The 72089-nt window shown below is 36.3% G+C and overlaps 5 protein-coding genes across 5 annotated transcripts; all 5 read left to right on the top strand.

Moving 5' to 3' along the window:
* Positions 1-13621: 13621 nt before the first annotated feature.
* On the top strand, positions 13622-14566 carry OR51V1 (olfactory receptor family 51 subfamily V member 1). Its single transcript, XM_008525214.2, has one exon. It carries the CDS (start codon positions 13622-13624, stop codon positions 14564-14566), a length of 945 nt encoding a protein of 314 aa, XP_008523436.2.
* A 13123-nt stretch (positions 14567-27689) lies between these two features.
* LOC103554235 (olfactory receptor 52Z1P-like) lies at positions 27690-28631 on the top strand. Its single transcript, XM_008525201.2, has one exon. The coding sequence runs from the start codon at positions 27741-27743 to the stop codon at positions 28629-28631; it is 891 nt and encodes a 296-aa protein (XP_008523423.2). The 5' UTR covers positions 27690-27740.
* A 10264-nt stretch (positions 28632-38895) lies between these two features.
* On the top strand, positions 38896-39846 carry LOC103554228 (olfactory receptor 52A1). Its single transcript, XM_070626713.1, has one exon. It carries the CDS (start codon positions 38896-38898, stop codon positions 39844-39846), a length of 951 nt encoding a protein of 316 aa, XP_070482814.1.
* A 13492-nt stretch (positions 39847-53338) lies between these two features.
* On the top strand, positions 53339-54178 carry LOC103554221 (olfactory receptor 52A5). Its single transcript, XM_008525183.2, has one exon. The coding sequence runs from the start codon at positions 53339-53341 to the stop codon at positions 54176-54178; it is 840 nt and encodes a 279-aa protein (XP_008523405.2).
* Positions 54179-67674: 13496 nt separating this feature from the next.
* Positions 67675-68613, top strand: LOC103554213 (olfactory receptor 52A1-like). The gene has a single exon (XM_070626711.1). It carries the CDS (start codon positions 67675-67677, stop codon positions 68611-68613), a length of 939 nt encoding a protein of 312 aa, XP_070482812.1.
* Positions 68614-72089: the final 3476 nt, after the last annotated feature.

Genomic DNA, 72089 nt, shown 5'->3' with positions numbered 1-72089 from the left:
ACAAACCCTAATGCTACAGGTGGGCTCATTACTATTACTCACCCTTCCTGGGTTGAATTGTCATTAATAATAGGCACCAACTTGTTAAGAGGTAGGAGACATCACCCAAAAGATGTACCCATAGATTTCAGTGTAGATAACCACTACAAAGTTGTTACTTTCCGTTCCCTCTGGAAATTGCTTCCTCTTGATCCTTGGGCTCATTTAGTTGGAAACATGTAACCCTCACCAAATTGAAACCTGAGGTTGCATTCAGCACATTGCGATTAAAAGTTCCACATAACTTGCAGACTGTAGAGAATGCAACCAAGTAAATATCATACCAAGAAGCAAACATTATATAAAGTAAATATATCATATCCTACTGTTGAGAATACAACCAAGTAAATATATCTTATCAGAAATAAATGATGAGAATATTATAGAGATTGTTACTGTACTACAGATCATGATTCTGGGAGCAAGTTCCAGCGAAAAGACATGCAAATGCCTTAGGGCCAGAAATTTAAGTCTTCCTGAATAATATAGATTTTTTTTTAAAGTATACAGTAATTCTACACCAAATGGCTGACTTTCTCTGTCAGCAGTGCCAGACTTCAAGCTAATGATATGAGAACAATAGCTATTGCTGCTCTATTCTGGTGAATAGTCAGAAGAATTTGCTTATTCACAAAGCTAGAGTACCAAGGAAAAAAAAAATAAGTAAATTAATTAATATGCAAATAATCTTCATCTAAATACAGAATGGAGATGGATACAAGATGTCCTTCCGTATACATAAATGGGAATCCTTCAAACCTCCATGATCAGAAGGAAGTTAAAAGTGTGCCTTGGTGAAACTTCATTCATCCTCTGAATGAGCTCTTGCCTTTGATATTGATCTGAGTGTTAAGGAGTTTTCACATAGAGAGCATGGAAGAGCAGAGGTCCTATAGGTCTAGATGAAATGAGGACTGGTATTAGCTGATAGATGAAGACATAGAGTAAAGTGGAAAGAAGAGTCATGCAAACAGTCTGAAAGAAAGTGGACTGCATGTGCCTGCATGAGCATCAATACAAAATTGTGGAGTGGGGCAGGCAGAATGTGGATAATCCAGGAGGTCCAAAGAAGGGCCTGAGAATGGAGGTGAAAGACTAACAGTATTAGGTGGTCCAGGTTCTATAACTTGATGATGATTCATTTAGCTGAGTATTCTTTGTAGGCAGGATTGTGCAAAATTATTTAAACTAAAGATGGTTTTATTACAGGAACAAACTATGTGCATAGAAACTTTTCTCTTGTATCACTAGATTTTGCCTCCTACCATCCAAATTCTCAAAGATTCTCTTCTGGTTTTTGCTTCTTTTAATCATTAGCAGCATAACAAATGTAATGTCAAGATTGGGAAACGTTCAGAAAACATTGTTAATGACTGAATCAATAAGCATCACTTACTACTTATTTGGCTGGAGGTATAGTGTCTCCAAGTGATAAATGCCCAGCTTTGGCAAAATGGCGTATTATTTGGCTGTTGTTCTACTCCTGCAGTAGCATTAGCTGGAGGTAGAGAAGGAGGAAACAGAGAGATAGAGTATAGCATGTGTCTATCATATGTAGCAATCATTATTCTTGTTGGAAAATCAAGTAGCGATTATGTTTCTCATGGAAAGGAGTCTTTTACTTTAATAGACATGAAAAAGTGCAGAACATTCGCAATTATTCACATTCATAAAGTGGATCAGAGCCAGAGTTGTTCCAAAATTACTTTTGCTTCTGAAACTTGTTTTATAAAGTTACTGATTTTTCTTCTAGGACTATTTTTAATTTTCTGATTGTTTGGTTCTGGTTGATATTAAAAGGAATGCATTTACAATGTTCTTACAACTAAATGAAAAGGAGACTCTCTGACACTAGAACTGAACAAGATCTGAAATTTCGTCACAAGTAATCCAGTTCAAAGGGAGTTGACTGACTGAGAAAACATTAGATTTCTGTCAATTTCAGAGAGAACATCTTGATAATGTCTCTGTGGATCTTGTGGGTCTTGATGTTATAAATGACTGGTTTCATCAGCTATGGAAAGAGGATATATACATTGCCCGTGATGATATGAAAGAGCAGGGAGGAATGCCTTGCAAACCTGTGAACAATGGAAAGGCCTAGCACGGACATAAAATGCCACGACAGCCAGAATGTGAGACATACAAGTGTTGAGAGCTTTGAGTTGCTCCCCGAACAAGGCAATGGTCATTACAGATCTGTGAATCAAAATATACGAAAGCAATATGAAAAGGAAGTCTGAGCCCATAGCGAGCAACATGACCAACAAGGCATAGAGGCTGTTGAGCCATGTATCACAGCAGGAGAGTAGAATCATATTCTGGTATAGAGAGTAGGAGCGAGAAAAGATATTATCATGACAGTAGGAGAAACCAAGGAGGTACAGGCCAGGAAGGATGGTGAAGGATACACTTGAACCCTCAAAACACTCCAATCTTCACTATACAGGAGGTGGTGAGCACTGAGGGATATATCAGAGGGTTGATGATGGCCACAAAGCAATCAAAAAACATGGCTAAAAGCATGGCTGACTGCATGAAAGAAGAGGTATGGACAAAATGGAGCTGGAAGACACAGGCATATAAATGGATACTTACGAAATTAAGTAATAGCAGTCCAGTACTGCAGGCATGGTTGACACATAGAGATCCAAGTCAGCTCCTGCCAGCATGGCCAGAAAGTAGTACTTGGACTGTTTCAGGGGTGAGTCCATGCGGACAATGTGAATAATGGTGTCGAGGACAGGTGCCAGATACACCAAGAAAATAGGGATGGAGATCCAGCAGCAGCCCCATTCAAATCCAGGAAAACCTGGAACTTGGAAAAGCTGACATTGAAACATGATAGACAACACATGATGCCAGGGACCACTAGATATAACAGAATTTAAAAAAAATGACTTTCTCATTTTGAGTTTTAACAAAACTTTATGCCAGGTGAGAATTGAAAGAGTGAGTTGACTCATTTAGCATCTTTTCCTAAATCCCAAAGATCTCAGCCTGGGATGATAATATTAGGCAATACGGAAGTTGGAGGCTTATTTTTAATGGATGTGAACAACATCAAGGCAGCATTGCTAGCAGGATTCAGGTCTAGAAGAAATTTGCATTTCTATATGCATCCGGAATCAACAAGGTAGGAAAAAGTCTCTCATTTTTAAGTCAAGGATTTTAGGAGGTCAAATCAGAGGTGAAATATGATTGGTGATAGAAAGGGGTTTGAAAACAGGTCAGTTGAAGTAAAGCAAAGAGACAAAGACATTGATAACCCATATAAAAATGTGAGTCAGTTGGCTGATGCACAGATCAACCAGTGTTCTCTTTTATACTGTGTTGTCGCTGAGTACTTCCAAGGACAGAAAATAAAAGCATAGAGGCATTGCTGCTGGCGTACTCAGTCTAAAACTCCTGCAGTACCTAGAAGCAGGTTCTCCAGTGGGTTCTTGAGCCCTTCATAACATCTGAAGTTGTGAAATGACACTCACCCAAAGATCGTGTCTGTCTTCTTCAGATCTCGGGTTTTGGATTGACTTTCCCTTTTCTTGGGGCTGCCACAGAGTCATGGATCCAGACATGTGTCAACATGGAAGGAAGCAAAGAAGACATCAACTAAAGGGATTTGGAAGCCAAGGAGAATTCTGAAAAAATAAAAAGAAAGTGAGGTTGGGAGAAAGGCAGAGATTGACAGGATTCTACCCAAAGGGCTCTCAAATAAAGAATGATATTCTTTTCTATGCCAAAGATAACTGACAGAATTGCTAAAAGTTTCATCTGGCCTGCTGGTAAATTGGTACGACATTCTCTGCAGCCTCTCTGTCTTCTCTTTGTTCTATTTTTCTAATATCAGATCACCCATGACAAAATACACAATTGCACACCAAACTGTGAGTCTTTAACAGTTCTTGTGTGTTTATCATGAGAATAATTTGGTGACTTGCTATTCTTTACCTCTTTTTGGTTCAGTTTTATTCAATAAGCATTTATACTATTCCTATCTATTAAATATAAATAGTAAGTGTCTTAGGTGTTGAAAGTAAAAGATAATGATATTATTTTGCCCTCAGAAAATGTATAAGCAATTTAGTTCAAGAAGCTTCCTGTTCTTTAAAGATTTTCAATTACTTCTATCATTCTCTTTCTCAGATTCATGTGGCAATAAAATATTTCCACGTAAATTTATGATGCACCCTTTTGTCTCCTCTGCTAACCTGAATCATTAATATTCACTTCTAGTCCTTATAGTAACTCAAGCTCTACCTCTGAAATGAAATCAGAGGGCACAAAGAAGATTAGGAAATACCACAAATAAATTCCAGAAGGAATTATTACAAGGGGAAAATGGAGATGAAGGTGATTTTGCTTTGTTGGCAAGGGAGTGAAATGGCTAAGAGGGCTGACCTTCTCCGTCTCTCATGAGCCCTGAGCTGCGGAGGTGCCGGCGCAACATGTGGGACACAGGGGAAAGTGGGAGAACTCAGGTCTTGGGTGGTGCTGCTCCTCTCTCCTCTGTTCCCCAGCTGCCTTCTCATTCTGGATGGTAGAATAAGGTTTAAACTTCACCAAAATATCAGACTTTGCACCTAAACCAAGGTTAGACAGTCTTGACTCCATGAAGAAAAGGGAGGCAATAAAAAGTAAAAAAGATACTTGAAAAGAAAAAAGAAGTTAGGAAAGGAGAGAGCAGAACAATTCTGAAGGTGTTCTGGACATTGATTTATTATTTATCTACCAGACATAGACTAAAATAACAGAAGATTTAGAATAGGCAATTTTACCCTTCCTCTCATCTTACATATGAGATCCAACCATGAAAAAAGAAAGACCTGATCTTCTGCAAGGAAGAGATTTCCTACCTTGCTGTGATGATCTGCAGCCTCCTCCAAAGTTTAATCGTGTATTTCTGGAATGCAAGTCCCCTGAGATGCCCTGGGATTTCCCTCATTTTATTCCCACTGGGGCCAATTTACCTTTCACACTTATCCTCTTGATACAATTCCCAGTCCAATATGGTCAAAAATGTGTGCACTTGTTGTTGGTGTTCCAGGATGTAGCCATGAACAGTTGAAACTTGCTGGAACTCAGTTTCTTAAATGGGAAGATAATTTCCAGAAAGTCATGTATGTGTGTGTGTGGGTGTGTATGTGTGTGTGTGTATGTATGCAAAAATGTACAAGAATCTTCATAGCAGGACTATTCATTCCAGTCAAAAGCTAAAAAGGATCTAAATGCCCATCAACAGTAGCATCAATAAACTTATTTTGGTATATACATAAAATGGAATACTATCCAGCAATTAAAAAGAATCAAGTACAGTTATATCAACAACCTGAATGCAATTCACAAAGATTATGCTTCATAAATAAGTCAGACATAAAAAGCATGGTAACGTTCAATTCATACAAATTTTAAAAAGTGGAAAATGAATCAGCCATGATAGATAAAATGAGACAAATAAGGATAGTGGTTAACTTTGGGGAGGATGAGGCTAATGACTAAGAAGGAGCACATGGGGGTCTTTGAGGATACTTTTAATTTTATATTTCCTGGTCTGAGTTGTTGCTACAGGGCTATGTTATTTTTGCAATTGCTAATTGAGCTGTACACTTACGCTTTGTGTACATTTCTATATGAATATTTTACTCAAAGTATTTAGAAACAAAGTCAAAAACAATAAACAATGGAAAAAGCCAAATTATTTCTTTGGATTTCAAAGAATTCCGACAAACTGAGGTATTAACACATTCTTAAATGGCTTTAATCAAATACATTTGAAATCTCACCACCATATCAGCTTTTGCACCTAAATCTAGGCAGACAGGCTTAAAACTCCATGAAAAAGAGGAAGGAAGGGAATAAAAAAGTAACAAAAATGCATTCAAAGGAAAAGGCAGAGCCTAGAAGTACAACATAAAGAGAAGGTGGCTCCTTGATATATGCTGTGATTTGTAAGGAGTTGCTATGCCATAGTTTTCATACATGGTCTTGGGAAAGGTGAATAAGGTGGTTAGATCACACAGGTAAAAAGTGGCAGAATAGAGATTCTTCTAATTCCAAAAGCAGTGCTGTCCTCACTACACAATGCTATGTCCCCTAAGAACAACTCCATTGATGGGGAATTCTTTGCTGTGTGTCAGGGATAAATTAGCAGGCATTCCATGACATGGAAGAAATGCTAAAATAGCATACTTGTCATCTCCGCTTACATGTCCAATGGACATCTCAAGCTAGATATTTTGAAAACCATCATTTCCCACATATTTGATTTTCTTCCTGTATATTCACAAAATTGATGAATGGTTCACTCGGTTATTCAAGCTCAAACTCCATTTGTCAAGGTGACAATACTTTCTCCTCCATCCTCCATATCTATTTACTCACTAATTTTGTCATTGTAATGATTATCATAAAAACTGATAGATATTGATTAGCAGACAGTGAGCTGCTTTTCATGTATTATTTTCATCCAGCTTTACTAGGAAATAAGCTAATTGTTAAATAGGCTTAAGTGTTTTTTTCTTGAAGTTATATGCCTAATAAATGTCAAAGCCTATATTTAAACCCAGTTTTCACTGACTCCAAAGATCATTCACTTAGCTATAATTACCACACTCCTGCATGGCCGTTCTTCCTCTTAAATATTCCCAAACTCATATCTTGTCTCTATCCTTCTCTACTCCAAATTTCTAACTGTGATCATTTCTTTCCCGGAATATCACAACAGGTTCTAACCAATTCTCTTCACTTTCCTACTGTTGACTTGCAATTTGGGTTGACAAGTCCTGTCATGAGCCAGCTTGAGTTCTAATCTCAAGTCCATAATTTAACAACTCTGCTTTTGGGGCAAATTACTTAATCTCTCTCTGTTTCAACTTCCTCACCAATAAATTAAGTATAAAAGCATATATTTTATTAATTTCATCTGAGTTAATTAAGGTAAAGTGTTTAGAAAAAGGACTGAAGTAAAATAAGTTCCCAATAAATGTTAGCTCTTGATGATGATCATCACAGTGATATTAACAATAAAAAATACTGTAACAATCAATTTTCTCTTCCTGAGGCCACAGTGGACTTTCTAAAAGACAAGTCTGATTGCATCCCTCTTTTGTGTGGTGTAATAGCTGCAAATTCCTCCAGGTTCATCCTTCCTCTCTCTTTTCTTCTCCCTGAAATGTATACATGCACACCCACCCCCCCACACACACACACACATCATACGTGTTCCTTTACTCTTAGACATTTACACACACTGTCATCTCTTCCTGGATCACCACGGTCACTATTTTCACCCATATATCCTGCTTTTCTGGTGTTAGATGTTACTTCCTACAATACAGTTTTTCAGTCCCTTCTCTCCCTTTGAAACTCTTCAGCTGTGGCCTTCATTTGTGTTTCCATAGCACATAGATATGCATTAAAATTGGAACAACAAATATCACACCAGATTATATTACTCACTAATCTCCAAGCTCTGTGATTCTGGGCACTGTCTATTTATTTATTTATTTTTTTACTATAACCCTTACCATAGAGCCTGGACATTCATGCCCATACACGGTGTATTTTTAAAAACAAAACAAAAGAATTAAAAAAAAAGGAAGAAAAGCTGATAAAGTGACTATGTGGGATTGAATGAACAAACCATCTGTATGACACTGGTAGCTTTCCTGGATATTTTGTCCCATTCTCGAACAACGAATCCTTACAAATAGTTACCACTTCCAGTCTGAGAGACATGCCTGGCTCATACCTGACTTGTAAGGCCATGAAACCTGGGACTCTTATTTCCAAAAATGCCTGGCTCTAGTGTCTCAAGATAATAAGGCTTTCTCACCTCTGGGGATTCTAGAAATCTGAATATCTAGGAACTCTAGAAATCTAAAATGATAAAATTTGATATCTGCTACAATTTCACAATATGACTATGGTCAATAGACACTAAAATTTTGATTACATGAATAAGAAATGATCTATTCTCATACAATCCAAAAATCCATTGTCAAAGGCCACAATAAAGGCAGCCTCCCAGCCCTTACCTATCAGAATAGACCAATCTTGGACAGGAAAGGCAAAGGGGCCTTGTTAGTCACACATGGCCTCATGTAAGCTCTAGGGAAGTCTACCCATTTCTACTCCACCATCTTTTCTTCCCAGTAACAATACATCCTAGAAATAACATCCTGAAGAAGTGCTTTGAGTAACTCCCTTCCCTAGGATGGTGTGGCTACATTCCCAGTCCTCCCTTATCTGGTTTAGATTAGAGTTTCACGGGGTGGGTTGATTTTTGATCCTCAGCAAACTGACCATTCTAAGATCATGGTCAGCATTACTCTCTGCACAAGGAATTGTAGCCAAAATTCCCATCTCTGTGGCAGCAGTGGGCTAGCAGGCAAGTCACGTTCTCCAGAGATGGCCTGGAGGCCATTTCATCACTCCTTGTCCTTGGGGATTTCGGTTCCCACTGATTGTGGAGGAGACGTGGGCAGTCATTTGGGGATCTCCCACTGCTGATCATCCTGGATGCCAGCGTCCCCAATCTCTTTCACTCCTGTGCTCTGGGGATATAATTACCTCTGTAATTACCAGTCATTTGGGCTTAGACTCCACTCAGCAAAGCACTGCACTCTCACTTGAGAATGAAGCAGCCAAACTTGAGGGACTAATTTACTGCACCTCATCTCCTCCTGTTGTAGAGGAATATGGAACTGGAAATAAATGCCAGTATATGAATTCAATATTTCAGTATTACCATTTCTATCAACCATGTAAAGATGATCATAGTAATGTGAATTTCCATGAATAAATTTTGATTCTGGATTAAATATAATTCCACGTAATGTCTGTAAGTTTTCTAGGTCTCTTTCAGAAAACCTTACTGATTTGATGTGACAATACTGTTTATTGCTCTCAAAGCCATCCTTCTCTATTATGCAAGGACCAGAGAAAAGTGACAAAGATGGTGATTCTAGATGGCTTGAGTGAAGCCATAAAAATGCCTTGGATAACAGTTGGGCCTGAGTCTAGAGGTCTAGGGTTTGGCACTCAGTTTTGTAGAAAGTCACTATAAATTTCTTCATCATGAAAATGAGGGAAATCAATTAGATCGTCTTGGCCTATTCTGCAATTTTCAGGGAACGATTTTGAACATCTGTGACAATTTAAGGATTTATACTAAAAAAATTGCTCATTTTAACATGATTAAAGATAGATTTAATTTTCACTCCCTTTTCACTTTTCTGCTCTGTTTTCATCTTTCATTCAATATTTGTCATTTTATTATGTCTGGTTTTAATTTAGGTTGTGTCACATTTTCTTAAATATAGGGAAAATATTAAAACAAAACAAATAAATTCCCTTGAAAGACATCATTTATGTCATAGTCCAGTGAAATCATATAAATCCTGATGGAAATTTCTCAAATATCCTGATGGCCACAGTTAAACAGATGCACTGTGTAAAATGATTTTTATTATGCTTCTAAAGTATAGATAATATTTTTTCAGTATTTCAATCATGATGAGAGTATTATTTACAGACATCTTATACAATATATAAGTAAATTAAATAATAAAAGCTAGATGAAAAATAATATACAATAAAAAGAGTATTCACAAAATTAATAATATTAGCAACTCCTGTAAACTGGGATTTTAAGCCTACCCTGGGTTTGTGGTGAATAAATTGTCTCCACTGCTAGCATATTCAGAATCCTGAGCATTCAGTTCTTTGAACTAGCCTTGTAGAAGGGTCTTATCTCTTCAGCCATGCCAACACACTTAGGGGGTTGGTCTCATTTATATTTATCCAGTTTTGAAACAAACCTGCTTTATGCGTCCTTGAAGACAGTGAAAATTCAATGGACTGCTTCTGCCCCCTGCTGGTGTCCAGATGGGATTGTGAGAGAAATTATCAAAGAGTGAGCACTTAATTTATTGTTCAAAGCAGGCTGTGCATGGGTGTCATTAAATAATTATGCTGAAGAACAAGCAAAAACCTGGACTGTCCTGGAAAACAGAGGTGTTTCTTATTCAAAATAATTATAAAGTGACTGACTTTCAGACTCAACACTCTTCCTCTTTGCCTTTAGGGTACGCAAGGACTATTGTCATTACTCTACCTAATCTGAAAAAGGCAGCAAGAAATTACATAGGGAATCATTTTCAAAGGACAGAAAAAAAGACAGAGATGCCTGGACATGTAGGACAGTTTGGATTGGAGGGGATAAGAAAGTCTCCCCTGAAAGACTGATTCATTTAATTTGATCAGAGATATGCTTTCCAAATCAACATTGCAGACAAAGTACACAGAGGGAATGCCATAATCCTATCACTGCCCCACACTCAAGTTCACTGCAGCTTGTCCTCTCTTTTATTTTATGCCAGGCTTTGTTCTGGCTTCTAGCAATTCAGAAAGAAATATTATGCACAGATTTTGAGGTGGCACAACACAGCATGATGTTTTGGGAAATGATGGGTCTCTTTTTTTAAATATAGGTGGAGCGTATGCTGCATCTGACATATATGACCACCTTCCTCTTTAAATCTTCATCAATTGGTCTCATCAACGCTGTCCTCTCTTCATTCCCATCCTACCTCTCAAATTAGAACTTTAAAAAATCTCCAATACTTATTCCTCTTCTATTTTCAAAAAGCTGATATTCTCTGTGGTAGCACCACTAACCTTTGGGGCTAGTCTGAAGAAGCCTGGCTGAGAGTATGTGTTTTTCATGCATGCCTACATTCACAGAATGTTTGAACCTTTTGTAATCAATCCCAGGGCCTAGTCTCTACATCTGAGTTAGGATGGGAATGATAGGAATCATATTTGGATTCTGAGTGCTACGTCCAAGGTCAGCAAGAATTCCTAGGGCAGCATCAGTTTTATATATCACATAAATCTTATATATGATGACACAATATTGGCAGCATGTGGCAAGCAAGAATCAGATGTATATTTTAAGATATGAGTGTTTGGGCTTACAGTATTTTTTAAATGTATGTTCATTTTTCCTGTTTTTCTACCTCTCTAGTTGTATAGCTGTTAATTCTTAGGTTGATCAATTAATTCAACAATTATTTGATAAATGCCCACTGTATGATAAACCTCATTTTACATATCAATGAGTAAAAAAACAGACACAGCTCCTGATCTTCTAGAGCTTCCAGTATATCTAATGGATGATAAGCATTTAATAAGTGCTATAAATACAAAGCAGGGTATTGCAATGACAGTAACTTATTTGAGAGAAGGAGAGAAACGGTGGTAGGGCTACAAAAATCTCTCTGAGGAAGTAACATTGAACTGAAAACTGAATGATGAAAGGAGGTTTTGTGAAAATATTTGGAGTAGATAATTCTAAGCAGAGAGAAGATCAAGGACAAAGATCCTGAGATAGGATTTGTTTTGAGGAAGAAAAAGATGCCTAGAGACTAGAAAGTGAAAGCATCAGTGGTCTACATTGTAGAAGCAGAGGAAGATGGGCTTGGTCATATACAGAAGTAGATGGGCCATGGGGAGAAAGGACCATGATAAATAAATTATATTTTATTTTAAGAGCAGTGCTAATCCATCAGACTGTTTTCAGCAAGAGTTTACGGGATCTAGTAGATGTCTGCAGAAAAGCCGTCTAGTTTCTCTGGGGATAATATATTTTAGGGAGTAATTGCAAAAGCAATGAAACTAGCTAGTAAATTATTACACTAGCCAAGGAATACAGGATGAGGTTACTTACCAAGACAGTGGCAGTATATAGGAGTATATGTGAAATTAGGCAGATTCCAGGTATGTTTTAGGGTAGAAATTATAGAAATTGATGAAGGATTTGATGGGCAGGAGAGGGAAGGAAAGACAGGAATCAAGAATGACTCTTCAGAATTTTCTTAAGCAATTGTGTGATTGGTGGAGTCATTTTATAATATTAGGAGGAAATGGGGAGATAGTAGATTTCTGGGGAAAATGAAATATTTTATTGTCATAGTTCTAATTTTTAGATTAAATACCCAGGTGGAGATATCAAGTAGGCAGTTTTATCCAAGAAGCTGAGCTCACAGGAGAGATGAGAACTTAGAGGTGCAAGTTTCAGTTTACAATAGTGAATAAAAATTGGCACTGTTTCTACTGGCAAGGAAATTGCAATTCAGTGTGGGACAGAGACTTTAGTCCAATAAGAAGGCTAATGCTTATCAAATTATAAATTGAATAAGTTATATAAAGGTAAATGCATTCTACCAAAATAATAGATTTATGGGAAAAATTTTTCTTAGTTAAGGGGCTTCCTGAAAAGTGATGGTTGAGATGCAGAGGAAAAATACAAGATTGTTTCACAAAGGTTAGGAAGAGGTTGGGGAGAAGATAGGAAAGACCATCTTAGGCAGAGAGAACACAACAAAATAACAATGGATAGGCTCCTGGAAAAGGCCTGACAGGGAGAAAAGGTACATTCAGGAGAAGGACAGTCTGAGGAGCTGCCTAGTGAGGCTAGTATGACCGCGATGAGGAATAGGTCACAAAACGAAGCCAGAACCTGAACCTACTTTAACAGTTGGAGTAACTAAATCAAACCTGGAAGTCTGTATGGACTTTTAAATACCTGCCTACATTATAAGAGCCTTTAAATCATTTGTGATGGCTCCAAGGCCAAAACTCAAAGCAGGAAAACAATGTGAAGAAGCCAATCAATTCTGCTGCAATGAGGCTTTTTAAAATTCTAGACTTAGCTGTTCCATATTGACCTTCCAATATTTAGTACAGCAGGTTCTAAGTAAGAGAAAACAATTTCTCATCCTTTCAATAAATGAATACTTCACCAATTGATTAAGTAAATAAGTGGGAGGAGAACACTAAGCTGATATCAGAGGCTGAGTGTCTTCAATCTAAGTTTCTACGTCACAAGGACGCAAAAGAGTTGAACATCTCAAGGGGTAAATGCTCCTGTGGGAAATCATTCACCGAGGTCGCATGCATAAATATTCCCCTTTGCCTATCCCAAGGAAGAAGAAGTACTCGTTGGCTATGTCATTTGGAATAGGAGAAAACAGGAACATCTCCACTAGATACTACTTGGAGCAAAAATAGACTTGAAGACAGCACAAAATGGAAAATTATGGGTATAAAGTGACTAGTTAAATGGATTTTGGATACTTAAAAGCCAAATATTACTCTTCACTTTAAATGCTTAATGAATTGGAAGGAGGAAACCAATAATTAATTTGAGAACCTCATCTCTCAATTTTATAGGTACACTATCTCACCAGCATCCCCGGGAAAATGACCCAGGCAACATATCTTTTATGAAAATTAGCTTCCTACTTTAGTCTCATATGTTTACATGTAGCTTCTAAGGATATCTCTGCACCTGCCAGTGGATGAATAATGGCTCTTAAATGACATCAGGAGAACACCATTCTCTTCCAGACAGCAGATAATATACCTCTAAAGAACAGAGTTGCTTGGCTACATTTTGTAAGGTTAGTTAACTTTTAGCATAGTTTTGTTTACTTAGAAATTTCATTGACCCATCTGAAATTGGAACATTTGCTTTGAAAAATACTTTCTTGTCGTCTAGAAGAAATATCTCATTTCCAGAATGATTGTTTCAGTAAGTCCTCGCACGAATTCCTCCTCTTTCCTTCTCACTGGATTTTCTGGTCTGGAGCAACAATATCCCTGGATCTCCATTCCCTTCTCCAGCATCTATGCCATGGTGCTGTTGGGTAACTGCATGGTGCTCCACGTGATCTGGACTGAGCCCAGCCTTCACCAGCCCGTGTTCTACTTCCTGGCCATGCTGGCCCTCACAGACTTGTGCATGGGACTGTCCACAGTGCACACAGTGCTTGGGATTCTGTGGGGGTTCATTCGAGAGATCAGCTTGGATTCCTGCATCGTCCAGTTCTATTTCATCCACGGTCTTTCCTTCACGGAGTCCTCCGTCCTCCTTACTATGGCCTTTGACCGATATATTGCAATTTGCAATCCACTGCGTTATTCCTCCTTCCTGACTAATTCCAGGATTATCAAAATTGGGCTCACCATATTAGGTAGGAGTTTCTTCTTTATTACACCCCCCATCATCCGTCTGAGATTTTTCCATTATTGCCGTTCCCACAGCCTCTCTCACTCATTTTGCCTGCACCAGGACCTTCTCCGTCTAGCCTGCTCAGACATCCAATTCAATAGCTACTATGCCCTAATGCTGGTCATTTGCACACTATTGTTGGATGCTGTTCTTATCCTCTTCTCCTATGTCCTGATTCTTAAGTCAGTCCTGGCAATTGCTTCCCAAGAGGAGCGGCATAAGTCATTTCAGACCTGCATCTCCCACATTTGTGCTGTCCTTGTCTTCTACATTCCTATCATTAGCCTAACAATGGTCCACCGTTTTGGCAAGCATCTCTCCCCCATCGTCCATGTCCTTATGGGCAACATCTACATCCTTTTCCCACCTTTGATGAACCCCATTATCTACAGTGTGAAGACCCAACAGATTCGTAGCAGAATGCTCAAACTCTTTTCTCTGAAAATATATTGAGATATGCAGGTCTTTTAAAAAACAAAACAGCAACAACAATAATAAACAGAGAAAAACTAAAACAAAAATAAATTCCATTATAATTAGAGATTTAGCCGTGAGTCCACGATCCTTGATTTTAAAACATACTTTAAATGTAGTCAGAGAATCACTTACAAACAAGTCCCATCTTAACCTATGTCCTGGAAGTGAGTTTTTCTGGGGCTGGAGGTGGAAGATTCTGTCAGAAACATCCCCTAAATTCTCCACCAGCTGTTGACTTGTGTAAAACAAAGCATATGTAGGTCATGCCAAACCTTCAGAAAGTTTTAAAATCCATGACCTAATGGAGGCAGGTCAGCCAAAGGAAGGAAGATGAGTAAAGGAGCTGATGAGAATAAATTTCTTATGATTCCTGGTTTTACACAGAAAGGAACAGGTTTGGAAGGTCTGTACTTTTGATTGATGTTCTAGAAAGCTTCTATATTGTAACACTAACTTATAAAATAACCAAACCTATTCCGGAGAAGGAAAGGCAATTTCAGAGTCATCAACTCAGGTCCTGATATTTAGAATAGATAAACTTAACACTGGTGTTAAAAGCACCATCTGGCATTTCTCAGCCTTTTGAGAAACTAGCAGAAACTTTCCTCCATAGATTCCAGAAAGCAAACTCCTAAGGAATCAGAAAGCTGTTATACGTGAATTAGGCAGTCTCTGGGGCTGTGGTCAATGTGGCGGCCTGAAGAGCCGGTGAGAAATAGTAACCTGTAGAAGTTGACCTGACTTCGTTATAAGGCCTGCAAGGCTACTATCCAGCCTGGGTAGGAAACATTACAAAAACAGCCACAGTGAGTTTAGGGAAACACACAATCTCTTCTTTTTGCTTTTGTTATAGGTAAACTGTCATGTCATTGTACACTGCTGCCTTAAATGACCTCACAACTAATAAGGAGAAAGCTAAGGGGTGAGGTGACAGAACTAGAATGCAGAAAATCAGAAAGTCCAGGCTCAGTTGGTGTTCATTTTGGTCTCACGTCAAAAAGCTAAGGTCCAGAATGGGAGACATCAGGGATTCTTAGAAAGGAGGAAACATGTTTTAGTAAAAACAATCTGCTGATAATAAATTCACATGCAGATGCTCACTGTATAGTGTACCTCTTAATCTTCCTTGGTCTAACAAATTTTATTGTTAAATAGACTTAGAAGATTTTCTACCTGAGGTTGTGTCTCTGTACTCTAAGATATTTGGGACCACTACTTGAAAAAGGGAGACTTTGCTAGAATAATAAATGGACATCTCTAGAAAATGCATCCATTTTCTAGAATGACTCTCATAGAAATTTGTAAAATAATACCAACCTAACCAAGAATTCCATTACAGTGGGAATTGTTGTCCTAAAACTTTTCTACTAAAAGTGTGGTTTCTGATCCGGTAGCCTCAGCATCATCTGGGAGCTTGTAGGAAGTGCAGAACCTTGAGCTCCAGTCAAGCCCTAGTGAATCAGAATCTATGTTAGCTTTTGGGATGCTGGTAGTGTTCTCATTCTTGGTCAGAGTGTTGGTTATAAGATTTCATTAATTTTGCGGCAATTAATCAAGTTTTATCTTTATTTATGTATCTTTTTATACTTAATTTAATAATAAAATACAAATTTAAGGAATATCAAAGTGTCAATTTACAGGTAATCCTGGTATGTTAAATATATGTTTTTATTTCTGCTGCTTTCTATAATCCACTAAAGCTACAGATGTACACAGAGAGACATCATAAGAGGAAAGATTTCAGTGTATATGGAAAAAAATTTTATAAATAGAGAAACTTTAGATATTATTCTTAAAAGACAAAACAAGATAGATAAATATGAAATCTAGGTGCCTGCAGACAGGCATACCAATGAGAAGAAAAATGATCTGAACAGAACAATCCTGGAAAAACACAGGAATTTCTTATAAGGTACTGGAGAGAGGTGGGACTGAGAATGGCAGAAAAGGTGAACATCCTTGTAAGGTTTCCTTACTAAAGTACCCAGAAACCCACTCTTTTTAAATTCTGGCAAAATGATTGGTCTCTGTAGTAATTAAATCAAGTATGATCCAGACATAGGGGCATTAGATACAAAGGATACTAGGAATATGATAATAGATATCATATATAAAAGAGAGAGGTTACATAAAATAATACATATTGAATGCTGAAGTCCAAGAAGAACTTTTCCCCATTCATCTCTTAACATGCTAACCAGACTGATGTTCCACAGTTAAGTGATTGTAGTGCTATTCACTATAAAAACTGTCCCCAAAGAAAAGACTAACAGATACTGGCTTCTGAGTATTTACTCACTGAATTGGGTAGGCTCCTTCCTCATCAGCCTACAAAGTAACTGACCAGGTAACAAATCCCGCCATGCTCATAGAAATTCCTACTAGATCCTTGTCCCTCCTCATGAAATATGGAAGGACAGCCAAGGATTACCAGGGATGTTATTAAATCCGCCAATACAAAAATCATACATCCAAAATAAATATTAAAAAAGAAAATTAACTGGGTGGAACAAAGTTTCTTCAGAGCAGAGATTAAGACTTAAAAGGAAAATGAGTCCATAATTGATACTCTTAATGAAATAGTCATATTACAGTCTTGATAAAAGAACAAATTGCTCTTAATAGGAAACAGAGAACATAGAAGATTATTTGTAGATTAAACAACAATATGAGAGATGACAGGAAAACCAATAGAAGTTTTGGGAGACAAATTTAAGAAAGCAGAACTAAAGGATAAAGTGATAAATATGGAGACTGAGAGGAAAAAATATACAGTCAATCCAAGAACACCAACATCTCACTAATAGGAGTTACGGAAAGACAAAAAAGAAAAATATAAGAGGAATTTATTAGAATTAGGAATTTATCAGGAAATTATACAAGACTTTCTCCCAGGGCAAAATGTCACAAGTCCAAATTGAGAGTATCCACCAAGTACTCAGCAAAAAAACAAATATACACACATATCTGCATATATATATATATATAATTTCTTAGTAAGTTAAGAGAACAAAAAGACAAGCCACAGACTAGCATGAAATATTTGCAAAATCCATATCTGATAAATGATTCTAATACAAAATATACAAAGAGCTTTTAAAACTCAACAAGAAGAAAATAAACAACTCAGCTAAAAAGTGGACAAAAGATCAATAGACAAGTGACCAAAGAAGCTATATAAATAACAATAAACATAGGAAAAGATGTTGAATATCATTTGTCATTAAGGAATTACAAACTAAAACAACAATGAGATATCACCATAGAAAATGCAAACCATTGACAACACCGAATGCTGGTGAGGATGTGAAGAAATAGGAACTGTCATTCATTGCTGGTGTGAATGCAAAGTATTACATCATTCTGAAAGACGGTTTTGCAGTTTCTTATAAAACTAAACATAATCTTACCATGTGATCCAGCAACCACCCACCTACACATCTTACCCAAATGAGTTGAAAACTTCTGTTCACACAAAGGCAAACACAAGAATGTTTATAGAGCTTTATTTATAATTGCCAAAAATTGGAAGCAACTAAGATACACAGGTAAACAAACTGTAGTACATTCATGCAATGGAATCTTATTATTTGATTTAAAAAACCACAGAACTATCAAACTGTGAAAAGACATGGAAAAACCTTAAATGCATATTGCTAAGTGAAAGAAATCTTCCAGAGAAGGCTACATGTTTATAGGGCGTCAAATGTAGGAGGTTCTGGAAGAGGTTTAACTATAGAAATAGTATAAATATCAGTAGTTGCCATGGGTTTGGGGAGAGGGAGGGAGGGAGGAATAGGTGGAGCACAGGGGATTCTTAGGGAAGTGAAAGTATTCCATATGATACTGTAATGGTGGCTATATGACATTGCATATTTGCCGAAACCATAGACCTGTAAACAGAATGAGTGAACTGTAAGGTAAACTGCAGACTTTGGCTGGCAATAATGCATCAACATTGGTTCAGCAATCATTTTAAAAATGAAAAATTCATACTTAGACACATAATAATTAAATCTTAAATACAACATGGGAGTTAAGAGGACATACTAATAACTTCGAAAGGAAAAAGGAATATATAAGTAAACCAATGGCTTATATCTGAAGGATCAGAGAGCAGAATGGTACTTGTAATTTCAACAGCAACACAGAGATCTAGAAGATAGCATGAAATCCCTTCCAAATTTTGAAGGAAGCTACTGGGCTCCTGAAAGATAATTGTAGTTACTAATATCTGAATATGTCTATACATTCACCCCCACTTCTTTGAGCCATCATGATCAAAAGAAGGGCAAACATAAGCACTCCTATTTTTACATATAGGGAAATAAACAATCCCAAACCTTCAGAGCCTGTGTGTACCAGAATCCACACTAGAACACAGACTGTGCAGGGAAAGAAGAAGATTGGGGAGCAGCAGATGACTGTTAGCGAAACACTGATAATACCACCCCCTCGCCTACAAACACACTAAAAAGAGAGAGTTATTACCCCAATGGTGTAAAACAGTGAGAAAAGATCTGAGACATTTTGTATCAGACATCTCCAACTGGGGAATTAAAAGGAATGGTTAAAGGTGCATGGAAACAGGCTTAAAGGCAGTCTTGAGAAAGTGTTGATTTTGTGTCGGGGGAACAATATTGGGAAAGTGAAGGAGTCATTTGGAGGCTTGGTTGTGGAGAAGAAGGAAGCAAGAAGCTGAAATTAAAGAACCAGCAGGAACACGACTGAGTGACAAGAAGAAAAGACACAGCAGCCGTGTCCAAACCAAAATTAGCAGCATAGAATGAAGGCGCTGCCATTCACTCCACCGACAGAAATGGGTGTCAGTTAAAACAAAGAACTAGGAAGCCACCTTACTCTTCTACATACAACTGATATTGCTATTCCAGGAAAACACAAGACGTTTCAAATGGAGAGTTTCTATGAAAAGTAGAAAATTAAAATTAAAATGTTTCTATTGATGAATGTTTTATTTTCCCCACCTGAAACTACACACACACACACGCACTCACACACACACACTCACACATCATAGAAAAAACTACAATATATTCCTTCACCATAAAGTAATTATCTTCATGAATAATTTGTAGATATGGGAATAAAATAAGAAAATAAAAAACTCAGAAATAGACAAAAATTGGATGATATGATTTAAGAATTGCTCGAAATCGGGATAAAAATTGAAGGGAAAAATCATATTAGAAATAATTGCTACATTACAGTTGTCATCTGTTGTGTAACACATCACCCTAAAACTTAGTATCTCCAAACAACAATGATTTACTGTTTCTGAAAATTCTGTAGGTCACTAATTCAGGTAGCGCTTGACAGTATGGTTCTGCTTCACAAGAAACTGGCTGTGGTCATTTGGTAGGCAGCATTCAGCTAGCAACTGGGCTCAGACGGAAGGCCCACAAAGACTTTTTTCATGTGTCTGACGCCTGGGTGCTCCTCCGCTAGCCACACTCTCTCCATATGGATAACTTAACGTCATCTGATGGTTATCTTAGTGGAGTCATGTTTCTAACATTGGCGGCTGGCTTTGGATTAGAAACTAAGCAGAAATCACCAATCTTCTTATTACTCTGGCTGAATAACTCAAGAACAACCCTCATTCCTCCCACATTATTTGGTTAAAATAACTATCTTGAATTCCAGATTCAAGGGGAGATTCAAGGGGAGGCTTCATCACCGATGACAGCAATGGCACACACACACAGATGAGGGAAAAAGTGATTACACTCCTCTTCTCAGATTACCTTCCATGGTGTCCACAAGAGAATAGTGAAAATATAGTACTAGAAATTGAAAAAAGATAATAATCAAGAGGAAAAAAAATAGTGTAAGGGTTAGTAATAGATACAGAAAAGGCAAAAAGGTTTTATACACATATAAACAGATTCTCTGGAAAATAAAAAAAAATCAACACCAAACCATAAAACAAAACTAAAATTAAAATTATAACTTAAGAAGTAGTTCTGGAAACAAAATTAAAACTTTAATCTTTACATTGAAAGGGCTTATTTTATAACTTGAGCAAACAACCTAGAAAATTTTAATGCATTTAGAGAAAAGTTACTAGACCTGAGGAAGCATTAAAAAAAAAAGCTCAGATTGAGAAAATAAACATCCACCTTTCCATTCATCAGGCTAGAATAAAAATGACAGATGCAGTCATCTGCAAAGTTAACAGCAAACTGTATTTTTTCCAAGGGCACGCTGCAGCTGTAATGCGTAACAATTCCCTTCTTTGGGTAACTACTGATTTCTTACTCACTGAGAAACTTTGTTCTCTAAAATCATAAACTATCAGAACTGTTGCTGTTTAAAATTATATCAGTAAGAATGAAACTTCCCACCTTGCCTAGAAGATATATGTCAATTCAAAACAGAGAAGCAGCCTTAGTACATATTTCAGGTGCAGAGCGTCTAAAACAGGATACCTGGACACAACCTTCCACACTGCACTTTATAGTTCAGACCTGACGTTGACCTCTTTATACATCCCTGCTTTGCTTTGAGTCTATTAAAAAATGGCTTTATTTGATGAGTTTGGACATGCTCATACCCCCAGGATACCAACACCACAATCAAGGTGATAAACATGTCCATCACCTCCAAAAGTCTTCTTTTCTTCCTTTGTGCTTGTTTTTTTGTTGTGGTAAGAACACATAACATGAGATCTACCCTCTTAAGCACAAAACACCATATTGTAAAATTCTATACATTAAATATGTGCAGCTTTTTGTATATCAAATATACTTCAATAAAGCTGTAAAAAAAACTTTGGATTTATTTGAAATTTAGTTAAATCTAATCCTTCCCCAGAATCCAATAGTAGCTCTATCATTTTCTTTGATTAGGGAAACGCCCTCTGGTTCTGTGGTGTGCTGTCTTCCTCATTATAGTGAGTCCATAAACCTCACTTTGTGAGGCTGCACTTTGTTCTTAGTATCTTTATACATCTTCATATGTCTATCAAGTCATATTTTCTTCAATCTTCAAGTTTGGGGTGCTTATTTCTACTAAGTAACATACCACATATTCCTACAACATACAAGAACACTACTATAAATGTTAAAAACAACTAATCAAATTCCTTCCACACACTATGTTACCTAATGCATTTCCTTTAATTGTACTCATCATTCTCCACCTGTTACTCTGTTCAACATACCTTAATTATTTTTGAAAAAATCCACCCATATGTTCTATTGTATCCTTCTCCCTTGATAAGTATTCCTCAATCAAATCTGAATGGTCAGGAAAAGACAAATAATGAATAAATCATGGTACATCCATCTACTTATTATTGCCCAACTGTTACAAACAATGAAATAGATTAATATTTATTGAATTGGGGATTGTCTATTATTTATTAAGCAAAAAATAATTAAGTTGCTAAATAAAACAGGTATTATCTTCCTATTGTGATAACACACACTTACATAAGGTTTTCACGTCTCTGATCATAAAGAAAGAAGTGAAATAATTCATCCTACCCTGATCACTTTGAATGTCATAGAAAAGAAGGAAAGATTATTAAAGTTTGCCTTATGTGTGCCATGTTGTTTGATTCGTTGTAATGGGCATGCATTACTCTTGTAATTAAACAAAATCTAATAAAATACAGTAAATTGAAAAAAATAAGACAAAAGAAAGGATTAAATCTGTTGGCCTGTATGCAAATCTGTCTATGTACAGGACAGATATTTTGATATATTAGAAAAAGCACAAATCTCCTTAAGGAAGGTCCTGGTATATTCCTCCTCAAAAAGATTGTTATTAGCTAATCTAAGAGATGCTACATTTGTAATTATTTCTAGACAAATGTCTTTACCTAAGTGTTTTAATAACTCCAAATGGACAGAATAGGGGCTGTTGCTGAAGCTACTCCTCAATGTGGCAGAACAGATTATTTTGAGAAAAGTTCAAGGCTTCAGAAATGCTGCTCCCAGCCACTGAGAAACTCTACATCCTACCAATGAAAAAGAAATAAGTAAATAGTTTTGCCCTCTTTCCTAATACCAGCTTCCAGCTGCATTAGCTCATAAATGAGAAAAAAGCAGGGATCCAGTTATGTCTAAATTAGCTGTCCACAAGAAGGAGTATCTGAGATTCCTTTACAATCTTTCCATATTCGGGCCCTATGGCTTTCATTAGAATCTCTCCCTCTCGTGTTTTGGCTGAGGTACCCACATTCAGAACTCTATCTTGTCCATAAAAAAGCCATGTAGGCTTAGTGTGGATAATCTCAAATGTTAAAGCAGATTTAGAGTTAAAATTTCAACCAGTTCAACATCCTTAATTTACAGAAAAGAAAGCCATGGCCCATGGAATTTCTAGCACTATTTCGTTTCAGGGCCACAATCCCTTATCCATTCTCTTGAAATCCATAGAACTTTGAAACCTGAAGGTTTTGGCTGCACAACCTGACCTAAAGTGATTGCAAAACCTGACGCAAACTGATGTGGTGATGTTTATCATCTTTATTTATCCTACATAATTAAATATTCCTATGTTCTTTGAAATAATATCAATCTATTTGATTATGAGGTACTCACTTAGACCCCTATGATTTTGTTAACTAATATCAATTTTTCTAAAACATGGAAAATTATTTTCCTAAAAGATGTGGCCTAAGGATTTCAGATAATGGATTATAGACAGAAACTAAATGTATTGAAAGGCATGGATAGTAATTAATCCATCTTTGTAGGATATTACTGGAAGTGGGTTTTAAACTAGTAACAGTTTATGCCTTCTTGCTTATCATGTGTATGTGAGATCATTATCTGCCAAAACACTTTGATCAAAAAGTAATGCATAACTCTTCAAGTGGATGGGACAGCTAGAGCTGTAGAGTCCCCAGACTTAGAAATATCAGAATAAGTCTTCAGTAGAGCCTACAGCTTCCACCTGTAGGTCCTATTCTTTGTTCTTCTGGTCACCACTAGACAATCAAGGGCAGAGGCCAATTTATATTGTCACCTGATTCCTCATTGTTCTTCCTCAATTTCTTTTCATCTAATATACTTTGATTCCTTTAATTTTTTTCCCAAGGATAGGCAGGATAAGTACTTCTCCTTTTTTATATCCAAAACTGCAAGGAGAAACTATCCGGTTAACTATCATTTACAGTTTTAAGACCTTGGGATGAAAAAAGTTTGAAATGCAGGGAACATTTAGTGTTTCTCCGTATAGCACTCACACTGTGTAACAAGATACAGCCTCTCTCAGCCAGGGAGCTCAGATGTCTAGATAAGTTATTGAGGGATTTGGGCACTTACCTGTCATTGATTGCCTAATCAAGGTCAGCTGATAGTCAGTCATCATATTTATAGGAAAGTTATATTAATATAAGTGAAAAAGGTTCTCAAGAAGTTCCTGGTAATTACCAGTAAATCATGGATATTAGGAAGCTTCTATGTAAAAGAAATTGATGCTAAAACATCTTTCTCCACCAACCCCAAAATCCACATGGAGTCAGTTTTGAATCCCATGAATATAACGGAATTTGTCTTTATTTCTCCTTTCCTCCTTCTGGATCCCTCAATAAAGTGTCCTTTAAAAAAATGAAAGGGATCTCTATAGTGGCTGATGGTATTTCTGGACTCCTCTGATGATGACTAACCCTACTGTGTGACCAATGGAAGAGAGGAAACTAAGGAGCCTTAAAATTTCAGGATAAATAAGATGACAGAATGCAGTTTAAGGTATCTTCTAAGAAGTGTACAAATCTTCCACACGTGGCATTGACAACTTATGTTTGCAGATGCCTCCATGGGAACAGGATGTCACTGCCATAGCATCAGTCTCTGACATGAAAAATAAACTTGAATATTTAGCTGTAGGTATGTGTTAACTTGGGTTAACACTCCGGGTAAGCTCCAAGAGCACTTATCAGAGGAAAAAATGGACAAATTGTAGAGGGATAGAAAGCCGGGGTAGTTCTCCCTGAGGACTATGGACCAGAGCCAGCTCTAGGTCATCTCTTTGCATGAGGGAAGTAAAATTTAATCCTCTGGGGGCGGAAGATCTTGGGCCTGAGAGATGCCTAGAAGGAGGTATAAATAGACCATTCCAGGTTTCCTATTTGTGTTTTGGGCATCTCCTTGCTCTTATTTTTTCTCCACTCAACAAGTTATATATCTTCAGGACCCTAGAAAATATGGGTAGGTAAACTGATTTATGCTCAGTGAAGACACGTAGAAAAAGACACCAGAAAAAAAAGTCAGGCAACTGCAGAAGCTGCTCATTCTTCCTAGAACGCAATCATCTTGCATTTTCCTGAACCCTGATCTATGATGTATTGGACGTGGCTTTAATCTGACTTGGTCTGCTATTATAGTATCTCTTTGTGCTCTTTTTTATGTATTTCTCCCCTTTTAGCATGTGTTTATGCAATGGTCATTTTTCTTGATATGCAGATCTGAATGTTGTACTTAGATGCATTCTTGTAGTTAAAAACAAGGCTCAGTGGTTAAACAAGTTCAGTAGTTAAAGATAATATATATATGTACACATACATGAATGTATGCATCAATTTTTCCATAGAATTTACTGAATATTCATTATATATCAGGTGGTAGGCTAGGCATAGATTAAGAAGCTGAAACTCAGAGATTTTAACTCTTTTCCCTATATAACAAAGATGTTACATTGGTGATGGGGCAAGAATAAATCTCCATTTCTCAGCCCAAGTGCTCATCACTATGCTGAACTGCTTGCATTTTATAAAGGTAAGTAACAGATTTTGGGAGAAAATTACAAATTGATACTATATGCTCAATGTAAGAAAATATCTTTGCCTTTATGAATACCCTAAACTAGTTCAATCTCTGTTTAGTGGATCATAAGCCTGAAGTTCAGAAAATTAAACTTGTTCAAGTAACAATTATTTTGGTCTTAATACTGGTAATTTTTCAACTGTTGTTTGGATAGAAATTTATCTGATTTATATAGCAACCATCTAAAATATTACCTTCGGAATTGATGCACATTTTTAATTGGTGCTTAATTTTAGATATTTTATAAAGGAAAATTAACCTCCAAATTAAGTAACTTTTTAATGTTCATAGAATCACAATATGAGGTAACCAGTATTTAAATCCAATTCTATGTGGCCCCAGAAACACATGTTTTTATTAAGAACGTGATGCCTCTGTCTGTATACCCACAATTCGGTCAGAATACGCCATCAGTAAAATTATAAAATAATGCTTCCAGGAGCCCCAGGCCTATGAATTAGGTAACTGAAGGTGATAATGCTACAGTCAAAACAATGGCAAATAGAACGAAACAGATCACTGGTGTGGCAGACGATCACCGCTGTCACCAAAAGATCACTTAGAAGAAAAATCTGATTTTTGTTTTCCTTCTCTCCCACCTCCATTTCTGTGTTTCTTTCTATCACTCAGACTCTTCTCACCCCCACCTCTAATGTCCTTAGGAAGCTCCACTCACATAAGCCCCTTCCCCATAACTACACTTGACTCACACACTTGGCTCTGGCATGGATCTATGTCAGGCATGCTCCCAAATTAATCTTTTCTGTCACTCTCTGAACACACAATCCCACTTAAAAGAAACTTCAAACTAACTTAAGCTATATGTTAAATGGCTGAACAATTGGTTTATGTAATTAAAATAGATCCATAGACTTAAGCATCTCAATATTTTATTATAGTATTTTTAAAGACTCGTATATGAACTTAAGAAAAGGCCTAATGGGCTGACCATTTGAGTATTATATGTTCTAAACTGTAACTCAAAAAATGAGGTCCAAATATTTCAATCATATAAAATGAGGGTCAGAATACTGAATACCTAATAAAAAATAAAAGTAGTAGAACTATACTGTCAAATGATTAGCATACTGAACTACAGCAGAATCAAGGGATGAAGAAGCAGTCATTCCTTAAGTCCATGTATCACCTCAGAAAATAAAGAGTTTAGCTAGATTTTATTTGGGAATCGGGGCTGGGGTCCTATGTTCATATGAAAACCACACACACATATATCCAGCCTACCCTGCAGTTGCATCTCCTAGCTTGCGTTTTCACCCAACATCTCCCTTGCTTCTATCCACATTCTTTTGGAACTCCAGATGAATAGTAATCAGTAAATTACCCTCTGTCCATTTTATTGAAGGACTATGGACCCCTGCTTTATAATATGAAAACATTGTCATCTGCTGGTGGTATTTTGAAATATATACTATATTGTCTAATTATCAATCAGTGACCCAAGTGGGATAGAATATTATTCATTCACCACGTGCTAGGCATATCCGTTCAAGAACTCAATTCAATTTGGCCTTTAAAATAGTTTAGGTTTTTAATGTTCATCCTACAATTTTAAGGAATATATTGATTAACAGACAGGGATCAATTTAATTCACCTGTGTGTCATTAATGTTTAACATAGAACTTAGCATCAAGTCAGTGGTTAACTAATGTTGAAGATGGCATATATGCCATATTGTTTGAAATCTATTTTGTCAAAATCTAATTCCCTTCCTCTTCCATAAGCAGTATAATTCAATTTCACATGTGTCTATTTTACTCAGGGTTATGATCAGTGAATAATTTGATGACATATTTTTATATCTAGTTTTATTTTTATAGGTAGTATTGGATGTTGGTTAAGATCAGAGATTTTTACCCTGCCTGACTTTGAATCCAATGGGACCTAGGAGAGACTGAAATTCTCTGGAGCTTTTTTTTTCATCTCTGGGAATAATAACATTATCTATGTCATGGATTATTGTAAAGGTCTTTTCAACAGGCTATTGTGAAGATTTAATAAGTTAACATATGTAAAGTAATATGACATATTAAGCATTTATTAAATGCTAACTATTATTTTTTTCAAGATACAAGATGTAATTCTTCCATGGAGGGAGTCAGAGTAATTTTTGGCCAGTTAATCTATCTCACTGTCCTTTCACAAAGAACATATTGGTGAAAAAAAGCAGATCTGACGTCATTCAGTCTAAGGTGGTGCTCCTGAATCCTCAGTCAGCCTGGAGGTCTCTCATTAAAGGTACTAGTCCTGGAATATGCAGCCATAGATGGCTCCTTTCTTTTACAATCACACAAATCCTCAGAATGTGTGGTATATCTTGACTGGAATCCCAGGAATGGAAGATTTTCACACCTGGATCTCCATCCCTATCTGTTCCATGTATATCGTGGCCGTCATAGGCAATATCTTCTTGATCTTCCTTGTCATGACTGAGCGCAGTCTCCAGGAGCCCATGTATCTCTTCCTTTCCACGCTGGCCTTAGCAGATGTCCTGCTCTCTACAGCCACAGTCCCCAAGATGCTGGCCATCTTCTGGTTCCATTCCACGTATATATCCTTTTGGAGCTGTGTATCCCAGATGTTCTTCATACATTTCATCTTTGTGTCAGAATCTGCTATTCTCCTGGCAATGGCATTAGACCGCTATGTGGCCATTTGTTACCCTCTGAGGTACACCACAATCTTAACCTCCTCAGTCATTGGGAAGATTGGCACAGCAGCTGTGGTCAGGAGCTTTATCATCTGCTTTCCATTCATCTTCTTGGTACACCGACTTATATATTGTGGGAGAAACATCATTCCCCATTCCTACTGTGAGCACATGGGCGTTGCCAGATTGGCATGTGATGATATCAATGTCAATATCATTTATGGCCTGACTGTGGCTTTACTGTCCACAGGATTGGATATAGTGTTCATTATCATGTCCTACACGATGACCCTTTGCACAGTTTTTCAGATAGCCTCCTGGACTTCCAGATTCAAGGCTCTTAACACCTGTGGTTCCCACATCTGTGTCATACTTATGTTCTATGCCCCAGCATTCTTTTCATTTTTTGCCCATCGCTTTGGCAGTAAAACCATCCCTCACCACATCCATATCCTAGTAGCCAACCTCTATGTGGTAGTGCCCCCTATGCTCAACCCCATCATTTATGGGGTAAAGACCAAACAGATTCAAGATCGAGTGATTTTGCTTTTCACTCCCATCAGCACATGTTGGTAAAATTAAGAATAATGCTAAATATTGAGTATTTCTGAATAAAGGACATATACACACACTGTTTAAATGTTTGTTTCAATGAGGAATAGGAATAAATGAAATCCATAAAAAGCCTTCAAACACACTTAAAAGGATAAGATCCTCCAAAGTTTCCAATGCATTTTCCTAAAGCTAAAAATTTTGAAAAAAAACCCTTTAAATTAATGATATTCTCAATTCTCCTAGAAATTCTATTATCATGCATTTTAATTTATTCTTAAAGATACATCAAGGTAGGGGCTGGCCCCGTGGCCGAGTGGTTAAGTTCGCGCGCTCTGCTGCAGGCAGCCAGTGTTCCGTTAGTTAGAATCCTGGGTAAAAACATGGCACTGCTCATCGAGCCACACTGAGGCGGCGTCCCACATCCCACAACTAGAAGGAACCACAACGAAGAATATACAGCTATGTACCAGGGGCCTTTGGAGGGGAAAAAAAAATAAAATCTTTAAAAAAAAAAAAAAGATACATCAAGGTAACTCTGAGAAAAAGGAAATATATTTTAGAGTTTAACATAGATGCACTTTTCCTGTGTAGAGATGGGAAGTGAGGGGTGAGTAATTGAGCTTCTCTTATAGACAGTTGAAATTCAGCTGAAGTATAAAACACTTCTACTGTAATCAGCAAATATGTGGACCAATAACATGAAGCCATCATATTGTAGTTAATTGTGTTGCATCTGTTCTTAACTTAAAATGTGAATTCTAAAATCAGATATTTTTATTAAATATTTATTATGTTCCATACATAATGATAAACAATTGACATATATTACCTTATATCACTATTGTTGTGTTTACTTCAAATACATGGATCTTAGATAATGTAAGTGGCTTCCCCAAGATCACAAATCTCTTGAGTGTTAAAATCTTGAGTTCTCCTGATGACTGTTAGATTGCTTTTATTACACACTCACTCCCGTACAAATGACAGAAAGTTGTCTAATCCTTCAGTCCTCAATTTCCAAGTGAAGCTGTCATCTCTTTGCATGTTATCACTGCTTTTCCCTGCCATAAATGACCCAGCAGAGATTTCTATTAGTGACTTCTGTGTTTGCCACGTAGCCCATCTAGGAATACACTTCTACACATGTAATCAGATTTCTCTTCCACACACTGTGGTTTATGTGTGTCCCTGTTTAAGAAATAAGTTTTCTGTTTCTTTTGTAAGGAAATGTGTTAAATATTACTGTCAGGAGCTCAGTACAGTAAGTGACTAGAGATCTATATTTTCCACTACCTATATGCATCTCAATATCTTTGGATGAATTCTCATCATGACATTTTCAATGTTTCCATTAAGTTCACACTGATAATGTTCACTCTTGTTGGCAGCCCAGGGCGAGAGGCAGACCATATCTGGACATCTATCTCCTTCTGCCTGTTGTACACCAAAATCCTCCTAGGAAATGGCATCATTCTTCATATCATCCAGATTGACTCTGCTTTGTACCAACTCACATACATCTTTCTGGCCATTCTGGCCTTTGTTGAACTTGATGTCTCTGCTTCCACCGTGAACCCTGTGATAACCATTTTCCTCTTTGGCATGAATGATATCAGTTTTGGTAGTTGTCTGCTCCAGATGTTTTCATGAACTCTTTTATTTCATGGGGTCATGTGTCCTTCTGACTATATGTGTAGGCCACTTTACGACCATCTACAGCCCACGGCACTGCACAACCATCTTGACAATTCCCTGTACCACCATTGCTTTGTGAAGTGTGAAGCTCATGTTCCCACTGTTCTTTCTCCTGAAGTGTCTGCCTTTCTGTGTCACAACACCCTTACACACTCTTACTCTCTCTACTCAGATCTATCAAATTACCCTGTGGAGACACCATCCCAATGGCATCCTGGGTCTGATTGTCATTAACTTCACATTTGTGCTGGAATCATTGTTCATTGTGGTTTCTTATGTGCTGATTCTTCACACAGTACTAGGAATAGCATTTAAGGCAGGACCCTGGAGGGCACCCAAAGCATGTATATCACACTGCTATGCTATGCTTTCGTACTGTATCCCCATGATCGGCTTCTCCTTGTTGCATTGCTTTGGATGGCATTTACCTCAACTCTGCAGACTGTCATGGCCAATGCCTACCTCTTCTTCCTAACTGTGGTCAATTCCATTGTTTATAGCATCAAAACCATGGAAATTCTCAATAGTATTGTTCATCCACTCTCTAGATAGAAGGATGAGGTCTAATCAAGACAGATACTATCCCAAGAACACAGGGACTTGGATCACACCTTATAGCCTGGATATTAGCCTTGCAAATGGGAAAAATTCCATAGTTTTTTATTGCTTATAAATGAGCTACAAGCTTTAGTAGAAGGAGAAAAGAAAAATAGCCCCACACTTTCCCTAGCAGAATAGAGAATGTCATTACTCTGAAGTAAGCTTATACAAGGAGTCATGGAACCTGGGCTTTTTCCTGGTGAGGACATCATTTGTCTATTGAATCCCTGAACACTCAATGCAATTGTTTTTTCCCCCTGGGAATAGGTAGAATGTGTCCTGGGGCAGTTTGTGTTCCCAGGGACATGCAATACAGTGATACATATTTGTGAATGTAAAGAATCAGGACACAAAAGAATGTGTATTGTATTATTCACTTTATATAAAGTTTTAGAACAAGTATAACTAATTTAATGTGAAAAAGATCTGGACACTGGTTACTTCTTATGGGTGTAGAGGTGAGAGAATGACTGGGGAAACACATGAGGAAATTTCTAGGAAGACGGAAAGGGTCTATACTGTGTTAGGGATGTAAGTTGCATGATTGTATCCACTTGTCAAAATGATACAACTAATATTAGCATAGCTCAATGTATGCCAATTTTACCTCGAAACCTATAAATAATAATAAAATAATAATAATAACAGCAATAATTATTAGGTTGCATAATGCATTATGGGGTGGCAGTATAGAGGATACAAGAATGGCATAATATTGACAATTGTGGAAGCAGAATGATGGCTAGATGGAGGTTCATTATAATAGTCTGTTTACTTTCTACATAATTAAATTTTTTAATAAAAAATAAAAAAATAACAGCATTGATATTAAATCTTCATTAAATGTGTGTCATGAAGCAGAGATAACTTTCAATTGATCAGAATGATTTGGTCAGTAAAAAATATTTGACTTCAGGGAACTATTTTATTTTTAATGAGTTAGAAAAACCCAGCAATCAGAAAATACTGGTTCTAGGAGGAAACGTTTTAAAAAAACATAAGCCCCAACTTCTGTAACAGCCGTAGCTGTCATGAATCACTCAGTAGTAGACATGCATCTGATCAACAGGAGGGCAGAGAGAGAAGAAACAATTTGAGACGACTCTCCCAGAGAGGGCCTAGAGGGCTCATTTTTTTCTTTTTCAGGTGATTTTGGCTTTCCATAAACTGCAATGAGTATCCTCATAAACCACACAGTCTTGGATGATCACCAGTCAACCAAGTAATTAAGAGAGATTCTGGGGCCGGCCCGGTGGCACAGCAGTTAAGTTCGCACGTTCTGCTTCTCGGCGGTCCGGGGTTCACCTGTTCGGATCCTGGGTGCGGACATGACACAGCTTGACAAAAGCCATGCTGTGGTAGGCATCCCATGTATAAAGTGGAGGAAGATGGGCATGGATGTTAGCTCAGGGCCAGTCTTCCTCAGCAAAAAGTAGAGGATTGGCAGTAGTTAGCTCACGGCTAATCTTCCTAAAAAAAATAAAGATTCCTATCTAGAACAAATGTAAGTGTATAGTTGATGGGTGGCATCATTTATATTACTTTCTTTTCTGCTTTTATCTAATCTACTCAATTTACTGTTTTAATCAATTTTTTATATATCTATCTTTGAAAGTGCTCAATTCAGTCAAATCTCATAAAAATGGACTACGATGACTTTAATAGCCTAGTCCTTAACTTTTCAAGGTAGTTCAGAAGCCATTCTATAGCAATAATTACTGATAATCTCCGTGACAATCCTTTAAATTAGATAGCAATACTAATCTAATTATGCAAATGAAAAAACTAAGTTAATTTATGTAAGTTTATCAAAATTACACAAAGAAAAAGTGGCCCCTGCATGAATTAAGTCTGCAATTTGCTGGCGGACAGTTGAATCAGACATACTTGTGTCCAAAGTCTAGCTATCTCACTATTAATATCAATGGGACTTTGCTATTGATTTGACCTGTGTGAATTTAATCTCCTCATTTACAAATAGGGGATAAAATAGAGTTTAGCTTTGATGGTTTAAAGATTAAACAAAGTGATGCATATAAAGCAGTTAGTGTGGTTCCTAGTAGAATTTGCTCAATGTGTACTTAGATTTTATTATATGATAGTCATTGCTTTCCCCCCAAAGAGGATGAAATTATGTGAATCATGCAGCCAAATTGCACATTGCCTGATAGTAGCTCTATATCCTAATTTTAAATTCAAAAACATCATAAAGTCATAAATTTATTTGATGAGAGCTCTATAGAGTTTACCAGACTAAGTGATTTACGTCGATCAAGAACATTTATTCCACAGAACAAATATATGAAGCCATTATCAGTATTTTCTACATGGTGCAGATACGGAAATGGAAACAAAAAAGTCAAAGATCACACCCCAAATCACAGAGTCAGTCAGTGGCAGAATCTGGATTCAAATCTAGGCAATCCAACTGAAAAATGCATTCTTTAACCAACTGTATTATGAATGTTCCCATAACTTAAAAATTCAAATCTAATTTTGAAATTGGAATCTCAAGAATATCAGGCAACTAAATAGACCATTTTCCTCTTTGAGATTCATCAGGACATAATTTTCTCAACTCTGTTTCTTCTAATTCTTGTCGTGTAATAATGATATTTAAAAGTTTCTTCAAGAGAATCTTTATAAAATGGGTATCTACTTGACGCCACTCTAGGTACTAAGAGATTGTCTTACACTTAATCCCCACACCATCAGACATAGCCTCTAAGATTCTATGGGGCAAATTGGTTCTTATGATTATTATAAGGTAATATTAAAAAGAGCAACTAAACTTTATTTATTACATTTTATTGCATATTATTCATTCTCAGTTTAGTTCCTAGATATAATTGGCTTAATCTACTCTTAGGATCTCACCAAGAATCTGCCTCATCTCATCATTATTGCACACCAGTTTAGACTAGTTTATGCTGCAGTAATCATAGTCTTCAAATCTCAGTGGGTTAAAACATAAATTTCTCTCTATCTCATGCTACGTTTACATTGTGGATGGAGGCTGGAGGGTGGAGTTCTGCTTCATATAATTATCAAAGAGAGAAGTTGACGAAGCCTCTGACTATTTCAATATGAAGCTCGTAGATTAGGCTCTGCAGGGAAAGAAAAAAATATGGAAAATAAATACCAGAATTTTAATGCCTCCACCTATAAATGACACATCAATTCTGCTCTCATTCATTTATGAAAAGGAAGATAAAAAGCCCCAAATTTATACATGTAAAGAAGAGAATAGTCAATAAGGAAACAAGGAAATACTGGTAAAAAGCAGTGATGTGTCACATAGATTTAGATTTATGGTCGGCCTGCTGTCCTGTCATCAGAGTACAGCCTGATGAGATAGAAATCTCTGAATGTGATGTGACATTTCAAGCTATAGTTCTTGTTATCCCTGCTTTAGCTCCGATTCAATCAGTACAAATCTCCCTACGAAACTGCAAGTCTAACAATTAATTAGTTCCAGTCTCTTATTTATTGATTAGTGTTGCATGAGTGCAAGTATTCCATCAATTTCTAGCAGGAAAAGAGAAAATAACTGTGTCAAAAATTCACTGAACTTGATTGCAGTATGAGATGCTATCAGTAGCACAGAGAGAACATGATGCTAAAGTTACGTTTATCATTCAAACCTGAAAAGCCAAAAAAAAAAAAAAAGAACTAAAATATTTATAGGGCGAGAAATACTACAAAAATAAAACAGAATAGATGTAAAACAATAAAGACCAGTGAAGTCTGAAGCAAAATGAAGATACTTTTCCCTATATGAAGAAGGCAGGAACTATGCAGCTCCAGTAAATTTTCAGCTACTAGGATTAAAATTCCAATGTTACAGTATTTTCAAAAGAAACCACATGTCCAAAATTTTAGGCTATTTTGAACAATACTATTATGATTATTTGGGTAAAAATCTTGCACAGGCTACTATTTTATTTCTTTTTGATAAATACGACGAGTGTGGTTACATGGTCATATGTTGCATGTAAGGTTAACTTTTAAAGCAAACATTAACCTCCTTTCTAAGGTGGCCATACAATTTTACATTCCTCCCAGTAGTGCATGAGAGTTCTAGATTTTCATCATTATCATCAAAAATCATCAATCTTAGTCTTTAATTTTAATCTTTTGTAGTTGGTTTGTAGTTACATCTCATTGTGAATATAACTTGCATTCTCCAATGACTGAAGACGCTGAGTCTCTTTTCATGTGCTTATGCCCCATCTGTATCTTTTTCTGTGTGTATGTGAAGCAACTTCAAATCGTTCTAAACATATGAAATATTTCACGCTCTATAGATATTTTAGTTAATTTTTCCTCCTTGAGTTTTTCTAGTTTGGGAAGATAAGTGTAAATTTAGCATTATGCTCTCTTCCGTGCTTCTGATATAATCCCATGATGGGGAAAAGATTTGGAGTGCTACTAAACAAATATTTTAGGGAAAAGCTAATTTGTCTTATTTATTGTAAACGTGTTTTTATATATCTTGGATACAAATAACTGACTACATATGTGATATGTTCTCCAAGTCTGTGGCTTTATTTTAATCTCTTGAGTAGCATCATTGAAAGAAGAATTTTTTTTGATGAAGTCTAATTTATGGATTTATTTTTCCTGGTTTATGCTTTTGGGTCCTTTCTAAGAAATCTTTGCTTAATACACGTTCACAAAAAATGTTATGTTTTCTTCTAGCAATTTTATAATTTTAAATCTTACATTTAGGTTTATAATCCATTTCAAGTTACTTTTTGTTTTGTAGCAAGGTTGATTTTTTTATAGCTGTCAAGTTGATTCAGGATTATTTGTAAAAAATACTATTCTTTCTCCATGGAATTACTTTGACGTTGTTTTGGAAAATCAATTGATCTTATGTGTGGACATATATTTCTGACTCTGTATTCAGATGTTTTTCAGTGATTTTGGCAATACAAATCTCTTAACGGCAGCAGCTTTATTAAAAAAGAGATGGACAGAAAATAAATCTAATTGATTCTATTCTGCTGAAGACCTGGACTGCCAGATTGCTCTATGATTCTTAATGAATAATATCTATATTTTTGGAAAACAAATTAGAATTGATAACTTTATAGAATATTTAGTAGCCAAACCAAAAGGAAAAAAGAAATAAAATAGGTATGTATTGATCTAGGTGTGAAGGTGTTTCCAAAGGTTTCAAGAAAGTGGGAGAAAATTGTTTACCTATCCTGCAATTAAATGAAGTCATCAGGGGTAATTTTTCAAAGGATGTGCAGCATGAATGAATAAGATATGCTGGCTGTACGTTTCTGGAGCAGAGTGAGAAAATATGAGCTAGAAATATTGTTAGGAGTTAGCACAATAAAGTTAAATACTAACTTATTTTGAGAGGATAGAATTATTAACAAATTTGTATAGTTGAAGGTCAAAAGAATAGAATTTGGGGGAGCATCAAAATTTCAATACAATCAGTAGAATAGAGGAGGAGGGAACTAAAATGATAAACTAATCTAAATAGTTTGTTTCTGACTCAAGAATAGGCTGAAGATTAGCTCAGATGCCAAGATGACCTCTGAATCAATTCCATTCAATATGAAGCAGTGCCTTTGTTTCACTCTCCTTCACAGAGGAAATTCTGCAAAGAGTATTTAGGGTAACTTGTTTTTTCATCTTTATCTCTTATTTTCACTGTAATCCATTATGAATGCCCTCCTCCATTCCACTGAAAATAATCTTCCTAAACTTACCAATGTCTCAACATTATCTCAAGTTCCTCTTAAGGTTAGCTACATATAATAAAGTCTGGAAACCAGGTGAACTATGTCAAGGAGAAAGTTACCATGTATGTAAGTCTTTCTTAGAACTTATCATTTATTCTCATGATAAAAGACATACTAATTCATCTCACCATATCTCTGAAATTTGAAGGCATATATATATCGTATCCCTTTTTTCTTTCCATTATGAGCACATGGTATGATGCCTTTATATATGTGAGGCATGTAACAACTGCTTTTAGAAGGAAGAGAGGATGAAAAGAAAAGAGGGAGTAAGGTATGAAGAAAAGGATGGAGAAAACTTTAGACAAATGTGCAAAAACTTGCTCAGAGCTCAATATAGTAGGATTTAAAATGTCCATCATAATTAGTCATTCTGATAATATTACTAAATTTGCAAAAATAGCTTCGATGTACTAAAAATCTGAGGAATGAGGCTGCTAGAGAATGAAATTTAAATGTGTGATAAAAGAGCAATTATGGATAGAGATTTTTCTTTCCAGAAATGCCTTAGTTAAAAGAAAGGACACAAAGATATTTCTTTAAATAAAATTTATTGGCAGAGGAATGTTTCTACATGTAAGAGGACTTAACATTTTTTTGCAAATATGGACAGCAGAAAAGGAACTCAGCTTATAAAAAGAAAACTTGAATATACTAACTTCCCTACATTTATCCCGTGGGGAAAGAGAAAAGAGGAGAAAGAGTAGATTTCTGCAAGTTGTAGACAGGCTTTTAGGGATATTAGATGTGGATGGACCCAAGAGGGCTTAATTAAAATCTATTGAGTTCCTTGTGTTTTTCTAAAGCTAGGAAATCCCTCATTCCATGTTTATAATGCCTCCTCCAGACATTCACCAGGGAACATTACAATCTGTGCTAGCAGATTTCTTCTCCAATTCAAGCTCAATAAATTGATCTGCACCCCACAATAATACAGATCTTGCTGTGAGTTTTGTTGGAAGATGAGCATACAATCAAGATCATAGACAGACTAATCAAAGAGGGAGAGTGTCTGTATTGCAGAGACAAAAGAAAAGTATGAAAGGCTATGCTGGAGATGTCCATATATTGGCAGATGGCCCCAGCACAAAGCAGATTGGGGTTCATGCATTGACTGGGTACTGATATAGAGGGTGCAGATAGAAGAAAAGGCACTGCAGAACATAAAACACAAAGGAAGGAGACTGGAACCTCAAGAGGAGAAAAGAGTTGATGAGTTAAAAGTGATGATTGATAGTGATAATAAGAACCAACAACATCCTTCAGGTATCCTGGAAAAGAAGAACCAGCTCCCAAAAGCAATTGGCGAGGGCATTGCTGCTGCAGGTTTCCCTGCCTCCCAGAGATCCCTCTCCTCTAGGTATTCTGTAATATGTATTATGGAATTTCCACTATTTTAATCACACAACTAATTTTAAGGATTTCAGCTGTTGGAAATATAGGCAAAATAAAATAAAATTTTACTAGAAATGTAAAAAGTAGCAAGGAATTCTGACCCAGACTCGCCTAAAGTACATGGATTTGAAAAATCTTTTCTGAAGCTCTTCCTTCACATGCTTTTGAAAGGACATCCAGTCTTACTAGATATATAGGAACCTATAGTTATTATGTATAGACATAATGTTGCATAGATCATATAAATATATATAGATATATAAATATATTAAGCTCTTGGGTGTCAACTGTTTCTATCGTTTATCTTTTTCACAGGGAACATTATATACTAATACTCATAAGAGTCTAAGAATTGGCTTGCCCATCTGATTCTTCCTGTGTTAGAGACAATTGAGGATAATAGCATTCTAGGGGAGTATCTGGAATGTGGGGTATGGAGAGATACATCAGAGTCTAATTAAAATGCAATTTCCAGGCCAAATAAACAAGACTAATTTATTTACCCACAGGTCCAGAATGGAGATAACAGACAGATCAGCAGCGAATTCCCTTACCCAGGTGATTGTGCTGCTTCTAATGCAGTTTTCCCGCCATGCACATAACACCTTATTGTGATACAGCGCTTGTGGAGGCTCTTCCTGAAAACAGTGATGTGTTTGTATGGGTCTCTTTTCCCTTCAGTAGTATGAATGATATAGATGATATGATCTTAGAGTTTCACCTATTTCTGACAGATTCAATATGATGACCTTGGATAAAAATAGGAGGTAGAAAGGGAACAGAAGCGCTGACTAACTTCTGTCCTTCGCATCAGGAGGTGCAAAGACACTATGTCTGTGTCCAACAACACAGTCTTCATGCCTTCTGTGTTGACACTAATAGGAATCCCAGGCCTGGAGTCTGTGCAGTGCTGGATTGGGATCCCATTCTGTGCCATGTATCTCATTGCTGTGATTGGAAATTCCTTGCTTCTGATCATCATCATATCAGAGCGCAGCCTCCATCAGCCCATGTACATTTTCCTAGGTGTGCTAGGAGTGACAGACATTGTGCTTGGTACCAGCGTTGTGCCCAAAATGCTCGGAATCTTTTGGCTTCATATTCCAGAGATTTATTTTGATTCCTGCTTGTTTCAAATGTGGCTCATCCACACATTTCAGGGCATGGAGTCAGGCATCCTGCTGGCCATGGCATTGGACCGCTATGTGGCCATCTGTTATCCATTAAGACATGCTGTCATCTTCACTCACCAGCTAATCACCCAAATAGTGTCTGTCGTGGCACTCAGGGCTGCCATTCTTGTAGCCCCATGCCTAGTATTGATAAAGTGCCGTTTTCAATTTTATCATACAACAGTCATCTCCCACTCCTACTGTGAGCACATGGCCATTGTGAAACTGGCTGCAGAAAATGTCCGTGTCAACAAAATCTATGGTTTGTTTGTGGCCTTCACCGTTGCAGGTTTCGACCTCACATTCATCACTTTGTCCTATATTCAGATATTTATCGCAGTTTTTCGTTTGCCCCAGAAGGAAGCTGGGTTGAAAGCTTTCAATACTTGCATTGCTCACATCTGTGTCTTCCTCCAGTTCTACCTCCTTGCCTTCTTCTCCTTCTTCACACACAGGTTTGGTTCTCATATCCCCCCGTATATCCATATTCTTTTTTCTAGCTTATACTTGCTGGTCCCTCCATTTCTCAATCCACTCGTCTATGGTGCAAAGACCAAGCAGATCCGTGTCCGTGTGGTAAAAATGTTCCGTTCACAATATCCACCTTGATTAACATCTTCATGCCTCTTTATGCAATAACACTCTCAAAACTAAACAAAATAACAAAACTACACATTATTTGAGAAGCTTGAGTTTTCTATTTAATTTTTTTGTGAAATTTGCCAGCATGTTAGACGGTTTTCAAATATCATCGCCCATGACAACTATCAGTCAATGGGGTCGTGGATCCTACCATCGTCATAAGAATGAGAAATGTAGAAAGAGCAAAATAGTGAACATATGTTATTTCTTTCTCTCTTTTATTTTTTAGTCCCTGGTTCAGCTTCCTCCTGTAAAAATTTTTCTCCAGATGGATTCTCACATTACTATGATTCTCTCACTGAATTTAAATGTACCCAAGTCTAATTGTTCTAGGGTGCCCACGTACTCAATGAAGCCATGTTGTTGACCATTTTTCTTATTTTCCCAGTCATCTTAAAAAAAATCAGAGCAAGTGCATCTTAATCGTGTTCTATCCAAAAATACAAAACAACTCCTCCACCCCTGCAAAACAAAATCCCTTCAAGTATCTAATGAGAAAACATCTCAAAAGTTCAGTACTTATTGAGGGTCGTTCAGGAAGTCACCGGCACAAAAATCGTGAGAACTCATCTTCCACTTTACACATCAATACTTTTCCTGCTACCTCCATCATTTACTTCCTTATTCATTCATCAAGTACTATCACAAACCTATAATGTTATAGATATTATGCCAGAGAATAGCGGTATTCTGCTAAATTTGACACAATGCTTATGTTTCATGGGTTTGCAGCCTTATGTTTCTGGGAGAGAGAGAGAGTCAGGGAAATGAGAGAGAAGCAGTGGTGCCCACAAAGATTATGAGGCTAGCGAAGAGGATGAAACATCGAATCTAACTGAAAGCCCCGGTCACTAGAGTTATGTTTGTTTCATTTTCTATTTTAATTAGGAAGTCTGATTTTTGAGTTATGATGAATAAGTGTCCAAGCAAGTAAGGACACAGCATGCCAAGTAGATGATAGAGGAGATTTAAACTAGAGAATGTATTTAAGGCAACTGCACAGTTTCGTTTTGTTTCTTTCTCTCAATGTAAGGTACAATTTTGAAAGACAAAGAAAATATGAAGACCAAGAATGGCCGTGGACACTGTGTAAAGTTTATCATGTGTCATTGGAGGGGTTTTCTCTATGAGTAAGGCACGTATTGTTGGTGTGAATGCATGTGTGTGTGTCTGTGTGTGCACCTGTGTGAATTGACTTGAGCGCGTGGCCATATATCTTCTCAGTGGATATAAAACAGCATGTGTCAACTTGACTGGGCCCCAGGATGCCTAGATATTCGGTCAATCATTATTCTGGATATTTCAGTAAGGGTGCTTTGGGACGAGATTAACATTTAAATTGGTAGACTAAGTAAAGCAGATCACCCTCCGTAATGTGGTGGTCCTTGTCCAATCAGTTGAAGACCTGAATAGAAGGAAAAAGCTGACCCTTCCCAAGTAAGTGAGAAATGTCACTTCCTGAGGCCTTTGAATTGGAATATTGACTTTTTTGCTATCTTTGGGTTTGAACTGTAGCATTGGCTCTACCTGTGTCTTAGTTTGCTGGCCTTCAGACTAGAACTACACTATCAACTCTTCTGGTTCTTAGGCTTCAAACTCAAATGAACTAAAGCATTTGGATCCCCTGGGTCTCTAGCTTGCCAACTCACCCTGCAGAACTTGAGAGAGTTGCCAATATCCATAATTTCCAATTCCTTTTAATAAATCTCTTTTTCTCGCTCTCTAAATATATCCTATCGATTCTGACACTCTGGAGAATCCTGACTAATACAATGATTTTTAAGAAAAAGCCATTAACTTGAGAAGTTAAAACTGAAATTAAAAGTTATGATGGGGTTTTTATATAGTAATACCTGTGCCCGTATTTTATGATTTCATACCTTTTAGGTGATAACTCTGAGAAGAAGGTACTATAGCAAAGAATAGTGATATTGTCTCCTATGGGCAAGGCCTCAGGCTGCACACCGCCAATGCCAATTTTCAAATTTTATTTGTAGTGGACATAGTTTTTAACAGGAAAGATCTCAAGCATTATATCAAAAAGTGAATACCATTAATTAATAAGTGATTTTAGCAAGGTTGTAAGATGTAAGGTCCACATAATTTTTTTAATATAATCTACATGCTGGGAAAAATAACTGGGAAGTAAAAATTGATAATTTGCTATACAAAATATAAATTTGCTATCCGTATAAAACCATGAGACATTTAGGATACGCTTATGTGGACAAGAAAATGAAAAAAATTGCGGTGCTGGCCCAGTGGCGCAGAGGTTAAGTGTGCACGTTTCGCTTCGGCGGCCCGGGGTTCACCGGTTCGGATCCCAGGTGTGGACGTGACACCGCTTGTCAAGCCATGCTGTGGTAGGCATCCCACATATAAAGTAGAGGAAGATGGGCACGGATGTTGGCTCAGGGCCAGTCTTCCTCAGCAAAAAGAGGAAGACTGGCAGCAGATGTTAGCTCAGGGCTAATCTTCCTGAAAAAGAAAACAAAAAAAAGAATTGCAAGGATTCTATACTGTAAATTATAAACATTGTTGAGAAAAAGTAGACAAGACTTAAAAAAGTAGAGAGCTATACCGTGTACAAGGATTGGAAATCTCGATGTTGTTAAGAGGTCAATTCTTCTTGAATTTATCTAAAGATCCAAAGTAGTCCTGAATGGAATCCTAACAAACTTTTGTGATAAGAATTGAGAGCCTAAATCTATATTTAAATGGAAATTCAAAGGAAGTAGATCCAAAGTAATCTGAAAATAAAAAATTACTTTTGAGTATTTACAATACCTGAAATTAATACTTAATATAAAACTATAACAATCAGGACAGTGTGGTATCAGCATTTAGATAAAGAAATAGATTAAGGAAACCAAATATAAAATCCGCAAGTAAACCCACATTTTTATAGTTGATTGATTTTCTACAGTTTATAAAGCAATTCAGTGGAAAATGGAGAGCCTTTTCTAAAAATGGAACGGCAACCACTGGTAAAAATTAGTATACGTATATAGAGAGAAACTTAACTTCTATTACATACCACACAAAATAGTATAAAACTGAAATGTTTAATTAGAAACTAAATTCAGATCCTCTAAGAAGAAAAATATTGAATAAATAGAGAATATCTACATAACTTGAAGAGATGAAATCTTTCATTAGGACACACAAAGCTATAAGATATCATCTTTTTAAGAACCTTAACTTCAACAAAAGTGTAATTTTGAGAAAATTAATAACTAATAAACAGACTATGATATTGTGCCGTATATATGTATATACACACATATATTCTGACAAAAGACTTAGATGTAAATTACGTAAATAACTCTTATGACTCCATCATTAAAAGGCAAAAATGGGCAAATCTTTTGCACTACATAAAAGAAAAAAACTACTAAGATACCCATTGACATCAATAAATATCAAAAACATTTTGGTGAGTAAAATAAGCTGAACAGTTCATATTTTTATAGTTCTATTTATGTGTTGTTCTAGAACAGATGAAATTAATCTAAGGAGAAAAAAATAAAAGCAATATCTTCAGCAGGAGTGGGAGGCAGAAGACATTGATTGGGAGTGGGCATGATAAGGGAACTTTCTGGAGTGATTGAAATATTCTATATCTTGATAAATTTTGGGGAAATACAATAGTCGTGAGATAAGCCTAAGATTTACACTTTTTACTATATGTAAATATTTCCACAAGACAAAATGTAATATCAATAAAATTTGAAGATGTATTATGTTTGTTTTCACAATAATATTGACTATCAATCTGGAGACTACTCAATGTGTGTTTTAGGCTTGACAAAATGACAAAAATATTGAGGATAGTGGAAGATAATTTTCATAGTGTTGAGAAGAGAGTTGCCGTTATGGAAAGACATGAGACTAGAATGAACACTGAGGATTTGGATTCTGATTAGAATTTTAAGTATGGATTCATTATTTTTAATAGAGAGATACATACATATGCAATATAAAACCAATTACATAATTGGGCGTTTCTGTAAGTAAAGCTGTATATACGTTTATTTCTGTACATCTGTTTCCTAGCTACGTTCACTGAGAGGAGTTAAAAGCAATGAGCAAACAGTAGCAACGAATGACCCTTGTGCCTAGATCTTGGTTTCTCAATAACTTTGTTCCTTAAAAGAGACCAGGGCTCCTTGGAAAAATGGTTGTTTCGAGGGCTGGAGCTGGGAAAGTGTAAAGTAAGTCAGGACCATAATGCTGGGCCAGAAAGTAAGGAAGTGCTCAAAATATGGCTGGGAGGTGTAAAAAGGGCACAATATCTAGTTCGAAGGGGCTCTTTCTACACAAATTCAGGGAATTTTGAGCATCAAAATAAATAATTATTGTAATGATATAATCCATTGAATAAAATCAGATTCTATTCTTTCACACACGTATGAATAAAGCAATACATGGATAAACTAACAAAAATACACTACCTGAATATAATCATGAGGAAACATCAAAGAAACACAAATTAAGGATATTCTAGATAATAAATAGTCTAGCTTCTTCAAAGCTTTCACTATAAAGAAAGAAGGACAGTCAAAAATACAGAAACATAGGGCCTGCCCAGTGGTGCGGCGGTTAAGCTTGCATGTTCTGCTTTGGCAGCCCAGGGTTAGCAGGTGCGGACCTATGCACCACTTGTCAAGCCATCCTGTGGCAGGTGTTCCACATATAAAATAGAGGAAGATGGGCACGGATGTTAGCTCAGGGCCAGTCTTCCTCAGCAAAAAGAGGAAGATTGGCAGTGGATGTTAGCTCAGGGCTAATCTTCCTTAAAAAAAAAAAAAAAAAAATTAAAAAAAAACTCACGGTGGCAGCGAGTTTCATGGCAGAATTTGTCCTGCAGGCAGCCAGCTGGGGCATCTGCTGACAATAACTGATTTGCAGCCGCAGTGCTCCTTGTGGAGACAACGCAGGAAGATTTCACAATAAAATGCCAAGTTGTTGGGTAAAGATATTGAACATATTCACTATTTGAATACTGAAATTCATCAGCCAAAAAACATATTTTAGCTCTCTTAATGGTTAGGCAATCATGATGAACAGCTCCTTCTAATGCAGAACATCATCAGTATAAGGAATTCTGTTTGTCTTTCTTTTGCCTTAACAAATCTAGACACATCCACTTCATCTAAAAATTAATAATAATTTTATTACTGGTTTGTGTTGATAAGAAGAGAATGCAGAACATAGCTCTCTTATATCAGAAATGTATAAGAACACCATCCTGTCCATCGTGATCCTGGCAGGCCTATTATTAAGAACCCATATGCACTAAAAAGGTACCTGGCTCATTTTGGCTATTTAAACTCCTTAATTTAGCCATTCTTCAGCATGATCCCTCTACCTGAAAGACAGCAGTATTGGGAAACAGAATAAATTTAAGGAAGAAATGATTGCTTTTAATGTAACTTAAAGGTCAAAGCAAATATTTCTGGAAAAATACACACGCAGAAATGATCTTTCAGGATGGTTTTCTACGGCTAAATTTTTCTGGAGCAAAATCCAAGCATTTAGTTCTTTCCACAATATTAAGTTGACAAATGGATATTCAAACATGTTGCACTTCAAAAGCCAAGGTTTTCTTTTAATTGGATTAATATAAGTCCTGGCAAAGTTAATACGCATTGATGCTTCTATAGCACCCTTTAATAAAGGAATAAATTAATTTACAGGAAAAGAAAAACAACTGTTAGCATAGAACTTTCCTTACCTTTCCTATGGCCTCTAACCAATTTTCTTTTTTAAAGAATGTAGACCAAGGTTGTTCAACTCTGCAGCTACTAGGAAAATAGTATTATTTAAATTTAAATAAAAACTAATTAAATTAAAATAAATTAGAATTCAGTTCCTCAGTCTCAGTGACCTCATGTGTCTAGTGGGTACTATATTGGACAGAATACATATGGAACATTTTTATCATGACAGAAAATTCTATTGGTGAGCTGTGGTCTACTTAACAAAAAGTAAGTGTAAGCTTATCCAGAAGGAAAATTACACAGAAACTTGCTGGGAGCAACAATTCACTTATAAATCAACCTACTGATTGAGAAGCCTCAATTTCTTGGAGTTTAATTATGAAATGACTGTTTTCTTCCAACTATGCCCAACAGCATTGCTGGTCAAATTTGCTTCTCCAGCTAGGTGATTGCTACCTTAACAATGCCTTTGGATGATTCCATGGTCATTTCCAGTTACCAGAAATTTTCCAGTAAATAAGACTGAATGCGGTTCTTTCTTAAAACTTGAATTTCGCATTTGACTCAAAACTCTTCTGCTCTCCTATCTCCTTCTCCCACAACATGCAATCTTTAGTGTTTGAAGTGGGGGGGGGGGTAGTTTGTCTCTGAGACAACTTCTTTTCTTCCTTCTAATATTTATTTGTTACTCTGGATGTAGAGACAGGAAGGGAACGCAGATAGGGTAACAAAACTCTCCTTATTTGATGGTCTCCACATGTTGGTTAGGGCGGGTCCCTGCTCTACCTCCAGTTTAGGCTGATTTCAATCTGGTTCTGGTGGCTTCTTCTCATGTGGCAGCCTTTACATAAGCGGTGTGTATGTGAAGTTTCATGCATGATTTATCTGTGTCAGAAATCCGTCCAGCATCCCAAGGCCCCTCCAAGGGGCAACTTATCTCCTTCGTCCTCACCAGGAACATCTCTTCCAACAACAGACACGAACACTTCCCTTAGCTATGAGGGAGTCCCATAGTGAGGGAAGAGACACAAAAGCAAAGCACGTCCTACTTTTAGCAACAGAATAAGTCTCCAGATTCTGCAGCTAAGTAAATATTTAGAGGGACAGAGTGTCAGTCTCCCCTTTTCTGAGACACCTCCAATTTTCATGAGGATCTTAATAAAGCTGACTCACTTTGCTCCATGGATGGAGAAACACCAGTCTCCACCTCCAAGGGCAGTGGAAGGAAGAAACTTCAAGGGTAAATTGTGAATATTCTCTGTCGCTCAAGTTCTAACACAACAGGAGAAAACTGGGTGGAGAGGGAAGAGGAGAGATGATAACTAGTGGTGGCAGTAGGGACAAATGCTATTTAGCAACCTTGGCAGCTAGTAGTGACTAAGGAAAACTCAGTGCCTTGTGTCCCACAGCTTTGGGTTTAGCCACAATTCAAAGACAACAGGAAAAATCTAACTCTACATTCTCTTGCATATGCAGTGGATACTAAAATCCACCCTTAAATTTATTTCTTAAATTTTCCATCCTACCATAATAGAGAAGATTTTAGTGGTTTGGAGGTCTGTTCCAGAACAGATTCCACATCCAAATAGGTAAAACATTTACCTTTTGATACTTGACACTTTACAATTTCAAATTTGCTGTTTGCAGCCAACACCAGAGGTGAACAACCCTAATTCATCTGGATAGAGAAACAGTCTAGTTACAAAGTTTCTCAGAGTGAGAACACATGGGCTTCTTTGACCAGGTTATTTGTGATGGAACCAGCCAATGGCTAAGAATGAGAGTAATCTATTCACATGAGCGGGAGGGCCCAGTGCAGGTCAACTTCTACCTGAATATCTGAGGATTACTCCTGAATAATAAATAGTTATATTTGAATAAATTAACTCCAATATAGTGATAAAAAGCATGAGATTCAGATTTCAATGCCTGACCTGAAGTCCATCTCTAACCCTGTGAATTAACTCTGTGAAATTCAGCAAGTCACAGAACTTTCTGAGCCTCTGTGTAATCCTCCCTAATATAGTGCCGCATGAGTAGCTACGAGGGTCATACAGGATCATGCAAATGCAGGGCTTGCATTGCTCTTAAACATTTATCATTAATTTTTACATTACATCCTGATAGCATTAGAGCCCATGAATTGTTTTAAATCCTTTAGATGGAGGAAGATGAGGAAGAGAAACACAGGAGGAGGAGGAGGTGACTTTCAAGGAAATGCTTGACAGACTAACTCGTGATCAGTAATTTTACGTTTTACTACACACACTGCCCATTTACTGGATGGCTCTGTTCTCCATTGCCAGACTGTGCTCCCAATGTGATTTTTTTTCAAGCAACATATCATTTTGGGTGTAATTTTCCTTTTTTATTAAAATCACATTGCCATGTGACATTTACCTAATTTGTTTTGTCCATAGAAACCACTGAGGCTGGGGGCGGGCCCGGTGGCACAGCAGTTAAGTCCGCACCTTCCGCTTCTGGTGGCCCAGGTCTTGCGGGTTTGGATCCGGGGTGCGGACATGGCACCACTTGGCACGCCATGCTGTGGTAGGCGTCCCACACATAAAGTGGAGGAAGATGGGCATGGATGTTAGCTCAGGGCCAGGCTTCTTCAGCAAAAAAAGAGGAGGATTGGCAGTAGTTAGCTCAGGGCTAATCTCCCCCCCCCAAAAAAAAAAGGAGAGAAACCACTGAGGTTGATTGTTTTTTGAAATGCATATCTTTTTATGATGCTTCTGTAAATTAGAAAGTCATAAAGACTCAGCTCACAAAATTTCACATAAAAATGAATTTAGGGGGCTGGCCCCTTGGCTGAATGGTTAAGTTTGCACGCTCCAATACGGCAGCGCAGGGTTTCACTGGTTCAGATCCTGGACGCAAACATGGTACCACTTGTCAGGCCATGCTGAGGCGGCGTCCCACGTGCCACAACTGGAAGAACCCACAACTAAAATATACAACTATGTACTGGGGGGATTTGGGGAGAAAAGAAAGCAGAAAGACACAAAAAAAATTGGCAACAATTGTTAGCTCAGGTGCCAATCTTTAAGAAAAAAAAATGAGTTTAATACTAAGAAAGGCCTGTTGTGTCTAAATGTTCATACCTCCCACCACCTTTTTGTAACAACATTAGAATAAAAGAAAATATTTGCACTGAAATAAACATTAGAAAGCAAAATCATCTTTTAAAGCATTTAAGTAAAAATACAGTTTTTAAGAATTTTTGTTAATAGCAAAACCTTTTCATTTTAATTTAGTTATTTTATATGAAGGCAACTCTGAGCCAGTAATATAAGCACTTGCTATGGACTGAAATGTGACTCCCCAAAATTCATGTGTTAATCTCTATCTCCCAATGTGATATAATGGCACATGGAGCCTTTGAGGGATAATTAGGTTTAGATGAGGTCATGAAAGTGAGACCCACGAGATAAGATTACTGACCTCATAAGAAGAGACAACAGAGAACGTATTCTTTCCTTACCTGTCGTGTAAGGACACAGCAAGAATACAGACATTTACAAGCCAGAAAGAGAACTCTCATGAGAAACTGACCATTTTGGCACCTTCATCTTGGAACTCTAGACTTCAGAACTATGACAAAATATTTTCCGTTGTTTGAGCTATCTAGTCACTGGTATTTTGTTATGGCAGCCTAAGCCAATAAAGACCGAAGTATACGTATTTTCTTATCAACAGAAAGAATTGAGTTTGTTGAAAGAAATGTATGAGTTCTTGCAAAAATAAAGACATGTTAAATTGAAAGGAAAAAAAAAGAAAGAAAAAAAGGAGGGACAATATCAATGAGAAGCAGAATAGGAAGCCCCAGACCCTTCTTATTCCCGCCAAGATACCCACTCAACAACGTCCCTGAATCTAAGTGCTAACAGGAAAGGTGCCAGGGTGGGAGCCACTGAGAAGAAAAGCCATGATTTGGACTAGCAGGTAGTCACTCTCCATATTATCTCCCCAACCACCAATTCAGTATAGAAGGAGCTGGAGAAATCTCCAACTGCTTGCCTTCTCCAAGTGAGTCCAAGTGACTCCCCAAGGATCTGGGTTTTTGAGGGACCAATCGAAGAGCTGATTTCTGTGTTACCTCTCTTGGAGCACTGATGAAACCTGGCAAACTAAAATGCCTGGGGACTACAGAGAACAAAAGAGCTAAATGGGTTTCTGCTGCTGCCTCTCAGCTGGTAAGTTCATAAAGATATAATGGATGATGCTAAAATCTTTGAAAATACATAAAATCATTTCAGCCTAATTTGGAATGTGATTGTGACAATTTGGTGAGACTTGGTTTGGATACAGGAAAGATTAGGGTCATCAAAGTTCATCGCAAGAAGCTCAGAAAGTGAAGGTGATTGCAGTGAACTTTCCAGTCAGCCCCTTCATGGACATAAACAAGAAATCAGTGCTTCTCTGACTGGAACTAGATTACAGAAATATTTCTTTTATTTTTCTGTCAGTGCATCTATATTGATTAGTCTGAATATCTCAAGAATTTTTAGGGGCTGTCCCCATGGCATAGTGGTTAAGTTTGGCGCGCTTCGCTTGGCGGGTTTGGATCCTGGCACGCACCCACACTACTTGTTAGTCAGGTTCTGCAGTGACCCACATACAAACAATGCAGGAACATTGGCACAGATGTTAGCTCAGGGCTAATCTTCCTCAGTAACAACAACAAAAAAAGAATTTTTATTTACTTTTATTGGCTCATTATTTTTGTAAATACTGTCATTGACTTCTTTTGTGTTGTGTTGGAACACTTTCTTCTCTTAGGAATTTTTAAAAGGAAACCATTTTGGTTCTCAGGCCTAAAGAGAAACCAGAGTTTGGGAATTTCTTTTAGTTGCAGAACTGTTATTAGACAATGACTCTTCTAAGTTCTGAACCATATTGTGCCTCCATTTTCACCCTCATCCCAAGTGAATCCAAACACTCACCAGGGATTGGAGAAAACCAATCCTCCAGGTGTGTCCTATAGTACAAAACACTTGTCCTTCACTAACTGAAACACCCAAAAGATCCACTCTATGGCTCCTATGTGTGTTACCCCAGAGGATCTCTGGTAAGTCTTTGGGCTTGAGTTTCCACACTGAGCGTGGAGAAGTGGAGGACTGGTTTCAAAGAGAACACATAATCCACGTGATCCTATATGAAGCCAGGTGGACAGGAAATAAATAGAATCTTACAGTAGTTGAGTGTTCAAATAGTATAAAAATTTTGTCTCACGCTTTTCAGAACATTTCTGAATCAGTTAATGACACAATGGATGACAAATTTTAAAGTGAGTTGACAAATAGGATGATCTCTAGAGAATGATCTGAGCTGATAAATGAACGGAAACCCTATTTGCTAAAAGCTCAGGAAATTATGCCTGTTTAAACTGGGAAACATTCAGAGGAAGTGATGCCCTTCAAGTCATTCAGGAAAAATGCTCATTTAGATGAAATGCTCACTAAATATCTGAGTTGTGTTCTAGGTGACCTTAGAGGTCTCAGATACTCTTCGTTTTTCAGGTGAAAACATTTGAAGGATGATGGAGAGAACGCAACTGTGAGATTTTTCTATGTCCCCAATCTGTTGTTTTGGATCCTTCTCACTGTCTTTATCTATTTTATACTTTGCTGAAATAATTTCAGAAATTGAGCTTTGGAATTACTAACAGATAATAAATATAACTTGTCAATTAATATTTTGAATATTGTGAGGAGGAAATATTTTCCTGAAGAAGAGAAAAATAAAGACTAAGCAATCAGCAGGCAAGGAAACCTCAAAGGCTTTGAAAATGATAAGATAAAGCCATTCATAGGAGGCTTTGAAAATTATAGTGTTGTATGTTGGAGTGACCAGTGAAGGGCAAGAGAAAGAGGATGGATCTAGTTCCATGAAAAACAATGTATAGAAAAAGTTATCACATCCATAGAAATCATAGTATTTAGAATGAATATAAGATGCGTTAGGGTATAAGAAATGAAAACATTACGATTCATAGACAGTCTATGCTATTACAAATTCTTAATAAGAAGGCTTAAGGATGGAATAATGGTTATTGATGGGGAGAGAAAAGAGCAAAAGGCATAGATTGGAGCTTGGCATTGAATACAAGAGATGTGCAAATAGCAGGGCGTAGTAAGGGACAGCAAAGGAACATAGATGTGAATTTAAAATAATTGATGTTTTTTCTCAGATAATAAGTAGGAAGAGTTGCACAATGTGTGACTGGGTTTTGGAAAACACTGAAACTTTGAAAAATTAGGTTAAAAGCATTCTGCATCTATTGGAGAGGGATCAGACTATGACGAGATTAACCTGAGAAGACAAGCTAGTGAACTTCAAAACAGAAAATATTCTCATCAAACTTGTTTTCTGATTATGATCAGCAGAGAGGTCTACCACAACAGTGAAACCTTTATTGGCAACGAAGTTGGAGTCCTTGAAATAGCTTTACTCTGCGTTCAATGATTCTTTTCCTAATTCCAATTGGTAGGTCATGAAAAACGACAGACGTGCAACAAATGCAAGATAAAGGAAATCTGTTTCGTACAGTAGTCAAGGACCAGAAAGAAAAATACATTTAATTTTGCTCTTTGAAAAGAATTAAGTGAAGTAGAAATATAGAACCTGATGGTTGGCTTTGCAGTGACTTCGTGAAAAGAGATAGAATATAAGAGAGGAGTAACTGGAAAGGAAAAACTAAGATGGAAAATATTGCATTGTATATATATACAGCATCTTCTTCATACATTCATCTGTTGGTGGGCACTAAGGTTGTTTCCATATTTAGGCTATTGTGAATCACACCACAGTAAACATGGTGGTGCAGATACATCTTCAATATTCTTTTTTCATATCCTTTGGATATCTACCCAGAAGTGTAATGACTAGATACTAGGATAGATCTGTTTTTGATTGTTTTATGAATCCCTATATTGTTTTCCATAGTGGCTGAATAAATTTACATTCCAACCATTAGTGTACAGGGTTCCCTTTTCTCCATATCCTCACCAACACCTATTATCTCTTGTCTTCTTGATGATAGCCATTCTAACAGGTCTGAGATAATATCTCATTGTGATTTTGAATTGCATTGCTCTGATGATTACTTTAATCAACTAGGAGAATGAAGGAAATCCTGACATTTGTGATTCTGAGGACGTTATGCTAAGTGAGGTAAATCAGGTAGAGAAAGATAAATGCTTTATTATATCACTGTATAATATGTAGAATCTTAAAAAAGAAAAACTCATAAAAACAGAGAGTAAAATGATGGTTACCAGGGAATTACAGTTAGCGAAATTAGAACGATGTTATTTAAGGGTAGAAACTTGCAACTAGTGGATAAATAACTTCTGGAGATCTAATGCACAGTAGAGTGATAATAAACAACACTGTCTTATAAATATTAAACTTGCTAAGAGACTAGATTTTAATTATACTCCCTACAAAAAAAGAAAGACAATTAGTTGACATGACAGAGTTGCTAGCTAAAGCTATAATGGCAATCATATTGCAATATATGCATCAATTTGTTGTGCACCTTGAACTTACAAAATGTAATATGTCAAATATATTTCAATAATAAAGATAGGACTGTATACTCCTAATGTAACTAAAGTATATTATGCTAAAATAAATTAATTTGTTCTTATTTATTATTCATGAAGTCTTGCCATGGAATAGAAGATGAAACAGGATTATCACTCCTTGGTTCTGCTGACCACACCACCATGCTCATATTCAATGGCTCCATCTTCATGCCCTCTGTACTGACACTCATCGGGATTCCTGGCCTGGAGTCAGTGCAGTGTTGGATTGGGATTCCATTCTCTGTCATGTACCTCATTGCTGTGATTGGGAACTCCCTAATTCTAGTTATAATCAAATATGAAAACAGCCTCCATCAGCCCATGTACATATTTTTGGCCATGTTGGGGGCCACAGATATGGCGCTTAGCACCTGTATTCTTCCCAAAATGTTAGGTATCTTCTGGTTTCATTTGCCAGAGATTTCTTTTGATGCTTGCCTTCTACAAATGTGGTTTATTCATTTATTCCAGGGAATTGAATCAGGGGTCTTACTGGCAATGGCCCTAGATCGCTATGTGGCCATCTGTGACCCCTTGAGACATGCCACCATCTTCTCTCAACAACTCTTGACTTACATGGGAGTTGGGGTGACACTCAGGGCTGCTATACTTACAGCACCATGCCTGGTACTTATTAAATGTCGTCTTAAACTCTACCGAACTACAACCATCTCCCACTCTTATTGTGAGCACATGGCCATTGTGAAGCTGGCTACTGAAGATATCCGGATCAACAAGATATACGGTCTCTTTGTTGCCTTCACCATCTTAGGGTTTGACATAATCTTTATCACCTTGTCCTATGTTCAGATCTTTATCACTGTCTTTCGATTGCCCCAGAAGGAGGCACGATTCAAGGCCTTTAACACATGCATTGCCCACATTTGTGTCTTCCTGCAGTTCTACCTCCTTGCTTTCTTCTCTTTCTTCACACATAGATTTGGTTCACAAATACCACCATATGTTCACATCCTCCTTTGAAACCTTTATCTATTAGTCCCAACTTTTCTCAACCCTATTGTCTATGGAGTGAAAACCAAACAAATCCGTGCCCGTGTCCTGAAAATGTTTTTCTCCAAAAAAACACCTTGATCATTAGTGACTCCATCTATAGAGATTTCAGGTTGGTTAAAAGGAGTGACTTGAATATGGGAAAGTTATATCTTCTACAAATATCAAATACAAAAAACAAATCTTTAAATATCAGATGCTTATAATGAAGGAGATATTTAACAAATCATCAAAATACTTAAGAATTTCTATCTGCTATTCATAAAAAGAACAAACTCTCTTATGCGGAGATTTCAAATTTTTTCTGTTCTTCTATTTGGGGCCTAACAATTTAAACCTAGAGGTTACTCTCTGGCAACACGTAGGCCAACATAGAAACAAAATTACAGACAACAATACTTGATTGCAGGTAACTTTCATGGACCATGTCACACATCAATATTCTCAACAGCTAACCCAAACCCACAGCTAGGATTCTGGTTATTTTTTAAATATTTGCTTGTGAATCTTTATTTTGAGAAATTTGAAATCACTTATCTATTTTTGTCTGCTTTCTCTGAAATAAAGATGAATATAAAAGTAATGTAAAATTAGTAATACCAATATCAGCAATACAAAAAGTATATGATGCAAGCCAAAGTCTATAAACATTGACTAAATTGCATAAGAAAGAACGCACAAAAAAGATTGATAGAGAAAAATTGGCATGTTCAAAAATGTATTTTTTAGGGAAACAAAAGTGTGATCTGTACTTAAATAGAAGACATCCTTTCAGAGCCACAAGGTTTAATGATTTTAACTAATTTGAGTTTTACCTAAATTTGGAGGTTTATGTTCTAGAATTGAATACATAGACAAATAAGTCCCACTGCATTTAGAGACTGCCTACAGCAAATATTTAGTGTAGAGGACCTGTGTCATATTTACACTTATATTAATGACACACAGGATAATGCCTGAGACTTTTTAGGACCTAAGTAAAATTGACATTGAACAATAAACAATTTAAACATCTCCTTGCTGTGTTTCAATGGTCTTCAATAGCAAAACTTCTGAAGACTTCAAGGTATTATGCAACATCATAGAGAATTTATGCCAACATGGTAAACAAAGAAGACTGCTTGAACGAGACATTCTGTAAAGTATGAGCCAAACATAAACCTAGAGTATGAGAAACTGACTCCTAAAACAGACTTCAGGTCTTTCTTCAGTGTTTGCTATTCCTCTCTCCACACAGCTTCATCCTCTTTCAGACTGCGGCATCGACAGACATCAGGTATAAATTTTCTTTAATTAACCTTCAAGATCAATAAGATGATTTTTAAAAACAACCAAGGGTATGGGGAGAGACATCTGGATCTCTAATTCTGGACGGATGCATCATAAGAGTAAGAAATAACCTGAGAAACGTGATTAGAAAAAAAGAAGGAGACCATATCATTCAAGATGTGGAGGTAGAAGATAATTTCGCACAAAATACTCATTGAATGAAGCAGAAACAAGTTTGAGTCATAATGACCTTGGCTTTTGATAAAATTTATATAAACACAACTATATGAAACAGGAGTGAACAACACAGTGACAAATGGAATAAAACAACATGTTAATGGATAGTCAGACATATTTATCCCATGCCAACAGTAATCAAGAGAGAGCAGCAGTGGCCTTACATCAGACAAAACAAACTTTTACTCAAAACTGTCATAAAAAGCAAAGAAAGACATTACATAATATTAAAGGGGTGAATTCACAGGGAAAATATACTTACAAAAATATATCCAATATATAATCACCAAATATATGAAGCAAATATTAGTGCATACAAAGGGAGAAATAGACCACAACACAAAAATAGCAAGAGTTCAACACCTCACTTTCAATAATGGATAGAACATCCAGACAAAAATCAATGGGAAACTGAGCACTTGAACACTATAGTCCAAATGGACCTTATATACATATACGGAACATCCCACCCCAAAGCATCAATGGAAACATTTTCCAGGGTAGATAACATGTTTTGTCAGAGAACACATATTAAAAGTGTAAGAATATTGAAATAATACCAAGTATCTTTTGTGATTACAGTATAGTGAAAGTAGAAAGCAATAACAGAATAAAAACTAGAATATTCACAAAATTGTAGAAATGAACACACTCTTGAACAAGTGATGGGTCATAGTTCAAAGAGGATATCAAAAGGGTTATTAGAAAATCACTTGAGACCAATGAAACAAAACACAGCATACTAAACCATAAGGAAAGTAACAAAAGCAGTACTATGACAGATGTTTATAGCAATAAATGACTATATTAAACAAGAAAGAAAAACATCAAAAAATAATCTAAATCTGCATCAGGGAATTAGAAAAAGGAAAATAAACTAAATCCAAATTAACAGCAGAAGAAGTAACAGTAGAGCAGAAAGAAACAAAATAGAGAATAGAAAACATCAAGAACTAAGATTCGATTTTTAAAATATTAACAAAGTTGACAAACCTTTAACTAAAGTAAGAAAAGAGGAGAAGATTCAAGTAAGTAAAATCACAAGTTAAAGAGGAAACATTACAATTGATACCACAGCAAGGCCAAGAATCATAAGAGACTATGATGAACAATTATAAGCCAACAAATTGGATAACCCACAAAAACTGAATAAATTCCTAGATATATACAACCTACCAAGACTGGATCATGAAGTAATAGAACATCTGAACATGTCCCTAACTTATAAGACGATTGAATTAGAATCAAAACCACCTAGTAAATAAACACACAGGACCAGATGGATTCAATGGTGAATTCTACCAAGCATTTAAAGAACTGACTTCATGGGCCGGCCCAGTGGTGCAGCAGTTAAGTGCGCATGTTCTGCTTCTGGCAGCCCGGGGTTCGCCAGTTCGGATCCCAGGTGCGGACATGGCACCGCTTGGAACGCCATGCTGTGGTAGATGTCTCACATATAAAGTAGAGGAAGATGGGCATGGATGTTAGCTCAGGGCCAGCCTTCCTCAGCAAGAGAGGAGGATTGGCAGCAATTAGCTCAGGGCTAATCTTCGCCGCCCACCCCCCCCCCCCAAAAAAAAAGGAAAAGAAAAAAGTAAGGAATTGACTTCAGGGGCCAGCCCCATGGCCTAGAGGTTAAGTTTGGCACACTCTGTTTTGGTGGCCTGGGTTTGGTTCCCAGGCACAGACCAACACCACTCACTGGCAGCCATGCTGTGGCAGCAACCCACGTAGAAAACAGAGGAAGATTGGCACAGACGTTAGCTCAAGGTAAATCTTCCTCAAGCAAAAAGATGAAGATTAGCAACAGATATTAACTCATGGCTAATCTTCCTTGGCAAAGAAAGAAAGAAAGAAAGAAAGAATTGACTTCATATCTTCTCAAACTCTTCCAAAAAGTTGAAGAGGGGACTCTTCCAAACTCATTTATGAGACCAACATTACCCTGAAAACAAGGTATGACAAGAGAAGAAAATTACAGACCAATATCCACGATGAACATAGATACAAAAATTCTCAACAATATATATGCAAACTGAATTCAAGAGCACATTACAAAGATCACACACCATGACTAAGTGTGATTCATACCTGGGCTGCAGGGATAGTTCAACATACGCAAGTCAATAAATATGATGCAGTATATCAACATAACGAAGGGAACAAGTAATATGATCATTTCAATAAAAGCAGAAAAATCATTTCACAAAGTTCAACAACATTTCATGATAAAAACTCTCAACAAATTAGGTATAGAAGAAATGTACTTCAATATAATAAAACCATAGATGAGGAGCCCTCAGCTAACATCATCCTCATTGTTAAAAAATAAATCAAAATTTTTTTCCACTAAGATCAGGGTCAAGACAAAGATCACTCTTGCCACTTACATGCAACATAATTCTGCTAGTCCTTGGTAGAGCAATTTGGCAAGAAAAGTAAATAAAAGTCATCCTAATCAAAAAAGAAAGAAGTGAAATTATTTCTGTGCAAAGATGACATGACCTTACATGTAGTAAGTCCTGAAGATTCTACAAAACAAATTCTTAGAAATAATAAATAAATTCTGCAAAATTGCAAGATACAAAATTAACCTGCAAAAACCAGTTGTGTTTCTATATACTAACAACAAACAATCTGAAAAGGGAATTAAAAAACAAAAATCCCTTTCACAATAGCAACAAAAAGAATAAGTCTTTGGAATAAACTTAACCATGGAGTTAAAAGACTTACAATAATACTAAAACTACAAAACATTTCTGAAAGAAATTAAATTATACACAAATAAAGAAGAAAAACTCTCATGTTCATGGATTGGAAGAATTAATATTTTTAAAATGTCATTAATATACAAAGCAGTCCATAGATTCAATGAAATTCCTGTCAAAATCCATAGTGAATTTTTTGCAAAATTGAATAAACAATTGTAAAATTCTTATAGAACTGGAAATGACTTTGAATAGCCAAAACAATCTTGAGAATGAAGAACAAGCTGGGACATCATGCTGTTGATTTCAAAACATATTACAAAGCGACAGTAATCAAAACTGTATGACATTGGCATAAAGACACACATATATATTCCTCAATGAGGTGGTTACATATGGATGTCTACGTTGTGAAAAACATTTAAGCTGTGCCACATGTGATTTTGTATGAAAGTTAGACTTCAAGAAAAGTTTTTAAAATATTAGGTAAATAATTGCTCAGAAACAAAACAAAAATAGAAAGAGAGAGGAAAAAGAAATACTGAGGAGCTGTTGCAGATTAAAGGATTTTGGAGAGACATGAATATTAAATGCAATGTGTGACCCTGGATTGGATACTGGGCAAGAAAAAATGTAGCTGTATAATTCCTTTGTACTTCTGTCTAACTTTGAATGTTGACTGTAGGTTAGCTTATAGTACCGTTTCAATGATAAGTGTTCTGATGATGATTATAATATGATAGTTATGCAATAGAATATCCTTTTCCATGGTAAATACATATAGAAATATTTAGGAATAAAGGGCCACCATGTCTTCATCTTACTCATAAACAGTTCAGGAAAAAATTATCTATCTATGTACGAAATGGTAAAGTAAGTGCTCAAAATCCAGTATAAACAATTTGTGAATCTGGGTCAATCTTATAAATGTGTTTTTTGAAATATTCTTGCAAAGTTCTCTACATTTAAAATTATATCCACATAAAAAATATTTTTAAAAGCACTGTTCTTGAAAATATTCTCAATTCAGAACAGTGTACAATTATTCGCTCACTTGACCAATCCAAACATATAGTTATTTGCTTCTGATTGGCCAATACTGTACACCAGCTCAATCACCAAGTCCTAGTGATTGCCTCCCATAATTCTCAAATATGATCCCACTCCTCTATTAGATTTTACTTATGCCGATTGTCAATCTTTCATGAGAATTTATGACAAATATAATATATATTTTCCATATTTATTATATTTCCTATGTGCGTCCTACTTCATAAAGTTTCAAAGTTTGCATTCTAAATTTAAAACGTAGTCTCTCACCTGCAAATTTTATGTATTAATTGTTTTTAGAATGCTTTAAATTCCTTGCATTTTCCTGCAGAAAATAAGCTGCTTAATGCATCTATAAACTGTTCTTTCTATTGTGTATGCAAACACTTGTACTTCTTTGCTTGCCTAGATACTATTCAGCTTTTAGAATTTAGTTAGGTGTGTCCTTTAATTAAGGAACTTTGGACATTTCCTTTGTGTTTTCTATACTCTTCCTAAAGCTTTCATAGCAACTATCTCATTACCCTCATTTTTTATGTAACTGTTTCCTCCACTTGGATCACATGTCTAATTTATTTGTATACTCATGATCTACACCATACATGACATATTTAATGATAAATATATATGGAAGGAAGAAATGAGGAAATGAATACTAATGAAAAATTTTGCCAAAATTATTATATAATAAGCATTCATTCACACAAAAGGATTATTTACATATTTTCTAAATCAGAGAGACATATGGAAGAAGAGGTGTTCCGTGCTCAAATAACATAAACACATAATATTTTAGTATTCCCAGAAATAGTTTCAGAATACCTGATGTTAATAGCTTGATAACCTAATTTTAAGTTGAGATATCAACAATGGAAGTCATAAATTTATTTGACGAGAACTCTATACAGTGAACCGTACTAAGTGATTTACGTAGATTAAAATTATTTAATCCACAGAACAAATATATGGAACTGTAATGAGTATTTTGTACATGGTGTAGATATGTGAATGGAAACATAGAGAATTGAGGGATCATGCCCCAAATCACAGAGCTAGTCAGTGGCAGAATCTTGATTCAAATCTAGACAATCTGATTCAAAAATGCACTCTTTAACCAATCATATCATGAATGGTCCCATATATTAAAAATTCAATTTCAAAATTGGAATCTAAAGAATATCAAGGAATGATGTAAACCATTTTCTTCTTTGAGACTCATAAAAGCACAATTTTCTCACCTCTGTTGCCTCTTATTCTGGTGGTGTAAATGATATCCAAATGTTTCTGCAGGAGAATCTTTATAAAATGGGTCTCCAGTTGACATCACTCTAGCTAAGAGATGGTCTTCTACTTAATCCCTTCATCATCAAAAATATCAACTAAGATCCTGTGGGTCAAAATTTCTTTTTCATGCTTATGGTAAAGAAATGTTAAAAAACAGCAGCTAAGTATTATTTATTGTGTTTTATTGCTTATTATTCATTCTAAGTTTAGTTCCTAGAAGTGAGGGGATTAATCCACTCTTATGATCTCACCAAAAATCAGCCTCCTCTCATCACTGTTATTGACACAGCAGTTTAGGCTAGTTTATGCTACAGTAACAAGTAGCCCTCAAATCTCAGTGGGTTAAAATGTAAAATTTCACTCTCTCTCATGCTACAGATTCATTGTGGATGGAAGGTGGACGGTGGAGTTATGCTCCAAATAATTATCATAGAAGTTGATAGACAATCCTATTATTGTATTATGAAGCTCTTAGATTAGACACTGTAGGTAAAGAAAAATATATGAAAAATAAATGTCAGAATTTTAATGCTTCCACCTGTAAGTGGCACATCGAGTCTGCTCACATTCACTTATACAAAAGAAGTTAAAATGCCACAAATTTGTTGATGTAAGGAAGAGAATGGAAGAGAGGGAAACCAAGAAATGCTAATAAACAGCATCAATGTATAATAGGTTTACAGTCAATCAACTGTCTTGTCAAAGAGTATAGCCTGATGAGATAGAAATCTCTGAATATGATGTAACATCTCAAGCCATTGCTCCTGTTATCACTATTTTATCTCTGATTTGGTCAGTACTATTCTTCCTGTGAAACTGGAAACATGACAATTAAATAGGTCCAGTCTCTTATTTATTGATTAGTCTACACATAACTGCAAGTACTCCATCAATTTCTAGCAGGAAAATAGGAAATATTATGTGAAAATTTCATTGGGTGATCAGCCATGTGACATAGCGGTTAAGATTGCATGCTATTCTTTGGGGGCCTGGAGTTTGTGGGTTTGGATCCTGGGCATGGACCTATACACCACTCGCCAAGCCGTGTTGTGGCAGCGTCCCACATACAAAATAGAGGAAGATCAGCACAGAAGTTAGCTCAGCAGCAATCTTTCTCAAGCAAAACAAAAGAGGAGGATTAACAACAGATATTAGTTCAGACCAATCTTCCTCACACACACACAAAAAATCTCACTGGACTTGACTATACCATGAGATGCTATCAGTGGCACACAGAGGACACGATACCAAATTATGTTTATCATCCAAATCTAAAAAAAATAAATAAAAAAAAATCTAAAGTGCTTATACAACCAGAAATATTACCAAACAAAACTGACTAGTTGTTAACCAGTAAAAACTAGTGAAGACTGAGGCAAAAAAAGAGACTTTTCCCTATATGAAGAATGTAGAATTATGCAGTTTCAGCTAATTTTTCTCTTTTAGGAATAAAAGTCCAATGTTACTAAATTTTCAAAAGAAACTACATATCCAAAAATTGTAGGCTATTATGAGCAATACTGTTATGATTATTTGGGTCAAAGTCTCACATGAGCTAACATTTTTATTTCTCTTGGATCAATACTAAGAGTGAGATTGCAGGGTCATGTGCTACATGTAAGGTTAATTTTTAAAACAAATTTCAAACTCCTTTTTTAGGGTGGCCATAAAAGTTTACATTCCTATCAGGGGGACATGATAGTCCTAGATGTTTCTCACTATCACCAATAATTGGCAAGCTCAGTCTTTGAATTTCATCTCTTTGAGTTGGTGTGTATTTACATCTTGTGATTTTAATTTGTGTTCTCTAAAGACTAAAGATGCTGAGACTCTTTTCACGTGCTTGGCTGCTATTTGTATCTTTTTTTGGATGTATGTGAAGTAACTTCAAATCTTTTGCACATAGTTCTAGAAATATTCTTAAATATACTAAATATTTTCAGCTCCATGTGTTCTTTAATTTGTTTTTCTCTGTCCAGGTTTTTTGGTTTGGGATGATAAGCAAAACTTTAGCATTACGTTCTCTTCTGTGCTTCTGCTATCATCTCAGGATGGGCAAAAAGATTTGAAGGGTTACTAAGCAAAAATATTAGAAATAAGTTGTTTCTCTTTTCTATTGTTGTAAATGTATTTATAAATTGTGGATACAAATAATTGACTAGATATATGTTTTACAAATGTTTTCTCCCAGTGTGTGCTTTTCTTCTAATCTTAATAACATCTTTGCAGAACAATTTTTTTTTTATTTCAAAGAATTCTATTTTATCAATTTACTTTTCTTGATTTATGCTTTTTGGTCCTTTCTAAGAAATCTTTGTCTAATACAAATTCATATAAAAATGTCATGTTTTCTCCTAGTAGCTTTATAATTTTAGAACTTAGATTTAGGTTTATAACCCATTTCAAGTTAATTTTTGTTCAGGAACAATGTCAGTATTTTAAAAGAATATTCAGGGAGCTGGCCCCGCGGCCGAGTGGTTAAGTTCGCGCGCTCCACTGCTCGTCAAACCACACTGAGGCAGCATCCCACATACCACAACTAGAAGAACTTACAACGAAGAATATACAACTATGTACTGGGGGCTTTGGGGAGAAAAAGGGAAAAAAATAAAATCTTTAAAAAATTTTAAAAAATAAAATAAAAGGATATTCATTTGTTTTGGCTTTATTTTAAAAAAGATTATTCTTTCTCCATCGGATTGCCTTGAAATTGTTTCTGAGAATCAATTGATTTTCTATGTGGGCATTAATTTCTTGACTCTTGACTCCTGATGATTCATCAATGAATGTGGCAATCACTGACATGTGATTCTCTTAATGTGAGTCTCTTAATTATTGTACCTTGTTAAAGTAAGAGATGGGCAAAAAATAGACTTAATTGATTTTAGTTGGCTAAAGGCTTAGATTGCCAGATTGATGTATGCTTCATAATGAATGCATATCTGTATTTTTGATAAACAAATTAGAATTGATGGCCCTTTACTCTGAGAAACATTCAGTGGCATAATGATAAAAAAAAAAAAAGCGAAAAAAAAGAAAGAATGAAAGAAGCAAAGAAAAAAAGAATGAAAGGAAGGAGGGAAAGAAGGGAGGAAGGGAGAAAGGAAAGAGGGAAGGAAGGAAGGAAGAATGGAAGAGGAAAGAAAGAAAGAAAAGAAAAAAGAAAGAAAATACATAGGTATTGATCTAGGTCTGAAGATATTTACAAAGATTACAATACAGTGGAAAAAAACATGGTTTACCCAACCTGGAGCTAAATGCAGTGATCAGGGACAGTTCAGTACATAGAATTACAAGCAAATGTATAGAACTTTAGGATGAACAGTCTCCAGGATAGAACTTTAGGGAGCACTGACATTTAAACACAATCAGTAGAAGAGAAGAAGAGAAGGGAACCAAAGTGGTAAACTAGTCTAAATTGTTGGTGACTGAAGAATAATCTGAAGATTAGCTCATATGCCAACCTGACCACTGAATCAGTTTCATTCAACATTGAGTCAGTAGCATTGTTCCATATGCCTTCACAGAGGAAATTCTGGAAAGAGTATTAGGGGTCTCTTGTCTTTTCACCCTTATCTAGTATTCTCCTGAAATCCACCATGAATGCCCTCTTCCATCTCACTGAAAGTATTCTTTCTGAAATTGCCAATGTCCCAGCATGACCTCAAGTACCACTTAAGGTTAGCTACATACAAGAATGTCTGGAAATAAGGTGAAACATGTCAACGAGGAAGCTAACATATGCATAAGTTTTTTTTAGAATTTATCATTTGTTGTCATGATAAAAGATATTCTAACTCATCTCCAAAAATTTCTAAAAAATTGAAGGCATACATATATCATTTTTTTCTTTCCATCAAGAGCACATGGCAAAATTTATTCACATATATAAGGCATATAACAACTGGTTTTGGAAGGAAGAGAAGAAGAAAAGAGAACAGGGAGAAAAGTATAGAGGGAGGGATGGAGAAAAATTAGTTGAATTTGCAACAGTAAGCTTAGAGTTCAATATGGTAGGAATTAGACATGTCCATCCTAATTCTGAGAATATTACTGTTTTCAAAAATAGCTTCAATGAAATAAAAATCTGAAGAATGAGACTACAGTAAAATGAGAGGTAAAGGTGTGATAAAACAGTCTTTATGAATACAGATTTTCCTTCCAGAACAGTCTGAGTGAAAGGAAAGAAGAAATACAAGGATATTTACTTAATTAAAATTCACTGGCAGGGAAATATATATATATATTTAAGAGGACTTTTATTATTTTTGCAAAGGAAGACAGAAGAAAGCGAACTCAACTTATAAAAAAAACACTTGTGCATAATACTTTCTCTGCATTTAGCCTGTGGGGAAAGAAAAAAGAGGAGAGAAAGGAGATTTCTCGAAGTTTTAGAAAGGATTTCAGAGATATTAGGTGTGGATGAAACCTAGAGGGCTTAATTAAAATCTTCTGGGTCCCCCGTGTTTTTGCAAATTGCCTAGGAAATCCCTCATTCCATGTTTACAACTCCTCCTTATCTATACATTCACTAGGGAGCATTACAATAGGTGTCTAGTAGCTTTCTTCTCCAATTCCAGCTCAATAAATTGGTCTGTGCCCCGGAATAATACAGACCATGCTGTGAGTTTTGTTGGAGGATGAATGCACAAACAGGATCTCAGGCTGACTTACAGAAGAGGGAGAGAGTCTATTGCAGAGACAAAAGATAGCACAGAAGGCTATCCAAGAGACAGCCAAATATTGGCAGATGGCTCCAGCACCAAATGGATTAAGGTTCACGCATTGACTGGGAACTGTTACACAGGGTGCAGGCAGAACACAAAATGCACAGGAATGAGACTGAAATCTCAGGAGGAGAAAAGAGTTGATGAATGATAAGTGATGAGTGATAGAGATATGAAGAATTCAGAATCCTCTTCAGGTATCCTATAAGAGCACAATCAGCTCCCGAGAACAACTGGCAACTAAGTCTCATTATTTCCAAGTTTATCCTGTAATGTTTCATTGCCAGCTTTTCTAACAATAACCACTCCATCCTACCAGCCCTGAACTCAGTGATGTACTTCCACCTGCCCTCCCAGGATCAATACCTGTTGGATAATGCCCACATGACAGTGCCTTACTCTTCAGTAAGTTAGATACTGTGATTGTTCTTGAAGGATTTCTATTCTAATTCTGATTATCTTTGAAGAAGAAAAACTTGACCCCTATTTAAAGCATCAGTGATTGATGAATTGGGGAGTCACAGAATTAATCATTGGGTAGCAAAACTGTGGAAACCAAAGAACCTGGTTGACTGACTAGTCTGTTTGAGAAATGTCAGCTGATACAGCTTTCCTGTCGCAAAACGACCCCCGCTGACTTGGGTCTTTCCCTTGAGGTTTAGCAGCATGCACCACAGCTGCTTTCTGCATCACTGGCATATTTGGTGACATTCAGTATATCCTTAGCTGACATAAAGCATCTTTCTTGGAGAGTCTACGAAGAAATGGAATAACTTAACCCAGTTTTTCACCAAATATCAACCATTTCTAATGGATTGATAACTTCTTGCTTCCATATTTTAATTATTAAAAAGGAATGATTTTCATCTGAGATGAACTTTCACATAAGGCATAAGAGCCCAAGTTTTCAGAAAATTAAGTCTTCAGTGAATTGAGAGGAGATTATATTTTCTTCACTTGCCCTATAGCCCTCTCCTGAATATCCCAAAGTCTGTCAGCTGTCTTCTGTTTCTAGTTATCTATTTGACTCCTTTTGTGTAACCTGCCCTTTTGCCCTTTTGCCCTTTATTTTCTATGAGTTTCTTCAGCCTGAGCCCACAAAAGAATTCAAGCATTCCAGATGATCTATAGTTTAATAAGGATTAATGAGGCTAAATGGGCCAAATCTCATGATAATCATAACTGAACACCTAAAACACAGGAAAATAGCCTCTATTCTGGTTGAGTTACCCATTTACCCATTTTCCTGTATCCTGTAGGCATCACAAATGAGTCCTATTTCCCTGGGCATGGCTGCTGCAGGTTTCCTTGCCTCCCAGAGATCCCTCCCCGTAGGTGTTCTGTAACATGTATTAGAGAATTTCAGCTGTTTTAAGCACACAGCTCATATTTAAGAAACTCAGGTGTTAGAAATATAGGCAAAATAAAATAGTTTTACCCGAAATGTAAAAATTAGCAAGAAACGTTGAGAGTGATCACCAAAATACATGGAATTGAATAAGCTTTTCTGAACTTCTTGCTTCAAATTCTTTTGAAAGGACATCCAGTCTTCCATAAATATGTTGAAAAATATAGTTATGTATAGATATCATGCTACATATATCATACAGATAAGTAAATATATTATGCTCTTGGGTGTCAACTGTTTCTATTTCGATTCTCTTTCACTGGAAGGCTTTTACACTAATATACTGGTCAGAATCTAAGAATTTCCTTGTCCAAACTGACACTTCCTGACTTAGATACCATTGGGACTCATAATATAGGACAGGTAAATGGAATGTGGGATATGGAGAGATTCATCAAATCTGATTAAAATGCAATCTCCAAGCAAAATAAATAAGTCTAATTATTTTTCCCACAGGTCTGGAAAATAGATAACAGACAGGTCAGCAGTTTTTTTCCTTAACCAGGTGAATTTGATTGTTCTAATGCAGTTGGCCTACCACAAACCTAACATTTTATTTTGGAAAAGTAGCTTGTTGATGCCCTTGCTGACAATAGTGATGTGTCTCTATGGATCTATTTTCCCTTCAAAAATATGAATGGCATGCATGATAGGATCTTAGAGTTCTACCAAAAAAATACAAACTCAGTATAATGACTCTGGATAAATGTAGGAGGGGGGAAAGGAACAGTAGCCCTGACTGAGTAACTTCTTTGTTTTTGCATCAGGAGGCACAAAGACACTATGTCCACGTCCAACAAAACAGTCTTCATGCCATCCATGTTGACACTAATAGGAATCCCAGGCCTGGAGTCTGTGCAGTGCTGGATTGGGATCCCATTCTGTGCCATGTATCTCATTGCTGTGACTGGAAATTCCTTGCTTCTGATCATCATCATATCAGAGCGCAGCCTCCATGAGCCCATGTATATTTTCCTAGGCATGCTGGCAGTCACAGATATGGCACTTAGTACCAGCATTGTGCCCAAGATGCTTGGAATCTTCTGGTTTCATATTCCAGAGATTTATTTTGATTCCTGCTTGTTTCAAATGTGGCTCATCCATACTTTTCAAGCCATGGAGTCAGGTATACTGCTGGCCATGACGCTGGACCGTTATGTCGCCATCTGTTATCCATTAAGACATGCTGTCATCTTCACTCAGCAGCTAATCACCCAAATAGGGTCTGTGTTGGCACTCAGGGCTGTCATTCTAGTAACCCCATTCCTATTACTGATAAAGTGCCGTTTTCAATTTTATCATACAACAGTCATCTCCCACTCCTACTGTGAGCACATGGCCATTGTGAAACTGGCTGCAGAAAATATTCGTGTCAACAAAATCTATGGTTTGTTTGTGGCCTTCACTGTTGCAGGTTTTGACCTTATGTTCATCACCGTGTCCTATATTCAGATATTTATCACAGTTTTTCGTTTGCCTGAGAAGGAAGCTAGGTTGAAAGCTTTCAATACTTGCATTGCTCACATCTGTGTCTTCCTCCAGTTCTACTTTTTTGCTTTCTTCTCCTTCTTCACACACAGGTTTGGTTCTCATATCCCCCCATATATCCATATCCTCTTTTCCAGCTTATACTTGCTGGTCCCTCCATTTCTCAATCCACTTGTCTATGGTGCAAAGACCAAGCAGATCCGTGTTCATGTGGTAAAAATATTCTGTTCATAAAATTCACCTTGATTAATACCTTCATGCCTCCCTCTTTGTGCAATAGCATCAGTCTCTCAAAACTAAATAAAATAACAAAAAGTCTACATTATTTGAGACGCTTGAGTTTTCTGTGTAATAGTTTTGTGAAATTTGCCAACACATTACGTGGTTTTCAGATAATCAAATCATATCTCATGAAAACTATTAGTCAATGGTGTTGTGGATCCTAGCCTGGGAAATGAGAGTGAGAAAAGTTGAAAGAGTAAAATAGTGAACATATGTCCTTACTCTTTTTTTTAAGTCCCTGATTGAGCTTCCTCCTCAAAGAATTTTTCTCCAGAGGCATTCATGAATTTCTATGATTCTCTCTCTGAATTTCAATGCACTCAAGGCTTATTGTTCTGGGTTCCCCATTTACTGAATGAAAACAACTGTTGATTTGTTTCTTGATCTTCCTAGTCATCTAAAAGGAGAAAACTTCGAAGAAGTGCATCTTAACCATGTTCTATCCAAAACAAAACAAAACAAAACAAACCCTTTAAGGATTTAATGAGACAATAAAGTCTAAAAAATTCAGTACATTTCCAGGGTCATTTAGGGACTTCAGGCACAAAAATCATGAGAACTCAAGTGTTCCATTTTACACATCAATACTTTTTCTACAACCTCCACTATTTGTTTCTTTATTAATTCATTAAATGTTATCAGAAACCTACAATATTATAACAATTATGCTTGACAATAATGGCATAGTGGTAAATTACACACATTGCTTAAGTTTCCTGAGGTTTTAGCCTTATATTTCTGAGAGTCAGAGACAGAGGCAAGAGAAGGAGAATGGTAGTGGTGTGCATGGATTGTTGGGTTAGCCAAGAGAATGAAGATTTTATCTAACTGAAACAGCAATCAGAAGAGTTATATTTGTTTTGTCTTCTATTTTAATTAGAAAGTCTGATTCTTAAGGAATGATGAATGAGTGTCCAGCAAGTAAGGACCCCACAAGCCAGGTAGATGATAGAGGAGATCTAATCTAAAGAATGTAGTTTAAAGTAACTGTGCAGATGTATTTTTTTTCAGTGTAACATACAGTTTGGAAAGACATGGAAAACATGAATATCAAGAATTGCCATGGACACCATACAAAGTTGTTGAACTTTATTCTAAAAGCTGTCGTATATCATCAGAGAGTCTTTATCTCTCAGTAAGGCATGTGTTGTTTGTGTGCATGTGTGTGTGTATGTGTTTGTGTACCTATTTGAAGATGTGGCAGTATATCTTCTAAGTGGATATAAAACATTGTGTGTCCATTTGACAGGGCTCCAGGGTGCTCAGATATTTGGTCACATATTATTCTGGGTGTTTCTGTAAGGTACTCTTGGATGAGATTAACAATTAATTTGGTAGATTTCGGTAAAGCACATAGCCATCCATAATGTAGTGTCTTTATCCAGTCAGTTGAAGGCCTGAATAGAATGAAAAAGCTGAGCCTCCCCCAAGTAAGAAATCTTCCTGCCCTATGGCCTCTGAATTGGAATATTGACTTTTTACTATCTTTGGGCTTAAACTGAAATATTGAGTCTTCCTATGTTTTGACTTTATGGCCTTCAAACTAGAACTACACCATCAGCTCTTCTAGTTCTTAGCCCTTCAAACTCAGACTGAAAGTAAACCATTGGTCTCCTGGGTCTACAGCCTGCTGACTCATTCTGCAGAAATTGGGAGTTCCCAACCTTCATAATCATGTGAGCCAACTCCTTATAATAAATCTCTTATTCTCTCTCTGTATCTATACATCCTATTGTTCTGTTACTCTGGAGATCCCTGAATAATACAAATAAAAAAATTTAATTCAAGAAGTCAAAAGTGAAATTAAAAGTTATGATGGGGTTATGATAAATGACTGTTTCAATATGTTATGATTTCATGCATTTTATGGATAACTCTGAAATAATTGTGTATTAGAGCAGAAAATAGTGACATTGTCTCCTGTGGGGAAGGCCTTAACCTACCACACAATGACAATTTTCAAACTTTATTTGTAGTAGACACAATTTTTTAATGAAAAATCTTAACGAATATATCACAAGTTAATACCATTAATTAATAAGTGATATTAGCAAGATCTACATATTGAAAAAATAACCAGGAAGTAAACATTCATAATTTGACATAGCTATAAAACCATGAGACATTTAGAATACATTTATGGGTACAATAAAGTAACACTTATGAGAATTCCATACTAAATTACAAAACATCTTGGAGAGATAGTAGACAAAGCCTAAGGAAATAGACACCTATACCATGTTCATGGATTGGAAATCTCCACATTGTTAATATGTCAGTTCTTCTTAAATTTATCAAAGATTCAAAGCAGTGCTGAATGGAATCCTAACAAACATTTGTGACGGGAATTGAGAAGAAAATTCTGTTTTAAATGGAAATTAAAAGGGCATACCTCCAAAACAATCCTAAAATAAAAATTAATTTTGAGTATTTAAAATATCTGAAATTAGTACTTAATATAAAATTATAATAATTAAGACAGTATGATGTCAGCATTAAGAAAAAGAAAGAGATTAATGAAACACAATAGACAGCATGCATGTAAACTCACATTTGTATAATCGATTGATTTTTCTGCAATTCAACGGAAAATGGAAAGTGTTTTCAAAAAATAGAACTGCAACAATTGGTAAAAATTGGCATATATGTAAAGAATCTTAACTTTTATTATATACCATACAAAATAGTAATAAACTGAAATGTAAAAACTAAACATAAACCATCTAGTAAGTAAAATATTGAATAAATATAGAATATCTACATGACATGAGGATAGGAAAATATTTCTATATTAGGACATAGGAAGCTATAAGACAGCACTTTTTAACAAGTGTAACTTCAACAAAAGTATAATTTTGAGAAAATTAATAAGCAATAAATTCACTGCAAGACAGTGCCATATATTTGCATATATATATTTATATATAGAGAGAGAGAGACAGAACATATATATACATTCTGACAAAATACTTGAATCTATATTACATAAATAACTCTTACAATTCCATAATAAAAATGCAAAAATTGGCAAATTTGTTGATTGGATACTTCATAAAGAAAAAAATACTAAGATATCCAATGACATGCATAAATATCAAAAACGTATTGGCCAGTAAAACAAGTTGAGCAGTTCATATTTTTGTGATTCTATTTATATGGTGTTCTAGAACAGACAAAATTAATCTAGGAGAAAAAATTAAAAAGTGGTTTCCTCTGTAGGGGTGGGAGGTAGCAAATGTTGATTGGAAAGGGTCATGATGAGGGAACTTTCTGGAGTGATGGAAATGCTCTATATCTTGATAGAATTTCAGGGTAACTCAACAGTCAAAAAATAAGCTTAAGATTTACACATTTCACTGTATGTTAATCTTCCCTCAAAAACAAAAATGTAGTATAAATAAAAACTGAACAGCTATTATGTGTGATTT

The sequence above is a fragment of the Equus przewalskii genome, chromosome 6 (assembly GCF_037783145.1).
Source record: "Equus przewalskii isolate Varuska chromosome 6, EquPr2, whole genome shotgun sequence".
NCBI lineage: Eukaryota > Metazoa > Chordata > Mammalia > Perissodactyla > Equidae > Equus > Equus przewalskii.
This window is presented reverse-complemented; position numbering and strand designations above follow the sequence as displayed.

What these genes read in the sequence shown, in the direction of transcription:
- OR51V1 (XM_008525214.2), top strand. Translation starts at nt 13,622, where the DNA reads ATGATTGTTTCAGTAAGTCCTCGCACGAATTCCTCCTCTTTCCTTCTC.
- LOC103554213 (XM_070626711.1), top strand. Translation starts at nt 67,675, where the DNA reads ATGTCCACGTCCAACAAAACAGTCTTCATGCCATCCATGTTGACACTA.
- LOC103554221 (XM_008525183.2), top strand. Translation starts at nt 53,339, where the DNA reads ATGCTCATATTCAATGGCTCCATCTTCATGCCCTCTGTACTGACACTC.
- LOC103554228 (XM_070626713.1), top strand. Translation starts at nt 38,896, where the DNA reads ATGTCTGTGTCCAACAACACAGTCTTCATGCCTTCTGTGTTGACACTA.
- LOC103554235 (XM_008525201.2), top strand. Translation starts at nt 27,741, where the DNA reads ATGGAAGATTTTCACACCTGGATCTCCATCCCTATCTGTTCCATGTAT.